The 62,892-nt window shown below is 34.8% G+C and overlaps 4 protein-coding genes and 1 long non-coding RNA gene across 6 annotated transcripts; 2 read left to right on the top strand and 3 right to left on the bottom strand.

The window, feature by feature from the left end:
* Positions 1-6,061: 6,061 nt before the first annotated feature.
* LOC131928178 (ubiquitin-fold modifier 1) lies at positions 6,062-7,891 on the top strand. Its single transcript, XM_059284119.1, has 5 exons — positions 6,062-6,110; positions 6,205-6,261; positions 6,925-6,982; positions 7,326-7,398; positions 7,675-7,891. Coding segments are annotated over exons 1-5 (261 nt in total). The 5' UTR covers positions 6,062-6,108; the 3' UTR covers positions 7,746-7,891.
* A 1,763-nt stretch (positions 7,892-9,654) lies between these two features.
* LOC131928179 (coronin-7-like) lies at positions 9,655-28,156 on the bottom strand. The gene is made up of 27 exons (XM_059284120.1): positions 28,036-28,156; positions 23,820-23,885; positions 23,525-23,624; positions 23,316-23,396; positions 22,951-23,021; positions 22,649-22,841; positions 21,457-21,581; positions 20,996-21,082; positions 20,351-20,433; positions 19,445-19,499; positions 19,216-19,273; positions 18,740-18,882; positions 18,491-18,586; positions 18,190-18,351; positions 17,611-17,791; positions 16,785-16,963; positions 15,535-15,643; positions 14,964-15,050; positions 14,291-14,433; positions 13,925-14,029; positions 12,755-12,840; positions 12,422-12,557; positions 12,039-12,245; positions 11,553-11,688; positions 11,328-11,419; positions 10,879-10,965; positions 9,655-10,795 (listed from the first exon to the last, which is right to left on the bottom strand). The coding sequence occupies exons 2-27, from the start codon at positions 23,880-23,882 to the stop codon at positions 10,787-10,789; spliced, it is 2,874 nt and encodes a 957-aa protein (XP_059140103.1). The 5' UTR covers positions 23,883-23,885; positions 28,036-28,156; the 3' UTR covers positions 9,655-10,786.
* A 4,723-nt stretch (positions 28,157-32,879) lies between these two features.
* Positions 32,880-40,739, bottom strand: LOC131928180 (autophagy-related protein 13). 2 transcript variants are annotated; one of them, XR_009383737.1, is made up of 8 exons: positions 40,351-40,739; positions 39,074-39,296; positions 38,487-38,611; positions 37,240-37,469; positions 36,416-36,529; positions 35,707-36,025; positions 33,028-35,177; positions 32,880-32,909 (listed from the first exon to the last, which is right to left on the bottom strand). XR_009383737.1 is itself a non-coding variant. In XM_059284122.1 (7 exons), exons 1-7 carry the CDS (start codon positions 40,510-40,512, stop codon positions 34,932-34,934), a joined length of 1,419 nt encoding a protein of 472 aa, XP_059140105.1. In that variant the 5' UTR covers positions 40,513-40,739; the 3' UTR covers positions 32,939-34,931. The 2 variants fall into 2 exon arrangements, 1 of the variants encoding a protein (XP_059140105.1); XM_059284122.1 differs by lacking the exon at positions 32,880-32,909 and having other exon boundaries at positions 32,939-35,177.
* Positions 40,740-50,287: 9,548 nt separating this feature from the next.
* Positions 50,288-52,064, top strand: LOC131928177 (uncharacterized). Its single transcript, XR_009383736.1, has 3 exons — positions 50,288-50,645; positions 51,201-51,344; positions 51,957-52,064. It is a non-coding gene; the product is annotated as an uncharacterized LOC131928177 (long non-coding RNA).
* Positions 52,065-58,374: 6,310 nt separating this feature from the next.
* LOC131928175 (phospholipid scramblase 1-like) lies at positions 58,375-60,971 on the bottom strand. The gene is made up of 4 exons (XM_059284118.1): positions 60,876-60,971; positions 59,691-59,793; positions 59,167-59,225; positions 58,375-58,502 (listed from the first exon to the last, which is right to left on the bottom strand). The coding sequence occupies exons 1-4, from the start codon at positions 60,957-60,959 to the stop codon at positions 58,395-58,397; spliced, it is 354 nt and encodes a 117-aa protein (XP_059140101.1). The 5' UTR covers positions 60,960-60,971; the 3' UTR covers positions 58,375-58,394.
* Between the last annotated feature and the right edge of the window lie 1,921 nt (positions 60,972-62,892).

Below are 62,892 nucleotides of genomic sequence, written 5' to 3' on the forward strand. Positions count from 1 at the left end.
TTTTTCGGTCATGTTTATATTCTTAACAGAGACTTTCTTTTGTTTTAAAAATGATTAAACATTAAAATTTGTCGATACAATTAGGATCAATCTATAATGATCGCGTTAATATTTTTTTTTATTACAGGGATTTTACTTAGGCCACAATGTCTGTCTATCCGTCTGTTTGTCTATATTTGTAACAAAAAAATAATTAAAAATTAAAAAATTAAAAACCTACCAAAAACGTGGTTGCGAAAATGCGTAGGCTAGATTTCATGTGCGACTAATTTTAAGAAAGCTACTTTTTGTTTATTTTTTATGCATTTAAAAGCATTTATTATTATTAAGGTTTTTAAAATTCTTTTAAATTGATTTTTTTTAAAAATGATTGCATCACTTTTATTTAAATTGTTTCAGAATTCCAATCCAAGTTTTTAATTTTCGTTCTTTAGTCACGGTCATTTTTTTTTAATCCGAAAAAAATGTTCCGGTGTAAAATTCGCATTGACAATTATGTAAATGTTGAAGCGTGGAGATCCCTTGTCTGAAAATAAGATCCAATTTTTTAACTGGCGCTGCTAGAGTTACCGAACCTTAAACAATACGCTGACAACGCCCGCTAATGAAGAGGATGGGATGCATAATTAGACAGGGTCGGTTATGCCGGATAACTGGTGCCAACAAGGTTTGCTTCGGCATCGTAGCTTAAACGATAGCCTACAGTGTAGCCTGTCACGTGATTAGGTTACCTGTCACGCCAACCGTCACGTGTGACGTAACCCGTCACAAGCTATCGACACTATTGTCACGTTGGTTACGTAAGAGGTTGTATAAACTATATCCAACGTTGTCACGCGGACATTCAAACAAAATACCACCTCAATTGCTTCGTTAACTTTCACGTACCAGCACCAATGTCAGGAGAGAATCAAGAACTTAAAAAACTTATCCGACTTCGTAAAACACAAGAGAGAATGAGAGTTCAGTAAATCATGGTTACACACTCAGCAAGAAAAATTACAACATTATACACATGAATCAATTTTTAAAAAATATGTCTTATATTACCTAAATAATCTAAGAATATAATAAGGACAAATGACTGTTGGAAATAAAATGATCGAATTTTAACAAAGTAATCTAATTAAATCTAATATTAAAGATATACATATAATGTAGAATGTCAATGTATTAATGTAAGCGTTTGCATGTAATGTTTATTTATGAATCTAATGTAGATGTGCACATGTAATGTTAATTTATGAATCTAATGGAAGCATGTACATGTAATGTTAATATATTAATATAATGTTATAATGTGTATGTAATGTTTATACATGAGTAACATGAATCTGATGTAAACATGTATATGTAATGTTAATTTATCAGCCCACCTCACTGACGTCATATCAACCTAATGGAGTATACAAAGAGACCAAAACATAACAATTATCATATGTAAATATTGTTGTTTTATGGATCGTGCGCTGTCTATATAACACGAGAGGGGAGGGAAGTGGGTACTGTGATGTTTTATCTTATGTCATATTATTGTGTTATAATTATAGTGAGTAAGTAAAAGTAAAGTTCCTTTTCAAACCTGACGGTCTATGGGGCAAGTGAAGTATAATTCACTTGTTTCTGTGACATATGAAGAGATAGTGTGACCTGCCGCCTTTACCCTCCCTAACGTGAGTTAGGTACCCATCAGAGTCGGGTGGACTCAGGGACGGTCTACTGACTTGACCCGGATTCGAACTCGAGACTTACGGGTTAGCAGTCCAGCAATTATAGTGAGTAAGGGTGACAAATAAGTTGATAGAAATTGGTTTACACTTCATTATTTTAACTTAATTTGGTTCGTGAAACTTTTTAAAAAAATGAATATGTAACCTGCAATTTTTTTTTCTACAATGGCGAGGTTCGTATAATTTAGTTTTAAAATCCCAACCTTTAAGATTTTATATACCAAATTGCGTCATTGTTCACATGCTAGGTATCCTAGAGTTATATTTTATGTGGGGCAGTGGTTTCATAACATGTTGTGTCAGAAAAATCAGAAAAAATGCGCAAAAGGAAAAATGCGCAAACAGAAAAAATGCGCAAACAGAAAAATGCGCAAACAGAATTATGCGCAAATACTAACTAAATACTAACTAAATGAATTTAATTAGTCAAATTTCGTGGAAAAGTGTTTTAGTATGTACATGTGGTCATTGTTTGTTAATGTTTAAGAAATGTTAAGAAAACAAAAATGCCCTTGCGAACTATTTTGTCGCAGTTTCCGTTTTGCGTTTCCACCGTTTTGTCCCTATTACATCATACAAATACCATAGCATTATTTCACTAAAGTATCATAACAAAACGTCTACATCTCGAATTTCATTTTATTTTTCCCGCTAATCAAAGTTGCTTGTTACTTGATTATTCCTTAACCCAGTTTTCGTGTCATACTTAATCGAATGACTGAAGTGTGTACTTTATCAACGTGCTAGTTAACAAGGACAGTAATCTAAAAAAAAAAAACCTCAAACCGGTGTAGATGCAAATTAATATCCGTGAGATATATTTCAACACAGCTGTATCTCTTACGGTGAAGCGTAACTGGGCTACTGAGTAGATTTGATTAGCTCCCTTGTTTTAAATAAGTAATTTTACTTACTGGAGTCACGCAGTTATGTTTTCTTTAGTAAACTTTGTGTTTTGTGTTTTATCTATCTAGATTATTGCGTTTAATCAATGGTTTGGGGGCGTCAGAGCTGTGTTTGTGTGTTTGTGTGTTGATGCATGCGAGAGTGGGTCTAAGTGTGTACGGTCACTTGTTCGTCTTCAAACTTTAATGGTGTGTTGAAGTTAAAGAGATGTGTATGTGTGTGTAAAAAAAAAAAGGGGGGGGGGGTGATGGAGATTAAATTAACTCACGAAAAACAAAATACGTAAGCACCCACCTTACAAAATTTTAGGCATTTGGTAATCGGTTTATGGTTATGGGTGGGTACCCCTTAGGCTTATAGGCTGGGTAACCCTAATGGGTATGGGGTGGGGGGGGGGGGGTTATGTGTAGGGAGCTCTAAGAATTGTAGGCTGGGTAGCCCTAAGTGCCAGATTGTCAGGTGCCATCCCTCTTAACTTTAAACATTAGAACAAAAAAAAAATGAACAGACACACACGGTGCATATTGCATGATAAAATTAACGAGAACACTTAAAGCTTACTAGCGCTTCATTAAAAAACTATACACACAATTTTCGAGTAAAATAATCGATTATATTTTAAATAAAGAGAGCAAAGGTTATCAATTAAATCTGACATTTATAAAACTAAACCATTATGACATTTGGACAGTTTGAGGTGTTAAAACAATTTCCTTAATATAGAATAGACAAATGACGGAACTAAACACAACAACAATTAAATGGTTTTAAAAACAGTATCTTAACTTCCTTGTCTGTTTGCCTTAACGCTCAACATACCCAAACTTAAAGTTTCAAAACTTGATAGAAACTAAAATAGCCGTTAAAAAAAACTTAACACTATTGTATAACTTGACTAAAACTAAAACAACTGTTGTAGAAAAAACAACTTACATTATAGTGTAAATCTAAAAGAACGCCGTGAGTTCAATAAACTAACAGAACACTATAATGTAAGTTCAATAAAACTAAAAGAACACTACGGTGTAAGTTGAATAAAGCTAAAAGAATATTAGTGTAAGCTGAGTAAATCTAAAAGAACACTCTAGTGACTAGTGTAAGTGTAATAAAACTAAAATAACACTAGTGTAGGCCTAAGTTGAATCAAACTAAAAGAACACTATATTTTAAGTTGAATAAAACTAAAAAAAGAACACCCTAAGTTGACTAAAACTAAAAGAACACTATAGATTTAGTATAAGTTAACTAAAGCAACAACTACAGAAAAAACAACTTACCGCTATATTTAACTAAATCAACTTTGTAGAATTCCTCCTCTGCATCTTCGTGCATTATAACATCCCCGCTATTTACAGGCGAGCTTTCTATATTCTTTAGCGAAGAGGCAGTGATTCTGTCCCCACAAAGTAGCACAAAAACAAACAAGCAGTTCCATGCATATCGTTTAGCAGGCCGCAACTTCATGATACACTGTTGTCTACTTGGCTCTTGAGTCCCCACTTATCCTACTACAGTAGCGCAAGTAGAAATACGGAGTTGTCGAACTTGCCGGGCGGTTACGGAAGGGGGGCGGTACGAGAGCGTACAGAGGACAGCAGATTTGGATTAACTTTTTTTTTAGTACGTCGCCACCTTCCTTTTGTGAATACTGTAACAATGTTGTGTGGCGTAGCTAGGATTCGGAGCAGGTTTTTTTTTTTTAAATAAAAACCCAATTGACTACAAACTATTAACGCACTGAGCAGTTAATTTTTGTGCGAATAAAATATATGATTTTGTTTTTAAAATAAACTAATTGTAGAAAATAAATTGGTAGGGATGATAATGTTGAATGTTGTTCGCGTTGTTGATTAATGTGTTTCATTAGTGGTGGTTGCAGTGTTTCTTTGAGACATTTTAGGAAAGTTAGCGGGGGTTCAAACTTTCGGGGGGGGGGGGCGGCACTCAAATTTCCGGGGTTGGGTAGGTTACACTGGTTAAAGTACATAGTTTTATGTTTATACAAATTTTTCAGAGAGAAGGGGGGGGGGCTCCAGTGGGGGGGGGGGGGGGCAGGGGGTGTATTTTGTATTAACGGTTGGTTGAAGTGTTTCTTTCAGACATTTTTCTCCGGATGTCAGTGTTGAAGCTTTACTCACTTTTGACATTCGTTAAAAAATAGTTCACTACGGTTTACTCACTTCCACGCGCAGGCCGATTTAAGACAAAACTGTTAAAGGTTGTTTTTTTTTTCTTTCTACCTGTCAGATCGTCGTGAAAATGGACAAGTATCAATACCATTAGATGCACAATCAGTTGCAAAGTGTGTTTCTTTTACCATCAGCTGTGAAACCCATGGATTTTATTTCGCTCGTAACTCAAAGCAAAAACGTCGCTCACTTGACTGCTCATATCTAAATAATTATAATCTCGTATGTTAGGGCACTTGTTAAAAAAAGTTATATGACGTTAAAAAAATAAAATAATGTGTACTAGCTGACCCGCGACGTAGCATACGCTGCTATCTAGTTGTTTTATTTTTTTACTTATCAACAATTCATAATTTGTGAATTCGACACTACCCCCCCCCCCCCACTCCACCCCCCCCCCCCCCCACCCAGTGAAAGCAGCCGTTTACAGACGACAATGAACATATCAAGCAGAACTTATTATCTCCCCTTAGTTTCAAATCGTTTAAAAACTAATTGATCTGCCCCTAATAGCCGTCAGTTATTCGAACCGGCTCTACTATTGTAAACACTCGGGGTGAACAAAAAAAAAATGCAATTTTTATAGAAGGTGGGGGTGGGGGTGACACAAACCTAGTGTTTCTTCCAGACTTTGTTCTCCGGGGGGGGGGGGCACTTAATATTTTCGGGGGGGGGGGGGGAGGGGGCGGACACTGGTAAAAGTATACGTTAAGAAGCAACTCTGTTCAGTAGTGAGCGCACACACAAACAACAACATTGTGCCATAAGTGTTTGGCCGTGTAAGAAAAAATAATTTTAACTTATATATTAGTAATTAAAAACATTTATTCACTTTTTAGTTGTCCCCCCCCCCCTCATTTTTATATGACACCCCCCCACCCCCCCCCCCACTTATGATCAGAGTTTCTTCCAGGCATCTCTTCGCGGGGGGGGGGGGGGGGGGGGGCTTCGACCCCCCCCCCCCCCCCGATTTCTACCGCCCCCCCCCCCCCCCCCCCCCCCCCCCCCCCCCGAACGTAATGAAATTTATATAATTTATATAGAAAATATATACTTTTAACAGTGTCCGCCCCCCCCCCCCCCGAAGAAAGTCTACCGCCCCCCCCCCCCCCCACCGGAGAAAAAGTCTGGAAGAAACACTGCTTATGATACTGCGTATCACAAACACAAATAAATTTTCACCCTTGTTTTCACCGCGGAACTCTCTTGTTTTACAAAAATAAGTTCAGCGAATGCTATGTTTGACTTCCGGGGTTTGCGTGTCGGCGAAGTAAACATTCAACATGTGAGTAAAAAAATTCTGCAATATTGTTACACATTTAGGTTGTATGAAACGGTTTTTAAACTTACGGATTATACTAATTATTTTCTAATTTCAGGTCTAAAGTGACTTTTAAAATAACACTTACCTCAGACTCAAAGCTACCTTACAAAGTGTAAGTTTTATTTTTGGTATTTTACTTCTTTTTATAAAAATTTTATTTATTAGGCCGGCCTAGATCTAGATCTAGATCTAGATCTACACACTACACACTCAACACTGTCTCACTCACACTGTGATAGTGAATTTATATATTTATTGTTATGACTATCAGACTATTAGATGAGACATGATAGACATTAATTCTTTGATGATGTAGGCTGAGATCATGATTAATTTAAAGTCATGATACAACTCATTACTACGATTAAATTGGAAAATAAAATTATGAAACTCATTTCATAGCCTCAGGGCCTCAGAGTATTCAATATTGTGAAAATGTGAAACTGTACTAATCTGGCTCATAATAGCCTATATACCAATAGCTTTATGGTAAATTTTGTTTGGTTTCTCCTGTGTTTATTTTATCAGAATGTTTTTTTTTGTATTAATTTTTTAAATTATGAATCAATTACCTTTGCTTTTGAAGCTTTGTCATTCTTTAGTATGCCTTATTTTATTCATTTATTTAATAGCCTATTAATAAAAAGATCCAAATATTTGTTAATTTGCAGAGTATATAAACATAATAATAAGTACAAGAAAAATAGTTGAAAAAGTTTTTAAATGTGATCTTTCTCAAAAACATAGTTTTTAATTTTACTCTTGTTTATTTCAGCTTATCTGTACCAGAGGGTGCACCATTCACTGCAGTACTGAAATTTGCAGCAGAAGAGGTAATTTCTTACAGTAAATGCAGTGAGGGATACTTACAATAACCTAGAATTTTTGGCTTATAAAATCTAACAGGACAATTAATTTTTTTTTGCCAGTGTCACTTTTAGTGTTTATGTCACTAATAGCATAAAGGTTCAGACTACAGCTAACGTTAGTAGTAACATGGTAGTAACACCAGCACTAACAGAAGATTAATTCCTTTCAACCGCACTGTGTTCTTACTGTCTTAAGCTGGAATATTATTTTTTAAAATTGATTGAAATTAAATGATATATTTCTACATTTTTCTTTGTAACTTTGACTTGTATATTTTTTAAACAATTTTTAAAATATGTTTTGTAGTTTAAAGTACCCGTGGCTACTAGTGCTATTATAACAAATGATGGAATTGGCATAAACCCAGCTCAGAGTGCAGGTAAAACATTCTTCTTTAGCCAGGTGTAAATAAGTAGAATTTTATTCAACACATGATTTTAAAAATGTTCTACACAAGTTATTCCACCATGCACAGCTTGTAAAAACAACACAGCAATTTTTTGTAATTGGTTTCAGTGTTATCAGTCAAATAAACTTTTTATTTCAAATTATTACTATTATTGTAGAAGAAATTTATAAATTAAAACAAATTTGTGAAATTTAAAAAAAAATAGTATTTTATTTGCTATATCACTCACCCGTTGAATTCTTTCAGGAAATGTTTTTCTCAAACACGGATCAGAGTTGAGGTTGATACCCAGAGATCGTGTAGGATCCTCACAATGACATCACTCTCAAAGTTATACATAATTTAACGTAATTTATTCCCACCCCATTTAGGTTATTTTAAAAATTTGAAGCTGTAATTACTTTTCATGGATTAATTCTGTTTCTTGAAAGATACTCTTGAAGGATTAGGTTACATAATGTAAAAAAAACAACTAAATTTGTTTGCTACGAACACATGTATTAATTTACTGTGTAAGCAAAATTTTTTTTAATTATGATGATATATTGTTCCACACTAAATATTTTCTAAAACCATGACAAAGCAAGACATTTAGAGTTTCTTGATTTTTTAGGACAAAATGTATTTTCAGTACTAACCTACGTTAGTATCATCAACATCCATTGGTAACTTTCAACCACTATCTTTTGCATCTGTTAAGGGTGTATAAATAAAAGCAGTTTAGCCCTGGGTTCCCAGCTGTAAATTTAATTCATTGTCATGTGTACAGAACAATACTGCTGTTGATTTGCTTTATTTGTCTGGATGATTGTATTTTAAATTTTCTCTCTTTGGTTATAACATTACATTTTTCTTGTTTAACTGGTTAGAATTGATTAGCCCAAACACTAAAGTTTGTTAGAATTTGTTTCTTTTCTGAATCAGCAGGCTGTGTTTTTTTTTATTTTGTCAAGGGAGACAGCAACACTCTGGTTGTTACGTCAACACTTATTATCTGCCCTTGATTGTATTTTTTTTTTGTGTATGCAAAAAAGCTATATATTATGATCATTGAAATTGCTTGTTTGTTATTTTATTGATTTCTCTGTCATAGTTTTTAAATAGAAAATGTTTTGATTTTGAAAGCTTTTAAACTGTGTAATGCCCATAAATCTGTGCTCTGCTACATCTCAAGATATTGTTTTGTATTTTAAAAAATTGTATCACCCACTTTAGTTTAAGAATGTTATTGTTTAGTTTTCATCAGCTGTGTAACTTGTATGTGTTGTTTAGTGTTATAATTTGTGTTTATTAGCCATTGTTATTGTGTTTTTTAGCCATTGTTGTTTGTTTTTTAGCCTTTGTTATTGTTTGTGTTTATATAGCCATTGTTATTGATTGTGTACATTGTTTCTTGTAGAACTCTTCAGTTTTATTGTGCCTGATTTCACAAGACAAGCACAAGTTTAAGCCAACATTATATTGGTGATGCTGAATCTTTCAAATTTGGAACATGTATTGTGACTTTGTTGTTAGAACTTCATTTTAAAATGTTGATTTTTCATTTTACTGTCTTTTCTAACATTGGTTTGAAAATTTTGTGTTAGGCTGGGTTCTTTTAGAGTATTGAACATGATTGTTGTTTTTATTTTTCTGTTATATAATCAGTTCAGTGTCAAAAGCCTTTCTTGAAACCCTGGATAACAAGTAATGACAAATCTTGTGTCGTATCACATGTTTATTCTGAGGGTCTAGTGTAAAGGTCAGATAAATAAATTTATGTGTTGTTGATAGTAGGGAATCTGTATGAAGAAAATTATTAGTCTGAAAGCAGTATTTTATTTGAAGGGGAGGGGGGGAAATGTCTACTTGTAATAAAATTATTGAGTAAATTTAATCTTTTACAACTTGTTTCTATTAACAACACAAAAATGTTGTAAGATTAGTAGAATATCAAATGTAAAAAACTGATATTCTGAAGTTTTGGGGCTTTATTTCATTGCAGCAACTGATAGCGCTGCCTAACTAGCTATCTATATGTGCTGAGTGTGAATAAGCACTCCAGCTAAAAGTGTACTTGATTTATCAGGCATAAACTGGTTGTTACAGCACTGGTCAAGTTTATTTTAAAAATGTTTCCTATGTGCATTTTGATTTATTTAAAAACTAATTATAAACAGTTTTGAAAATATTGATTCAATGTGAGAAAAATAATGAAAAACAAAAGAAATAAAACAAAACTACTAATCTGGATGTAATTTGTTTTGTTTATTTTTTGTCTAAGTCTCATCAAGCACCTGATACTTTTATGTCACATCTCTGATTCACTGACAGCCTCCCTCTTCTCTCAACAGATTAGAAATATATGGCACTTTCAGCTCTCTCTTAGATTTGCTTCTTTTATTAGTAATCGCAAGTATATTTATTAAAAAAAAAGTTATTTCTTTCCATTAAACAATAAGTGTAGGCAGAAAATTCACTTTTAAAAATGTATAATTTAAAATTTTTCGTATCCTATATATATTCTTATAGTATGAACCTTCTCATATTTCCATCACTTATCATAAGTACATATACAAGTATTCAAACAATGGATCAAGGAAACGTAAACAAAATAATTTTCCTCAAACTACCATTTGTCTTATAATTTAAAATAATACTAGATACAATTTATATTTATAAATATATATTAGAAACTTTGTTTACTCAACCCACCACTTAAGCTATTCTTTTTTTTAAATAATACTAGGTAAAAAAATATATGTATATAATATAAATATATACATACACAAAGTAATTTTCAAAGCTATAAATGAACATAATTGGTACATAATCTTATTGCACTGATGCAGGGACAATAAGTAAAAGTGTGTACAAATGCTAGGGAATGTTTACATAAGTAAAGGAAATGTAAAGAAAAAAGTAATGTATATTGTTATACAAAAGGCAACTCAAAGCTTTCCAGCAGAAAGATAGAGTCATTATGACTGTAATAATGAATACAATTTTGTGCAGGTCTGAGCTTGGTTATGTACACTTGTAAACAATCACAAAGGGCTAAAATAAGACAACTCTGAGTTAAAAGCCAGTGGGTTATTGTTCTCTCAAACACAGGATAACCACAATATTTCCATAGAACTTTGGAACCAGTTGTAATAGAAAAAAAATTACATAAAAAAGAATTTGTTTATAAGCTTAAATGGTTTACTATGTTTTTATCGATTTAAAAAAACAGCAATCAATTACATAAATGGCACTTATGAAAATTTAAAAATTCTATTCTTGCTTAAGTATTAATCTTGATCTGTAGGAATTTAATGTTTTTATGCTGGATTTCTAGATCTAGAAAAGCATTCCATTCTAAATACTTTCCACTTATTTAGTCATCCTGAAAAAAAAGAGTATTAAATAAAAAATGAGAATTCTTTTATCAATTTATCTTTATATAAAAAAAGCTGTTATACTATTTACCCATTCATCATCTTCAACACCTTCAGTTAAGTCTTGCGGTAACGGCTCACTTGAAATCTCCAGCTTCCCAACAATAGCGTTCAGCAACTGGAGAAGAGAGTGTCATGACTTTAAAGTTAAGTAGTCTAACATTTCTTTTAATTGAAACTGAAGATTTCTACAATAGTTGGTTAAGCACTACGTTTGGTCAGTAGAAGCACTTTTTTTCCAAATCGTATGCTCAAATTTAGAAAAAGGCAAAAACCACAGATGGGTTGTTTTTTTTTTAAATCTACAAGAATTGACAAAACAATGAAAAACAAAACTCATTTTAACAATATGGAAAAGACATGTTTTTCGCCATGTTTCGACATGTTTTTTCCTGATTTAACTTGGTTATTTTAGTATAAGCACCTTTCCTATTTTAGTTTTTTTTAGAGCTAGTTTAAATCTAGAAAAAGTACAGTTACCTCCTCCTTTTTCTGCTCATCTGTTTTAAAAGTTTCAGGGTTAAAACTTTCAAATTTTTTCACTTTCTGAACTTCCACAGGTGCTTGGCTCACTGAAACATAGGTTTCAAACATTTATTAATGTTCAAAAACTGTCTCTCAAATAATATAATGTACAAATTCACAGCTAAAATCTATTCCATTTCTGTAATTTTTGTGTTAAAGAACAACAACTCTATAATTTACATGGTGTCATGTCTGAGGGTTTCATGCTCTTGGTTCTCTGGGGCTTGTCTTTTCCTTGCAGCCATTCTTCAGCAGTTAGAGTAGGCTCCCATGTGACTCTGGTGTCAGGATACAAATCATCTTGGAAAAACTCGGTCTGGATTAAAATAACATTCATAAAAAAAGATTTAAATAATTAAAATATCGTTTGCATACTTGATTTCTCTTATGACTTATATTTAAAATATTTTGGATATGGGATATTTTTTATTTAAAAAGTTCAAATTATTACCTATCAGGTTTATAAGAAAAAGCCCATGATAAAATTAATGTTTTAAGATTTAAATAAAATACAATATATAATCACAAAGTATTGTACATATATCCTGATTAATGCATATGGTTGGAATATCTTTTTTTTAAATTTGAGCTTTTGATATTTGCTTAAAAAATCTTAACACATTTAGAATTACAACATAAATTAGTGTAGCCAGGCAGCAGACCCACCTTTACTCTAGGCACAGTAAATGAGATCGCTTCAACGCTGTTCAAAGTCAGCCTCCACGCTCTAGCCACTTCCACCTTTCTCACGTCGCACACACTTTTAGGCAGGTAGGAGGCGGCTTGATGCAGGCCGTCCAGCTTACAGGTGGCGCACTCAAACAGGTAAGGCTCTTCTTCAGACACCTCAAAGGTGTAGATCAGACGTTCACCCTACAGGTAAAAATAAGGTATCATTTTCTTTAAGATTATCGCAATAATATATAGGTCTATGCTTTACTTTTTTTTAAAATCTTGACACCTATGTTAACACACCTAAAATAAGATTTCTGTAAAACAGCATGAATAGATATTTAAAAAGTTGACCTGGAATATCTGATGAAACTCACCCTACATGTTAGGAAAACAACTGAGCTGTCGGGGTCGTAGAAGGGGATCAAGATGGCTGGGGACACAGTTAGATCAACATGATTCAGACGTTCAAGGTCGCTAACTCGGTAGATTATAAGCTGTTGCAATGATGCCCTATGGAAAAAAAAAATTAAAATCCTGTTTACATAATGCATTGAAATTGACTGTCACAATTTTTTCAAGTTTAAAAAAAAAAATCTACATTTTTAAACAAATGTTTTAAGAGTCTACATTTAAAGCAAAATTAATAATCTTACAAGTTTTAAATAAACAGAAAGTTCAATATGTTTTAAACTAAACAGAGAACTCACTTATCAAAGCCTGAGACAATCAAATATTTGTCTTGAAGAACCCACTCGACCCTAGCACCTCTTATGCCAGCAGGCCCAGTTCCTTTCTGTAACATTTAGTTAGTGTTGTAAGCCAAAATAAATATTTATTAATTAAACAAATTAAAAAATTGAAAAGTAATTATAATATCCAAAGGCAAAAAACAAATCTGGCATATGATTGGAAGCCATTCACTGTGCAAGCTGTACTACAACCAAAAACAATATCTAGAAAATTATCAAATTTATCGGTAACAAAATAATACTGGTGGAATGATTTATAAATTACATTAAAATGACCAGATAAAATCAGCAGGCTGATTTCCAGAATGCAATAAATGATTACCTTAAAATTAAAGACATCAACAATATACACATCATACTTTATTAACACATAAAAGATTAATACATTTTGCTATTATAACTATCTTAAATGCCAAAATAAACTTTAAAAAAAGTTAAGAATATAATTTTAAAAAATTCTCTGTACTGATAGTGATACACTGGTTTTAAACTAAAATAATTGCAGACATGGATACAGTTTTAGAGCAGATAAGTTGGATTAAAAAAACAATTTTTAACAATTAAATGGAAGATAAAAAAATCTAAATACTTTGGTGTTTTCAAATACGTTTAATGAAAAATGAGACTTTTTAACTAATGGTTTCAGGAATTCTAAAATGACGCGACCCATGACATGCAACAACGCAAACATCTAAAGCATTGCATTATCTCAGGCAATGGTGTTTCAAAAACCAACTACAGCAACCACACAATTGTCAAACAAACACAACCACTGACTGGTGTTACAGATCACTTGTGTTTATACAAAAACAAGTTGACAAGACTAAGGCATTCATAGGGTCCAATGCATTCTGGGACAGCTTGAATTGACATAGATTTTACTCACAGACATTAGATATTTTTCTTCAACACTGACTTGATAGAAAATCAAAAACATCAGTAAGTAAACAGTTTTTTTTTTTTTTTGCTTAGAGAGGGGAGAAAAAAAAATAACCCAGAAAAAAAGAAAACTGCTAAATGGTTTAGGTATTCTAAGTAATTCAGCTTTATTTACAACATTGTAAATATGAAACTATTTGAAAATTCTACGCTAGTTTTAAAAAATATTTTGATTCACATTAACCTTACCTTTAGTGGCGATGTGTTTTTCCTTGGCTCAAAAATTCGAACAAATCCATCTTTTGACACAGTTGCACAAAACTTTCCATCAGAGCTCCACGACAAACAAAAAACCTTTTTTAAAAAAAACGAAATAAATTTTTATATAATTTTCTAAATTAAGTTACCTCTATAGATTTGTTAAGCATGAAATGTGTGTAAACATTGGCAGATAAAAGTATAAAGAGGACTATTAAAGACTCGGCTCTTAAAAAATTCTTTAAGATGGACCAGAAAGAACGTTTTGCAAAGTAAATTTTAATCCTTTACAATATTTAGCTCCCCAAATGCTCAAACGATCTAAAACCGGTAAGCTACCCAATGGTTTAAACTCACTTGGTCATCATGACCTTCCAGTCTGAGAACTTCCTTCCTCTGTTTCAAGTCCCACATGCGAACTGTCATGTCGTAGGACGCTGTGGTGATCAGGTCTGATGCCAGAGGATGAAACCTGACGAAGTAGATTTTCTCCATGTGCCCTGGGGACAGGGAGAGAAAAAAATTATCCTTTCAAATCTGGCGGTCAATTGGGTTCATCTGATTCTGGAACCTTAGCATATGAAGGGATAGTATGGTCAGAACTATGCCCAGCAGTCTTTACTGTGTTATGTACCCTTCAGGACCGTGTGGACAACCTATGGACTCAGGACCATGATCCGAACTCCAGACTTTCAGGTGAGCAGTTGTGTGCTCTACCATCTAGCCAGGCCATCTCATCAAAAAATTTGGAACTCAGATAGTTTTACATTTTTAAAAAGTATTTTATGAATCTTGCATAGATAATATCACACCTTAATGTATAGATTTTTAAAAGTATTTTATAAATCTTGTATAGATAATATCACACCTTAATGAATAGTTTTTTAAAGTCTTTTATAAATCTTGCATAGATAATCACACTTTTTTGTATAGTTTTTAAGTACTCTATAAATCTTGCATAGATAACATCACACTTTAAAATGAGACAGTGGATGATTAGCTGGTTGCTGTATTACAAAAATAAAAATACCTTTCATAGAAAATTCTGGCTCCTCCAAATTTTCAGTTATCCCCCCTTCTGGAATTCTCCAGACATTTACTTTGGCATTGTCAGTGACTGAAAGATTAAAGATTAACATAATTTTCAGACTTTGGTAATAAATAACCTTGTAGAACAGAATAAGCAGACAGAAATTAATAATGATAAGCAGTAAATTATAGTTTCCTTACACACAACCTAGCAAACATACTTAATCCTAATGTCTAGCAGTTTAGTAGATAAAGCAAATTGGTAATGAACTTAACTAAATACATTATAGTTTGATTCCTGAGTTTAATTTTTTTGAAGATCATGTAAGTCAAAATTTTGTCTATATTTGATACATAAGTTATTTCAAGCAGTTTGCTAAAGATTGAAATTTTTGACAGTGTATATAAAGCTTTACTTTTAGTATAATTAACTTTAATTTGAGTATAATTAACATTAATCTGAGTATAATTAACACAAATTTAAGAGTCAAAAAAAAAAATTCCATAATTAACATTAATCTAAGTATAATTAATAAAAATTTAAGATTAAAAAAAAAAAAATAATTCCACACCAACAACTAGCCTGCTGTCATCAAAAGGGTCCCAAGCGAAGTCAACGACCTTACTGCCATTCTGTATCACAGGTACCCCTGTGTCTGGAAGTCTTGATGCTTGAGAAAACTGTTCACAGAGACAAAATTATTGTGTTCACAGAGACAAAATTATTGTGTTCAATAGTTTTACAGAGACAAAATTATTGTGTTCAATAGTTTTACAGAGACAAAATTATTGTGTTCAATAGTTCACAGGGACAAAATTATTATGTTCAATAGTTCACAGGGACAAAATTATTGTTCATCAGTTTTACAGAGACAAAATTATTGTGTTCATAGGGACAAAATTATTGTGTTCAATAGTTCACAGGGACAAAATTATTGTGTTCAATAGTTCACAGGGACAAAATTATTATGTTCAATAGTTCACAGGGACAAAATTATTGTTCATCAGTTTTACAGAGACAAAATTATTGTGTTCATAGGGACAAAATTATTGTGTTCAATAGTTCACAGGGACAAAATTATTGTGTTCAATAGTTCACAGGGACAAAATTATTGTGTTCAATAGTTCACAGGGACAAAATTATTGTGTTCAATAGTTCACAGGGACAAAATTATTGTGTTCAATAGTTCACAGGGACAAAATTATTGTGTTCAATAGTTCACAGGGACAAAATTATTGTGTTCAATAGTTCACAGGGACAAAATTATTGTGTTCAATAGTTCACAGGGACAAAATTATTGTTCATCAGTTTTACAGAGACAAAATTATTGAGTTCACAGGGACAAAATTATTGTGTTCATTAGTTTTATAGGGACAAAATTATTGTGTTCATTAGTTTTATGCTATATGGACAAAATAAGTGTTACAGGGACACAATTATTGTGTTCATTGATTTTACAGGGACAAAATAATTGTGTTAATTAGCTTTACAGAGACAACATTATTTTGTTCATTACTTTTATAAAAACATGCAGAGACATGCAGACAGATTTACCTCAAAGACATGCAGACAGATTTACCTCAAAGACAGATTTACCTCAAAGACATGCAGACAGATTTACCTCAAAGACATGCAGACAGATTTACCTCAAAGACATGCAGACAGATTTACCTCAAAGACATGCAGACAGATTTACCTCAAAGACATGCAGACAGATTTACCTTAAAGACATGCAGACAGATTTACCTCAAAGACATGCAGACAGATTTACCTCAAAGACATGCAGACAGATTTACCTCAAAGACATGCAGACAGATTTACCTCAAAGACATGCAGACAGCCGCCAAGACTGTCTGTGGGAACAGCGCACCGGGTGACATTTGCAGCAAACATGTCGCTCTCTCCTGGCATTGTCTTACACACGTTACGCACGTTGGTAATGAAACAGCTGGGGTGGAGCAAGTGACCTTGTACGTGCCGGAACTTGGACTGCCGTACACCTGTGTTTAGACGTGGGTAGGTGTCAAGCTATCGTGTCTAGGACATAACCCTCTTTACCAATATATCTCCTGTACCCCATGGTAAATATTCCTTATACATTCTATTGGTAAAGTGAGAAACCTGACATTGTATAAAACACCAAGGCGTTATATACAATGTTTAAAATATATTTTGTACTTGAGTATTTTGACATGAGTCAAATACCTATCAGGTATCTATAAGGGATGCCTTATGGACTAGAGATCCAAACTTGAAATTTTTGGGCTACTAGTTATGTGCTCTACCATTTAACCACATCATACAATATGTACTGAATTTAGCACAAACAATTAAAGGAGATGATTTGTGCTATAACAAATTATTTTAACACCCTAATTACCTTTTTTTATCTAATTTTATCTTTTTTTTTTTTTTTACTAAATGACTAATCAACTACAATAAATTTTGGAGTGTAAACTCAAATTTTAACTGGGTACGGAGCAACAAAAGAACACTAGATGACATCAGGGTGTTCTGATTTTGTAAATGTTCCCTCTGTGCACAGAGCAACAACAGAACACTAGAAGGCATCAAGGCATTCTGATGGACACAAAGAAACAATAGAACACTAGATGACATCAGGGTGTTCTGATTTTGTAAATGTTACCTGGAAATGGCTTGAGGGGTTTTGGGTTAGGATTTTCTTCTGGGACAGCAGGTTTCTGAATGGGTTTTGTCCCTTGATTCACTGCAGGCTTCACTGGGCTGGGGGCTGTAACAGTTTCTTTCTTGTCTGCAGGAGAAGGGATTGTCTGCTCTTTGACTACAGTTTTTTCAGTTTCTTTTATCTGAAAACAAATTAATATTATTTGATAATAGATCTACTTATCACATTGTAATTTTAGTAGAATTATCATCTTAGAATGACTAAAATATTCAATATACATTTCCTAATGTAATGTTCCTGTTTTAAGATATGAACTTAGAAATTTTTATTAAAATACATTACTACTTGGTGCTAAATTAAAATGTGGATTTCACATAACTACTAGGTGCTAAATAAAATGTGAACATCACATCAATACAAGGTGCTAAATAAAAATGTGAATATCACATTAATACAAGGTGCTAAATAAAATGTGAATATCACATTAATACAAGGTGCTAAATAAAATTTGAATATCACATCACTACTTGGTGCTAAATTAAAATGTGGATGGTAAATTTGTTAAAAACTTGAACTTACTGTCTGTTTTACTGCAGCCTCTCCACTAGGCTGTTGGTCATGTTTGGGTGGGGGAGAGGCTTGTACAGGGGGTGATGGGGGTGAGGGAGAGCCACTGGTCAAACAACCTCTCCTGTCTCGCCTGATCAACTGTTTACACGGCTCAAGCTTGACAAATTTGGGCTGGAACAAACATTTGAAATAGATTTTACACTAGTTTTACACAGGTTTTACATTAGTTTTACAAGTTTGATACATTTGGGTTAAGTTTTATAATAGAATATTTCAGATAAATATTGCAAGCGTTTTTCACTTCACTTACATTGGTGCTCTGTCCACTTAGCCATTGGTCAGCAGTTAGAGATGGTTCACCTCCTTGGGTGTCTGGGTACAAATCAGAATGGAAGTCCCTGTATGACTGCAATTAATATTAGGACAAGTCAAAACTATGAACTAACATTTTGGTCTAGAACAGTGGCTCTTAAACGTTTTAGAGGCACCAAACCCCACCAGTTTTATATGCACATTCGCCGAACTAAACATCTAAAATCAATCAATATTAGTTACTGACTTTGCGAGGCACAATGTAGGAGGCAGGCAGGATGGTGTTGCGACATAGGACCAAGAGTCTGTTGACCTCTCCATCCATTAAGTTCATGGCTCGCTTTGGCACCAGAGCAGCGCCTTTGATTTGTTCAACCCTGTCAACTCCACCTGGTGGGAGGATATGTCTTTGTTGACATACTCATTGTACAACTTTTCTATAAATGAATTCCTTTTGCCAGATATATTATTTAAAAACATGCCATTTCTATTGGGGTTTTTTTTGGGTGTTTTTAAATTTGTTTTCGTTTTTTTAATGAACCGGTATGTGAGTAGTAAATAATATTACACAAGACATAAATTCCTTTAGCTAAAAAGTCACCTTACTGAACTTTTCATACTAAAATACTGAGGGTTTAACCAGTTCAACTAACTAAAACATCAAATAAGGGCTTGAGGTATAGATCTTTAATGTGTTATAAATTAAACATTGTCAAACTTTACCTGGTGTGAGGTAGGGGTCTCTGTCTGTCAGTTCTAGGAAATTCAGTGATGTATCACCCTATTTTACAGAAAAATAACAGCCATAACTACACAATTATGAGATTCAATATCTTTTTAGCCTCATGCAATAATTCATTATAAACAGCCTATAAATTGTTTTGCAACATGTTGCAACCAATTCAATTTGGGCTATTTTTGTAACTTAAATTAACGGATAAACAATACTGACCTTGCCAATTAAGAAGGTCATATTTGTGTCAGGGTCAAAGAAAGGCATGATGGTCCTGGAAAATTGTGAAAAATTTAATAGCTAGAGATTAAGTAAATCACCACTACACTGTTCAAGCTTAGTATTAAGTGAAAAACTACAATAGCATAGATTTACAAAATGAAGTTAAAAGATAATCTAAAAAAAATGTCAAAGCTATTTAAATTAATACAACATTTTTTATGAATGATTCACCACAAAAAAACTTAAAACTGCAGAAAATTCTTAAACTAGATCTCATTAAAATATAAAATTCATTATTAATTATTCACCATAAAAAACAAAACAGCTGTAAATTATTGAATGAAAAACTACAAAAGACTATAGTTTATTATTAAATAAACAATTAGCCATTAAATTATGAAACAAATATTTTAAGGGACTAGTGCAATTGAGTAAAAAAGAGACCATTATATGAAACAAAAACAAGAGACCATTATATGAAACAAAAACAAGAGACCATTATATGAAACAAAAACAAGAGACCATTATATGAAACAAAAACAAGAGGCCATTATATGAAACAAAAACAAGAGGCCATTATATGAAACAAAAACAAGAGGCCATCATATGAAACAAAAACAAGAGGCCATTATATGAAACAAAAACAAGAGGCCATTATATGAAACAAAAACAAGAGGCCATCATATGAAACAAAAACAAGAGGCCATTATATGAAACAAAAACAAGAGGCCATCATATGAAACAAAAACAAGAGGCCATTATATGAAACAAAAACAAGAGGCCATTATATGAAACAAAAACAAGAGGCCATTATATGAAACAAAAACAAGAGGCCATCATATGAAACAAAAACATGAGGCCATTATATGAAACAAAAACAAGAGGCCATTATATGAAACCTACCCAGTGGAGGAGTCAAGGTCCATGGATGTCAATGACGAGGAAAGATTTTTTGGGTCCCAAACTCTAACTTCTCTGTTCCTAGACTATAAGACATCAAATGTGACTTTCTTTTAGTCTTGTGTGATATTTATTATAATGCATCCAAGCTTAATTACTAAGACAGTATAAGTTTTGGTGTCTTTGGGTGTTAGAAAGCATACTGATTATTTTGCTGTTATGTGTGGGTCTTAGACATCATACTTTGCTATTATGTAAGGGCTATTAGACAGCAAATGTATGAGGAGAAACACAAAAACCATATAACATGACATTCACAGTAGCATGTCGTAGGCAAGAGCAAAGAGTGCACGTAAGTCAAACCTGACTTCTATCAATCTAGAATGATTTGTAAAATATCCTGTAGCTAGTCTGCTACACACAATAATTTGTAAAATATCCTGCAGCTAGCCTGCTACACACAATGATTTGTAAAATATCCTATCAGCTTTTACAATATTTTCTTTTAAACTGAACTATTTAAAAAAAAAAACAACCTACAAAACATTGAATAAAGCTGGTAAATCTTAACGACATAAAAGATAACTAAAAGCTAATACAGCCTCCATAAGGTGAGTCAGTGATTAGAACACATAATGCTAAAATTACCTGGCTAAAGCCTGTAGAGAGGATTAAATTTTTGCCAGATAGCCAAAGCACCCTGGAATCTTTTACATTCTGATGACCATTTCCTTCCTGTGTATTCATTAATAAAAATTTTAAAAGTGTAAGTAATAATTAAATCAGTTTTACGTAGGAATTTAGTTTCATACATTCATTTTAAAAGCTATTAAAGTGATATATTAAATTTGCCAACATAAATAACAGATTCTAAAAAATGATTTCCATGTTGGCTAAGAAATATAACAAAACGTAAACAGATTTGGTAATAGAAAAATAAAAAAGTAAAAAGTATATCTCCCTCATTTCACCAGTCTAAAATGACTGAAAATGAATATCAAAATAGTTTTTTCTCCTTTCCCTGATTCAGTTGGACAGAGAGCTGTAATGAATGTTAAAACAATGTCATAACTTAGATAGATTGAGCCAAAACTAAACTTTTAATCTACCTGTACAACTGTGCCAGCTCGGGGGTCAATTATTCGAATTTTCTTATCTTTACTGGAGGTGACCAGAAGAGCTCCATCCTCTTGCCAGGACACACTCTGAACTTGATCCCCATGGTTAGCAAAACCTGTTGAATGACATTTACATTAAACAAAACCTCAACCACTTAACAGCTGTGTTTAAAATTAGAAATAATTCAACCCATAATTATTTTAATTGTGTGCTGGAATTATTTTTTTATAGGCCAAGTAGTGAAAAGACTCATACATTTCTACTGTTTATTTAAAAAGTACACATTATGTAGATACAATAATTATAATTCTCTACACAAAAAATGATATAAACTTTGAGTGATAATATATTCTCGAGTTCAAATCCGGGTTAAAGTCAGAAGACCATCCCTGAGTCCACCCAACTCTGATGGGTACCTAACTCACATTAGGGAAAGTAAAGGTGGCTAGGCATAGTGCTGACCACACTATCTCTTCATATGCCGAGGTCACAGAAACAAGTGAACTCTACTTCACTTGCCCTATAGACCGTTAGGTTTGAAAAGGGAACTTTACTTACTTAATAATATATATTGAGAACAAACATGTATAGGCCTACTTAATTTTAGAATTGAAAAAAAAATCTTTTTGAAAAATGAACTTGTAAACGTTACTACCTAATTTTTTCAGTAATTTTTTTAATAAAATAAAAAAAAACATATTTTTCAATAAATGTATTGCATTTGTATTAGAGCAAATATTTTTGCTTGGTAAATTATTTTATATATGTATGTAACTGTTTAGATGCTGCCAATCTATATGTACAACAGTGCTATACAAATGACACTTTTTAAGTACGTTCACACACAAAATTTCTTAAAAATACAAAATCAGCTTTACAGAAAACTACAAGAGGTGAAGATATTCTAAAGTCTAATTTTAGTCACAGTCTCACAGACTGTAAATTTAAAAGTGTTGACTAAATTTAAAATCGTTGACTAAATTTAAAATCGTTGACTAAATTTAAAAGTGCTTTTTAAAAGCGTCGACTAAATTTAAAAGTGTTTTTTTAAAGCGTTGACTAAATTTAAAAGTGTTGACTAAAATTAAATGCGTTGACTAAATTTAAATGCGTTGACTAAATTTAAATGCGTTGACTAAATTTAAAAGCGATGACTGACTAAATTTAAAAGTGTTGACTAACCAAAGACTTCTCTTCCAGAAGATCCAGTTACATCATACAATTTAACTGTAGTATTGTAAGTCACAGCAAGTATCCCGTCAACTTGAGGATTCCACAAAACATTTTCAACACGACGATCAAAGACAGGTAAAGATAATACTGGCTCAGAGATATTGGTTGGCGAGGACTCGTTTGGCAAAAGCCATAAACTTACCTACAAAGTTATAGAGAAATATATGTTACATATATTTTTATACAGGTACATTTGTTCAGCAGCAAAAGTAAGAAAAGTAAAATCTTAACATCTAACTGACAAAATTTACTTTATTATCTTGAGAAGCTGTTGCTAGGAGATAATCATCAAAGGGAGAGAAATCTAGATCAGTGACAAAATCTGAAAAAAAGTTTAATGAAGGTTTAAATTCTTTAGAGAACATTTCAGTACTTTATTAAACAAAGTTATTTGAAAATTCATAATAAAATGTATTACATGAAATATCTTGCACTAGTTGTTTAAAGAAACCATTTCCTAGAGTGATTGATAAAAGGGGTGGGGGTGTAATTTGTGCATTCCAAATTTAACAGGAGTATGCACAAAAAAAAGCCTAACCAAAAATGCAAACATTACAAACAATATTTCATTACTTAACAAAAGTGTTGTGGATAATTAAGATAAAATAATTGTTACCTCCGTGTGCTTGGATAATAGGCAGAGATCCTCCTTGACGACCAGTAGCATTGAGGGGGAGGTAACCAAGATTGCCACCACCTGCAATATAAAAAATGTAAACAGCCATGTTTAAGTTTAAGTAATTGTTTCTTAGTATAAAAGTTCTCAGCCAGTGTTTATTTTTTAAAAAACATGTCATCTGTAAGGTTGATATAAGCAGTACCTACCACCAGAGTCGACATTAAATGCAACATAAACACAGCTGGACTTGATGTGATTACCACAGGACTGGTTCACATCACTCACTGGAATGTCTTGAATTATTTCCTACAGATAGTAATACAATGAGTTCATTTATTTTAACAGCCAGGATTATATATCATTAATACCCTAATAGACTCTAGGTGTTTCATGCTTTCTTCATCCTCTTGAATAAGGAATGAACTCATTTTAATAATGATATGGATTATGGAAAGAAAAATATTCGAAAAGATATAACTGGGAACAGGTGGTGATACTCGCCTCTTTTTTAGGAAATTTCGGAGCTGCATTTTTATATTTAGAGACTTTAAATCGCCATGACATTTTCTGAGGAGAGAATAAATTCATGTTAGTTGAATTAATACATTTAATTTAAAATTTAAATACATATAGGCTAAATATAATCATTAAAAAAATGACTTGTTTTAACCCCTTAATGCCTGAATTATGTTCCAAGCGTGTAAAAAATTATTTGTGCTGATTTTCTCTCATCATACTGACACTGAATTTGAGGTATATAGTTGTTTTTGAATTTGGACTTATTTTTGATGATAATTACGGTATGTCGCGAAAACGCGACATCAGGCACTTATGGACCAAACAGTAATTTAATTTTTTTTTTAGTCCGGGTCATTTTACTATTTTTACTGTCACTTGTTTCTCTAAATATCCATGCACAAACAATAACATATCATAAACTGAACATACGGACATGCAAGGAGATGTAGAATCACTTGCAAAACTCATGAAAACTATATTTTATTAGCTCAGGCATAGAGTTACATAACTCTGCTGCACCTGCTCACTGACTAACTCTTATGAATAGGTATTTTGATGTCCTGCTGTCGTAATTCTACTACACTACAGTTACACACTACATATGGAAGGACTTCCTTCAATGTGTAGAGCCTTAGTTGTCCCCGGTTACGTAATTTTCGTGAACTCTTATTCAAGGTCAACTAATAAAGACGCATATTTCTCATTTGACCTATATTTGCTATACACACAAAGCACGTGAACAAATACTGTCCTAAATGACAGTGTTCAGCCTTTGTATATTCGTCTATGCTCAATTCAGCTGCTGTGGGTACTTAGTGTTACTGCTGTGGGTACTCAGTGCCACCGGTGTGGGTACTCACTGCTATTGTTGATGGTACCCTATGTTTCCGATTCGTGCTACGGCTATTGTACTCGACTGATTCTGATATTGATTACCAATGACAGTGCTGTAGCTACATATTGCCACTGCTATGGGTACTCAGTGCTGAAACAGTGGGTACTGAGTGTTGAAGCCATGTGTACTGAGTGCTGAAGCTGTGGGTACTCACTGTTGAAGCTGTGAGTATTCAGTGTTACTGCAGTCGGTTCTTGGTGTCACTGCTGTGGGTACTCAGCGCTGGAGCTGTTAGTAATCGATAACGTTGATATAGGTACTCAGCCTTAGCAGTGGGTACTCGGTAGCACTGCTGCGAGTGCTTATTGCTCAAACTGTGGTTGCTCAGTGTCACTGATGTTGGTTCTCAGTGCTGAAGATGTGGGTACTCAATAACACAGCTGTAGGTACTAAATGCCAGTATAATGCCACTAATGTGGGTATTCAATAGCACTGCAAAGGGTATGTGTGTCAGCACTCAACCTTACTGTATTTATTACGAGGTGTAGGTCTATGCTCAGTGTAATTATTGTCAAGGTCACTGTGAAGACCTTTATTTGGTGGTCAGAGCCGGCGTTAGGGGGTGGCGAACGGGGCGGTCGCCATAGGCCCCGCGCTTGAAGGGGCCCCGCGCTTTAGCACTGTCATTGTTACCTGAATTAGTTTGTAAACTAAAATAAATTGTTGCTGAATTCAATGGGGAAAAACTAAATGGCCGAATGCCGACGTTGTTGATTGTTATAACTGAGGCCACGGTTGATGTTAGTGAGTTATCACCCACCTGAAATGGGACAGGCCGTAATTCGATACAAAAACAGTGTCACACCTCCCCTTTGTGTAGGGTACGGTCGCCTGGCATTTGACCTGAGCTGACTGGAGATGGCGGTCGAGAATTAGCCCACGACGTAAAGAAATACCCTATTGTATGCGGACCCATGAAGACGTCCTTTTAGTGAGTAGACGGGATGTCTGTAGTAGACAGAGGCGTAGCGGGGGGGGGGGGGGGGGGACATATGTCCCCGGGCGCCGACCTTAGGGGGGGGGGCGCCAAATTGAATGTTTGAGGGGGGGGTGCAAATGAAAAGTTCGAGAGGGGGGTGCAAATCGAAAGTTTGTCCCCGGGCGCCGGGAAGGGTCGCTACGCCTCTGGTAGTAGACAGTTAGTGACCTGATGAACTCTAGTCCTGACTTTCTTGTTGTAGATGTCGTATAATGTCGTGTACAGTGTTTCTTCCAGACTTTTTTTCTCCGGGGGGGGGGGGGGGGGGAGGGGCACTTGAAATTTTCGAAGAGATGCCTGGAAGAAACTCTATATGTAGGCCTACTTGTCTTGGTATAACAAAATTAACATTCAGTTGCGTGCAGAGGGGTGGGAGGAGGGCGACGAGGGGGGGGGGGGGCGCCTTAGGATCTATATCAGGCGGCATTAAACAGAGTGATTTATTATTATTTTTTGGAAGAAATTTAAAACTGTTGTTATGTTGTGTCACCTTAAGGATTCACCCGTTCAATAATTAAGACAATAATGTTTTTGGTTTTAAAATATTGTATGAATTCTAAACAAATTTTGAAGTCTATATTGTTTTGATACATAAGGCCGAGTTCGCTGTATTGTAAACTTTATTTTCCTAATTATTCGGCACGTGATTAAATTTTCTTAAGTGATTTGGTATGAATTACATAACTGTCAAAAGTGATTTAATATCTTAGCAAAAGAAAAAAAAACTACGAACATTGGGTTAATACATGGGAGAGATAAAAGTCTGTTATTATAGTGGAAAGTTTGACATTAGCTTATAAACTCCAAAACATCACATTATATAGGCCTTTATACATACACACACACACACACACACACATATATATATATATATATATATATATATATATATATATATATATATATATATATATATATATATATATATATATATATATATATATATATATATATATATATATATATATATATATATATATATATATATATGTATATATATAATGGAAAGGCCCCGCGCGGATGGTTGGCCATAGGCCCCGCGTATTCCTAACGCCGGCTCTGTTGGTGGTATCCAGGATAGTAGTCCACCACCTCACTTCCTGTTGCCTTATTTGTTTTTTATGTTCTCCTAATATTATACAATACTATTTCAAAGCTAAATTCGTTATATTGTACCCAGCAACATGATCACATTTTTCAAGCATCGCTCTCTCTCCATATGCCAATGTCAATGAAACAGGTGAACTCTACTTCACCTACCACATGGACCGTAACGTTCTAAAGTGCACTTTTATATATTGGCGAAGACTATATTGTAAATCCTTTACTTATTTATAATCATACTTGAATGAATGACAGCTTGGCGATGCATCGTATTTCGTTATACCTGCTTGGCACCCAAGTTCCATTTGATGTCTTATTGCCGGATGTCGCGAAAACGCGACAAACCGTAATTAGCAGATAACTTCCAAAATTATTCTCATATGTGATTTATATTGTTTATATACATAAAAGAATGAATAGTAAAGCTGTTAGTATTTTTTGCAGCAAAAACTGATCACCTATTTAGTAATAATAATCAATGTAAGTAGGCTGAATTCACGAAGTCAAAAAAATTACGATGCGCGTGAGTCAAGAGAGTGTGACGTCATAAATTTCGACTTGACAACGTGACCGCTGGTACCGATACAACCGTCTGGATGTACCCAATACACAACAACCGGCAGCAGTAGGATAAATGTACATATGCGCAAATGCTATGCGCTAAATCGGTATGTCGCGAAAACGCGACTGTCGGCGTTAAGGGGTTAAATAAGAAGTAAATCAGTAGGTAATTGGGCCTACTTGAAAAGTATAAAAGATTAAAAAGGCCTGATAAACCTAATTAATTAATCAATAGGGCTGAATAGGGCATAATTAGTAATATTATAAATTAATAATTAATATTAGGTATGGCAGTAATTATTTAATATTTATTATTATTATTTAAAAGGCCTAATCCAGAGCTAATATTTTAAAATTTTAATAATTAGTACAAGCACTATTATTATTTATTTAGGCCTAATCATAATAATTTAATAATTTCAAATCTTAGTAATTAGTATTGGCTTGCTTATTATTATTAATCAAATAATCAGTGATTAACCTAACTAATCAACAGGGACCTGAGTAGGGGGGCGTGGCTATTTATTTTTATTTTGTTTTAAAAAATAATAACTCAGACACAAGAAGTAGATTCTAGCACATAACAAAATAACATGTAACAATTTTGTGATACGCTGCTGCAAGGATTGAAAATATAACGCCATCAAACATTTACTCACTTAATACTGAAGTAGCTATGAGCTATTTCCGAGTTTAAATTAATAAAAAGATTAAAATGTCATGAACAAGGAAAAAACGAAAGTTGTAAAACCCGGAAGAAAGATTGCTGGCAGACCGGCGATTTAACCTCTGACCTTTCAACATAAAAAAACCAAACGATACATTTATGTAAATAAATAATAATTAATTACTAAAATATTTTAAATTGTTTTGAGGAAGCAAGACATATACGTATTTTAGTTTTAAGTAAGTTTTTTTAATACTTATTAATTAGCTGTCTTACAGAACTAGTGTGCATATAGATCTAGATAAAGTTTTTGTAGGTCTAAATTGTAATCAGCTGCGCACGATTTCCTTTTTCCTGCAATGGTTATTCATAAATGATATTATGACATCACACTTTTGACGTGTGTGGGGTGGAGGCTCGCCAAGCCAAAGGGATATAATAAAAAAATTCATAAAAAACGTTTTAATAACAAGCTTTTATGTAATGATGCACTAAAAAGTAGAAAATAAATTATAGACTACTATTTAAATAACTATAAAGAAAAGCGTGGGTCACTTTAGTATCTATTGGATACCTTTACTAATGTTAAGGAAGACACCCACGCTTTTCTTTATAGTTATTTAAATAGTAGTCTATAATTTATTTTCTACTTTTTAGTGCATCATTACATAAAAGCTTGTTATTAAAACGTTTTTTATGAATTTTTTTTCAGTACTTTACATGTTTTATCTACAATAGAGTTACATGACTAAAAACCATTGCGCGCCTAATGAATATCACGTTCAGTAGGCGCGCAATGGTTTTTGAACGCAGCCATTACGTGGTCGTGATGGCGCAGCTATTGATGACGCGTGTGGTGTGGTTGGCTAGACATGCCTACTAATTCGGTCCAAATTTTAATTAATTCATAAAAAATCAATTAGGCTTCCAATTAAGTCAAATTTAGTTTCAGATTGCATTGTCTTCATGTCTTGACCCACGTGCCAACTGTGAATCGTATCGGTCAAGTAGAACTGTCCGAATTTTCACTCCTGCGTTTCCGTCTAGACTGACGACAGACAGAGGAAGTGAGTTAAAAAAAAATTCATAAAAAACGTTTTAATAACAAGCTTTTATGTAACAATGCACTAAAAAGTAGAAAATAAATTATAGACTACTATTTAAATAACTATAAAGAAAAGCGTGGGTCACTTTAGTATCTATTGGATACCTTTACTAATGTTAAGGAAGACACCCACGCTTTTCTTTATAGTTATTTAAATAGTAGTCTATAATTTATTTTCTACTTTTTAGTGCATTGTTACATAAAAGCTTGTTATTAAAACGTTTTTTATGAATTTTTTTTTCAGTACTTTACATGTTTTATTTACAATAGAGTTACATGACTAAAAACCATTGCGCGCCAACTGAACATCACGTTCAGTAGGCGCGCAATGGTTTTTGAACGCAGCCATTACGTGATGGCGCAGCTATTGAAGGTGATGACGCGTGTGGTGTGGTTGGCTAGACATGCCTACTAATTCGGCCCAAATTTTAATTAATTAATAAAAAATTAATTAGGCATCCAATTAAGTCAAATTTAGTTTCAGATTGCATTGTCTTCATGTCTTGACCCACGTGCCAACTGTGAATCGTGTCGGTCAAGTAGAACTGTCCGAATTTTCACTCCTGCGTTTCTATCTAGACAGACTGTCGACAGACTGTCGACAGAGGAAGTGAGTTAAATAAAAGCTTGTAATAAAAGCTTGTAAAAACAAAGGCTGAATTTGAACTGAGTTTCACGCAGTCGCAGTATAGAAGAGACTGCTGCATGTCTTAACAGATTGCTTTACAGATTTTCTTCAATTGATTGTTTAACAGCCCTGCCCCAACTTTTCCAACTTTGGGGGGGGGGGGGGGGGGGGGACAACACAATAGAAATCTGTATTTCCTGACAGAAAATATTCTTTAAAAAAATTTTAAGACTAAAGAGTAGAGGCATATTTTTTTTATATGGCTAGTAGTTAAAGAAGTAGGAACATTATACTGCCTGATGAAAAAACAAAACGGGTTGATAAATATCACAAGATATTAAAAATAATTAAACAATAAGAGATTAGTTTTTTCAAATATATTTATTTCAGGCAGCAAATAATAATAATCATTTTTAATTGCAACAAAATTATAGTACATGTAAGTAGAGAGTTATCACCCTTTCACACTTCCACGCTTGACCTCTTTCAAGTCTCAAAAGTATACAGCCAATTACCTGCCCTTGTCATGCCTAGGAACATACACAGGCAAAAACCTTACATATCAATTCAAATAAAAACACTTGAAACTCCAGTTTCAATCACAAAGCCCAACAATGGCCATTTGTTTTCCCTCCCCACATGAATAAAGCACATCAGTTGGCAACAAGTAGTGATGCTAAAAATACAACAATAATGTACAAGGTCAGTAACCAGGTCACTGTACATGGTAACTGTATAATGTACACAGTCAGTGTACATGGTCACTGTACAGTGTACATGGTCAGTGTACAGGGTCACTGTACAAAGTACAGGGTCAGTGTACATGGTCAATGTACAATGTACACGGTCACTGCACAGGATCAGTGTAAACAGTGTACAATGCACAAGGTTAGTGTCCCTTCTGAAATAACATTCAATATATTTACAGCAAGTTAACAGCATGGCATATTCACTGGACTAATATACACACAGGACAAGACCAAAAATACTCTCAGTCTGTGGTTTGTAGATGGATGATTGGGTGAGATATAAAAAAAATACACAGGCTATCAATCTTAACCCTTTCAATTACAATCTGGTTCATCAGCTTGTAAAAACTAGGATTTTTACAACCTGAATACTACAAGGTAATATAAAGATCTAGGCGCTAAAAGTATTTAAGTCACAAAATAAAAACTTAAGACTTCGCAAAATCGAACTAAGTAAAAACATTTTTATTTTTTTAAAATTGTTTGAAAGAGGGTTTTAAGTAAATACCTCAGCCTTTGTACATGAGATAATGTCAAACTAAAGGAGTAACAACCATTGCTTGGTTTGATTTTCACAAGTGTGACTAAAATACTTTAAACCCTGGGTTCTTCATACAGAACTAAAAATTGGGACCAGCATTTATAAAAACTTACAATTATTGACCTACTTAATAGGACCAGATTAGGGTTAAAAAAATTGAAGAAAATGTGGTGAATCCTGCTGAATCCAGACAGCCCAGCAAGAAAAAATGGTGTGTACATCTGGAAAACAGTTAAGCATTAACAGCAGCTCTTGCAGAAAACACAGAAAATAGTTCATTAAACAACATTAATTACTTTAATAATCAGTAACATAATCATCATCAAAATAACATTATGATATGAAGGTGTCTATTTTTTTTTTTTGCCTGTCCGAATGTTATTTATAAGATCCTAAACTTATATTTTTTATGTCAGTGATTTTATGGTCAGAGTAAATTATCTCTGTAATGAATAAGCTATGCATGATAAATTTTGACATTTACTTTCCCATTAGTAGGGCTGTATAGAATATGGAGACAAACCCTGATAATGGGAAAGTACTGTTGCACATAATTAACATATTATTAATATTATAAAGACAAGAATGACATTTGACATGATGAAATGAACAGGGCAGCTGAGTACAGTGATTGGATGCTCACATCCCTTAACTGGCACACGACCGGTCCAAATGCTGCCAGATAAGATGACTAGTTTCAATGTGAAACAAATCAGTATTGGAATAAAAAAAATGTTTTTTTTTTCTTAGCTTCAATGTGAAACCAGACAATGATTTAAAAAAAAAAGTTTAAAAATAATATTTTTTTTCAAAAATGTAGCAAGCATACAATACTAGAGCTCTCTTAGTAGTGAGTTTTGAAAATTTGCACATTTTGAAACTTAAGATTTTCATTTTTATATTCTGACGAACTCATTTTTAACATAAAAACTAAAATTTTGTACACATTAAATATCAGCTTTAAAAATTAATACTTAAAATCTTTGTACAGCTTGGAGATTAAAAAATATCTCGTTCCCCACATTTACATCATTAGTGGTATTTTTTTTAAAGTTATCTACAAGTATGTATGTGCTACACTTTAAAACCAATTATTGTAAAATCCTTACGCAAAATATCAGCTGATGTTTAAAACAGCTGTTTACAATACATCTCCTGACAGCATTGTTTGCAAATATAACTTTTAAAATAACATCTTCAAAGTCAATAAAAATGTTTGTCCCAACTACTTAAACTTGCACGCAGTAGCCCCAACCTACCCTCATACAACCTTAAACCTGCTAGCAGTTGTCCCAACCTACCCTCATACAACCTTAAACCTGCTCGCAGTTGTCCCAACCTACCCTCATACAACCTTAAACCTGCTCGCAGTTGTCCCAACCTACCCTCATACAACCTTAAACCTGCTATTGGTTGTGCCAACCAACCCTCATACAACCTGCTTGCAGTTGTCCCAACCTACCCTCATACAACCTTAAACCTGCACGCAGTTGTCCCAACCTACCCTCATACAACGTTAAACCTGCTCGCAGTTGTCCCAACCTACCCTCATACTACTTAAAGCTGCTATCAGTTGTCCCAACCTACCCTCATACAACCTTAAACCTGCTCGCAGTTGTCCCAACCTACCCTCATACAACCTTAAACCTGCTATTGGTTGTGCCAACCAACCCTCATACAACCTGCTTGCAGTTGTCCCAACCTACCCTCATACAACCTTAAACCTGCTCGCAGTTGTCCCAACCTACCCTCATACAACCTTAAACCTGCTATTGGTTGTGCCAACCAACCCTCATACAACCTGCTTGCAGTTGTCCCAACCTACCCTCATACAACCTTAAACCTGCTATTGGTTGTGCCAACCAACCCTCATACAACCTACTCACAGTTGTCCCAACCTACCCTCATACTACTTAAACCTGCACACAGTAGCCCCATCCTATGCTCATACAATCTTAAACCTGCTTACAGGTAACACCAATCTGTGTTCAGTCAACAAGAGAGTTCAGAGCGACCAATACTTAATGCTGAGAAGTGAGCTATTGTTTTTGTCATCTTTTATCAATAAATAAAAAAAGTAAACCTGGAATGGCTCAAGTTGATGATAACAATAGTTAACGTGACGCAACCAGCGGACACACAAGACTAACATTCAGATTGTTCAACACACTAAACACTCTGATGTGATGGTTCAGAGTGTTCAAAACACTCTGATGTGATCGTTCAGAGTGTTAAACACACTAAAACACTCTGATACAATGGTTCAATGTGTTCAACACTTCACAGCAGAACAAACCAAAAATTTGCAAGAATTTGAAATAAACCCTATTCCTAAAGTAGGAGTCAAATCAATAAAAAGACTTAATCAAGAAACAAGATCACACAACTTCTTCACTGGGGGAGAAGAGTTACATAAATGATCAAAACGTTAATTAAACGTTACTCATTAGCTAATAATTTTAGGAAAACATAAATAATAGAGAAAGAAAACAAAGTGAAATATGCAGAAAAAATGTCATTAAAAAATGGAATATAAGCAAAGCAAGAAATTAAAACAAATGATCCAAGATGATTTTGACACTGATCCTCCAGTTCAGAAATTTGACATTAATCCTCATGATCTGAAATATATCTTTGCAAGCCAACCAACATAAGTTATCTTGTATGTAGTTGTTTATATGCAGAAGCCAGAATATATATCAAATTTAAACTCAGAAGATGCGAGACTGCACAAGTTATCGATCTGAATTTCCCAGAAAATCCCAGACAGTAAACATGAATCAACACCAGGAATAAAATACTTAACTCAATCATCAGTCAAAAGAGCGGAAATGACAACAATACAGCTATTTTTGACTGGTTACGGATCATTTTAAAAAATTGTTCCAATTAGTAAGAGAACTAACAGTTAAAAAAAAACAGCAATTACTTTTTTAAACATAACTATTGCAACAGTGCAAAAATAACCAATCTGCAACAGCTTCCTTTAGATGCAAAAAAGCATTAATGAATTAGATTCAAACTCAACTACTTGATCACAAAAATATTTGTAAAACCTGCTATAGTCAGCAGGTTAATTTCTTTGCATCTGGCTACGTAAAATATCACTCAAACATATATCACCATGACATACATGTAATCAACATCAACCAACTAAGCAAACTTTTGAACCTAACGTCAAGCAAAACTTCTTATCTCTAGTTTAAGCTGAGTCTGTATCGATTTGTCATTTCAGAATACAGTTAAAACAGAGCCCTTAAAATAATTTACTGTCATATAAATTAGCAACCGGTATTTGGGGGGTAGTGGTATTGTACACCTGGTCCATAACAAACTGTCTTAAACTCATTTGGCCAACAACTCCAGAAATTCTGGACACACATTTTTACCTTCATAAACCATTAAACTCCATTTGTACACCCCACTCTTCTGTCTTCCTTACAATAAACAAGAGACTAACCCAGTCCCCCATTCCTCACAATCAACAAGAGACTAACAAAGTCCCCCATTCCTCACAATCAACAAGAGACTAACAAAGTCCCCCATTCCTCACAATCAACAAGAGACTAACAGTCCCCCATTCCACACAATCAACAAGAGACTAACAGTCCCCCATTCCACACAATCAACAAGAGACTAACAGTCCCCCATTCCTCACAATCAACAAGGGACTAACAGTCCCCCATTCCTCACAATCAACAAGGGACTAACAGTCCCCCATTCCTCACAATCAACAAGGGACTAACAGTCCCCCATTCCACACAATCAACAAGAGACTAACCCAGTCCCCCATTCCTCACAATCAACAAGAGACTAACCCAGTCCCCCATTCCACACAATCAACAAGAGACTAACACAGTCCCCCTCACAAACTAAACATTGGAGTCTCGTCCCCCTCCTCCTGACTGTTGAGGTTGATGACAGACTGACAAAAATCATCCAGCTCTGGCATGTCCTCCTCAAGTCTAGAGACCAGCGCCTCCACGTCATTCAGATAATCCTCCACTGATATGTTGCAGTCTGCAGTCTCGTACAGGCTGGGTGCTCGGCAGATCACACCAAGGAATGCTTTCACGTCCCTGGGATCATCATCGGCAGCAAATGGGGGTTTCTACAGGACAGATTTGGAAAACACTTAATTAATTTTATGTTGATTAAAATAAAGTCAATTTATATGTGTTGAAAGCTAAAAAAAATGTTAAAATTTGTTATAAGTGATTGATCCTTCATAAACTACATCACACTGACTTTTGTCCCCACCCCCCCCCCCCCCCAATAATAACACCACATCACCTCCAAATAGTAATTTTGTTTTTTATTTAAACAAACTTTACTAAAATATAAACTGAGCTGGGTCAATATTAAATATATTGTTTTATTACAACATACAAAGAAGAGAAATGAAAGAGTAAAGTGTCTGAAATAATTCAGTGTAAAAAATAATTCCCAAAGTACGATTCCTCTCCCCATTGTTGAGAAGTAAGACATCATTTATGGATGACAAACACTAACACAGATATATACTTGAGCATCTATAGCTTACAGTGACATTATGGTTTTTGTGATATAAATCACTAGTACAAGTGTTACAAACTTACATCAACCATAACCAAACTTAAATCAACCACAACAAAACTTACATCAACCATAACAAACTCCTCCTCCACCGACATCTTCTGTTCCCTGGGTATATTTAAAGCCCCGGGCGTAACATTCTCTTTCTCCAGATCCTTTCTTCCTTTCTCCTCCGCCTTCCTCACCCCCCTATCAGCATCTGAGTCCCCGCCATCAGACGACGTCCTCACAGCACAATGTTTCTGATGTTCTTTCCTGGCTATCAAGCTCCTCTTCATCAGCCCTTCAAATGGCACTTTGTGGTCCAAGACTTTTCTGTGACTTGGTTTTTGAACAGAAAAGGCACCAATAACTGGATCTGGTAACTCATCCAAGTGAAAAATGCTGAAACAAAAAAGTTTATGATTTAAAAAATTTGCTACATTAAAATATCTAGTGTGGAGGCCACCAACCTAAGATCTTCTGAGACCTCTCTCCAGTGCAATTTTTCTCCCAAGACAGAATATTCTAATTGTGTTATTTTTTTAACTAGTTTTGTCTAACAGCTTGTTAGCCAAGAGCCCACCTATCTGAGGTTCCCTTTCAGCTCTTAGGTTAGCTGCTTTACTTTTCAGGTAAGGTTTCCTCACCTTTGTGGATACAAGGGAGATTGGCAGATCCACACAGGGACCCAGATTGTGAGACTACTGAATGTCTATACAGAAATGTAAACACACTGAGTGTCTAAACCTACCCTGAGTGTGAGACCCCAGAATGAAGTGTATGTCCACCTACCCTGAGTGTGCCCAGGTGTCTGATGCCAGCCTTGCCTTAAGTTCACTGTCCTCTTTCTCCAGAGACCCAGGGGAAACAGCAAAACAGTAAGGGCTTTCTGCTCTGGTCACTGGGCTACAGGAGAGATGAAAAACAAAACAGTTAGGGCTTTCTGCTCTGGTCACTGGGCTACATGAGAGATCAAAAACAAAACAGTAAGGGCTTTCTGCTCTGGTCACTGGGCTACATGAGAGATCATAGACATTGCTGCATTTTTTACCACAGAGATACATATATTATATTCAACAAGTACATCTTCTAGACTGCCTAAACTTAGCACAAGGTCCGATACTATCACCTAAACTTTAGTTTTACAGAACATTTGAAGTCATGTTTATATTTTTAATTGTCAATAATAACCAGAGTTTTACTGAAAATGTTTCATGTATTTTTTTTATTTTTTACAAATAGCTATTTTGAGTAAACATTATTCATATATTCAAAAATGTTACAACAAAATAAGAATCCAAGCTGCAAGAAAATATCACAGGACAGGGTTGAAAACAAACAACGTCCAGTTAGCAGCATAAGATAGTGAATAGATAAAGCACAGGTTGAAAACAAACAATGTCCAGTTGGCAGCATAAGAAAGTGAATAGATAAAGCACAGGTTGAAAACAAACAATGTCCAGTTGGCAGCATAAGATAGTGAATAGATAAAGTACATGGTTGAATATAAACAACATCCAGTTAGCAGCATAAGATAGTGGATAGATAAAGCACAGGATGAATATAAACAAAGTCCAGTTAGCAGCATAAGAAAGTGAATAGATGTAGACACAAACCTTCTCTGTGCTGGAGAGCATGGCTGAGGATCAGACAGTACTGGGGCGGCTGTTCTAAACTCCTTAACAAAGTAGTTGTCTGTCACCTCGATGGCGGCCATAGCAGAGGCGGACATCTCAGGGGAGAGCAGGAGCTTGGTGCGGAAGGATGCGTTGATTGATAGTAATCCTTGGGCTGTGGGTACAGACCCTGCTCGCACCGACCTGAAGCCTTCGCCCAGTGAATGAGTCTGTTTAAAATACAATTTCTGATTTTTAGGGATCATTACATTTTATTTAAACAAACTACTAACATTTTGTTCAATAATTAACACAAGCATATTTCTATTATTAAAAATAAAAAACCCAATAGTATTTATTGCAGCTATGTTGAATTCTACTGACAGGGCAAATAAAAATTACATTTCAAAACTAGCGTAACCATAAGAAGCTATTGATACAATTAAAGCTGTTTTATGAGAAAGAAAAGACAGACTTCCCATAGTAACATTAAAGAATGATATCGAGATTTAACATTGACATAAAGGAACAGTGGTTGAGGGTAGAGGGAAGTCTAATTGTTCGCACTTGAATGTCTGACCTAGCCTTGGAATGTGCAGGTTTTTCACTCATCATGGAGAGGTCCATGTATCACAGTGCCATTAAACAAGTAGGCAAACCACCAAACAGGCATGGAACAAAACCAATTAACCTATAGCAGGGGTTCCCAACTCCGTGCCCGCGGGCGATTCGTATGTGCCCGCCTCTCACTATTCGAAAGAGACTGAATTTTTTTCATAAACATTATTGAAAGGTTGAAGGGAATGGAAATCGAAAGTTTGAGGGGGAGAGGGTGGGGTGCAAATCGAAAATTTGAGGAGGGGGGGGGTGCAAATAGAAAGTTTGAGGGGGGTGGGTGGTGCAAATCAAAAGTTTTGTACCCGGGTGACGGGAAGGGTCGCTACGCCTCTGGAAGGAGTTTGTCGATTTAAAATAGGTGGTGCCCGCCACCCTACCAATATTTTAGAATGTGCTCTAGAATAATAAAAGGTTGGGAGCCCCTGACCTATAGTATCAGGAAGGCATGGAACAAATCCAGATGCCCTACAGCACCAGACAGACATGGAACAAATCCAAATAATCTACAGTATCAGTAAGACATGGAACAAATCCAAATAACCTACAGTATCAGGGAGGCATGGAACAAATCTAGATGCCCTACAGCTCCCATTGTTTCCCCATTGACTTACAAAGCTAAAAGAACTGACCTGAGGTTTCCCTAGATAAAACCTATAGTTGAGCTTGTAGCCTCCACCCTTTTCTCCCTGATTCCTTGCTAGTCTGAATGCTGGCATTGCCCGAGTGGCACAGAGTAGAGATTTTAGGGTCACACCTGAACAAACATGAACAGTTAAAATAGTTTACTTTCAACTACAGGTAGATTTTAGGGTCACACCTGAACAAACATGAACAGTTAAAATAGTTTACTTTCAACTACAGGTAGAATTAGTTAAAAAAAAGTTTTGTAGTTAAAACTATAAAATGCAAAAAGATAAGCAGTCTCTAGTGAACGATTTATATGAGTTTTGGGATAGCCTGGTCAAATGGTAGAGTTTATAACTGCTAATCCACAAGTCTTGAGTTCGAATTCTGGGCTCGAGCCTGCAGAACATCCCTGAGTACAGTCAGTACCTAATTTATGTTAAGGAAACTAAGGCGGCTGGGCATAGTGCTGCTGACACTTTCCCCTTGTATGCTGAGGTCATTGAAACAGATGAACTGTACTTTACCTCCCCATGTCTTGAATGTTTACAAATGATAAACATAAATCACACATTTTTAAAGATTAGCTTACACATTCTGGTGAAGACATGCTGTAGTTTATTGGCGGTCGTGTCTAAGCTGCTGAGGTTGAAGCTGATGTCCCAGGTCTCAAGAAACATGTGATCTCCATCATTGGTGACCAGGGGGATCTCAATACACACACTCTGGTCCTTGACTGGGAAAGATCTGACGCCATCCAGAACTTTCTTGATCTGCTCGTCTATTGATGGGTTGTCTGGGATTGTCACACAAAACTGAAAGTGAAAAGTAACACGAAAATATAATGTGCGCAGATTTAATACTTTTTAAAAAATAATTGCGTAGCTTACTAAATAACTTGGAACTTATAATGTACTTACTTTGCTGCCAACCAAAGATTTTATGTTAAAGTGTATTTAATATTTAGAATAAGATTAGGTTGCAGTATCAATTGCAGTATCAATAGGCCCTATATATTATTTTCATTATAATATTATATTGCAACATGAATATATGAATTTGGTCTACATGGGTTAATATATTTAAATAGTTGGTAATCTATTGTTTTAGATGCTTAAAATCGGCCGAGGCTAGTAATGTGAAAAAAGTTGCCTAATTGTTATTGCTTTAATACAAGTCTATTGCAATATATTTGAGTCAAAACTAATAGATAACTGAATAATAAACCAAATGCAATGGCTAAATATATCAATATTGGCCATAAATTAACATTAAACAGCAGTGTTTGCGAGAATGATTTGCTAACTATATAAACAGCTGCCATCTGTAAATTAGAGTGGTTTCCCCTGAATCTCTAACTATAATTTTACCAAAAAAACTTAAACAAGATGACTGCTAAAGTAAATGAGCTTGTTTGGATCTGATGAAATCATCACTAGTCTTTTTTTTTATTACTGAAAATTTTTAATACAATTGTTTAAAAAAAGGTACACGAATGAGACTTTGAAACATTTGTGTAACTTTCAAAACATAAATCCTCCTAAGAAATATGAAATAATTACTAAAATTTAATGAGTCACATTTTTCACATTGTCATTAGTAGCCTCGGCCAATTTTACGTACTCAAAACGATAGATTACCAAATAGTTGTAGGCTGCCTAGATCTAATAGTTAAAGTAGTAAAAGTAGTAAGTTACTGTTACTAACTAGAATCTAAACTAATTAAACTAAGTCAAGTCTAACTAAAAAACTAAGAACTAAAAAAAGGTAGTAGATTCTAGATCTAGTAGTAGTAGTAGTAGTAGTAGTAGTAAGACTTAGAGTACAAGAGTAGTTTAGAGTAGGCCTATGATTTAAAATTTAACTTACATAATCGGCAGTTAATGGTTCAGTGTTTAATCGTTTTGTCTTGTTCTCTATACGAGATTGTACTATAACTTGCATACATTTAAATGTAAATTTTTTAAATAGTCGCTCTACATTCTCATCTTTTCCTACGCTAGCTTCGAGGCTGAAACCACTAGCCGCCATCTTGTTTATTTTGGACTGCCAGCTGTTCGTCCCAACAAACGACAACTCCTATTAATTCATATTTTATGTTTAGAGTATTAAATCAACATATTGAATAATACGTAAGCGTTCTTGCATGCAATTTAATCAGCTTGTCCTGATAACGTATCATTACAAGTTCTGCAAAATACAAAATAAAAGTAGTTTGGTCTTCGCTGACTAGATCTACAACAGTGTCTTTTTCCGTATCCAATGTTTTTGTTATTGACCGGAAATAGAAAGCTATGCCTTTTGGGGTATATTTGACCGACTTAAAAATATAGTTTTTCCTTTATTTAATTTTTATTTATTTTTTATTCTCTTGAACTAGATCTAGATCTAGATGGTTTATAGATTCTAAAGATATATAAATTCAGACTATATTTCATGAAACAAGGAAAACGTGATCTAGTATTGCAAAATTATATGAAAAATACAACAAAATATGATTATATTATAATCTAATATATAAAGCTCAATTCTGTAACGCATATGTTTGTCGTTGGCATTTCTACGGATTTAAGTGTTAGATCAATTATCGTGCGCGTTTGTCTAAATTTATGAGTTAAAAAATTACTATTAAAAGTGTTGGGAAATAATTTTCATTTTTCAAATTATAGTAATAATTGTCGGCATGTTCATTAAACACAAGTTTTAAAAAAATATCATCTTTTACAAAAATTCTAATTATGTTTTTATTTAGTCCTATAGCGCTTACTTCCCTTTGATAAATTAGGCAAAACACAATTACTTCCCTTTATGAAACCATTGAATTAGTTGAAAAGCATTTACTTTTTAATTACTTTGTTTTGGTGTTGGGAAAAAAATAATTACATAATTAGCGGGGATTGATCAAGTGCAAATGTTTTAGGTATTTTACGGATAAGCTTGGAGTATTATAATTGTTCATTAAATTGAAACAGGCGCGTTCGTTTAAGTGAGTGCAAAAACTATGAATAAGTTGGGGTACTATAGTCGTTTATTAAGCTAAAACAGGCGATTCTGCCCCGGGCGTTTATGTTCGCGTTAGTGTTTTCTTTGTGTTTAGGTGGGTTTGCGTTAGTGGTTGCGTTTTGATTTGGTTCGTTTTTGTTCTTTCTTTTTTCGTTTTTGTTTGTGTTTTTTTTTTGTTTGGGTTTGTATTTGTGTTTTTGGTTGGTTTTGCGTTTGGATTTGGTTTGTTTTCGTTTGCTTTTTCGTTGTTTTTTTTTTGGTATTGGTGTTTGTGGTTGGGTTTGTTGTTAGGTTTTTGTTTTCGTTTGTTTTTTCTTTGTGTTTGTATTGGTGTTTGTGGTTGTGGTTGGGTTTGTTGTTAGGTTTTTGTTTTCGTTTGTATTTCTAATTGTGTTAGCGTTATGTTTGCGTTTTGTTGTTTTGGTTGGTTGTGGTTTGGGTGGGCAATGCCGGGTTTATGATGATTACTAAACACACAGGTAATGGTCTTTAACGGAAAGGTTTTTCACAGAAGCCAGAGCAGGGCCTGGCCGGGACGGCTAGTCTAATATATAAAGCTCAATTCTGTAACGCATATGTTTGTCGTTGGCATTTCTACGGATTTAAGTGTTAGATCAATTATCGTGCGCGTTTGTCTAAATTTATGAGTTAAAAAATTACTATTAAAAGTGTTGGGAAATCATTTTCATTTTTCAAATTATAGTAATAATTGTCGGCATGTTCATTAAACACAAGTTTTAAAAAAATATCATCTTTTACAAAAATTCTAATTATGTTTTTATTTAGTCCTATAGCTCTTACTTCCCTTTGATAAATTAGGCAAAACACAATTACTTCCCTTTATGAAAACATTGCATTAGTTGAAAAGCATTTACTTTTTAATTACTTTGTTTTGGTGTTGGGAAAAAAATAATTACATAATTAGCGGGGATTGATCAAGTGCAAATGTTTTAGGTATTTTACGGATAAGCTTGGAGTATTATAATTGTTCATTAAATTGAAACAGGCGCGTTCGTTTAAGTGAGTGCAAAAACTATGAATAAGTTGGGGTACTATAGTCGTTTATTAAGCTAAAACAGGCGATTCTGCCCCGGGCGTTTATGTTCGCGTTAGTGTTTTCTTTGTGTTTAGGTGGGTTTGCGTTAGTGGTTGCGTTTTGATTTGGTTCGTTTTTGTTCTTTCTTTTTTCGTTTTTGTTTGTGTTTTTTTTTTGTTTGGGTTTGTATTTGTGTTTTTGGTTGGTTTTGCGTTTGGATTTGGTTTGTTTTCGTTTGCTTTTTCGTTGTTTTTTTTTTGGTATTGGTGTTTGTGGTTGGGTTTGTTGTTAGGTTTTTGTTTTCGTTTGTTTTTTCTTTGTGTTTGTATTGGTGTTTGTGGTTGTGGTTGGGTTTGTTGTTAGGTTTTTGTTTTCGTTTGTATTTCTAATTGTGTTAGCGTTATGTTTGCGTTTTGTTGTTTTGGTTGGTTGTGGTTTGGGTGGGCAATGCCGGGTTTATGATGATTACTAAACACACAGGTAATGGTCTTTAACGGAAAGGTTTTTCACAGAAGCCAGAGCAGGGCCTGGCCGGGACGGCTAGTCTAATATATAAAGCTCAATTCTGTAACGCATATGTTTGTCGTTGGCATTTCTACGGATTTAAGTGTTAGATCAATTATCGTGCGCGTTTGTCTAAATTTATGAGTTAAAAAATTACTATTAAAAGTGTTGGGAAATCATTTTCATTTTTCAAATTATAGTAATAATTGTCGGCATGTTCATTAAACACAAGTTTTAAAAAAATATCATCTTTTACAAAAATTCTAATTATGTTTTTATTTAGTCCTATAGCTCTTACTTCCCTTTGATAAATTAGGCAAAACACAATTACTTCCCTTTATGAAAACATTGCATTAGTTGAAAAGCATTTACTTTTTAATTACTTTGTTTTGGTGTTGGGAAAAAAATAATTACATAATTAGCGGGGATTGATCAAGTGCAAATGTTTTAGGTATTTTACGGATAAGCTTGGAGTATTATAATTGTTCATTAAATTGAAACAGGCGCGTTCGTTTAAGTGAGTGCAAAAACTATGAATAAGTTGGGGTACTATAGTCGTTTATTAAGCTAAAACAGGCGATTCTGCCCCGGGCGTTTATGTTCGCGTTAGTGTTTTCTTTGTGTTTAGGTGGGTTTGCGTTAGTGGTTGCGTTTTGATTTGGTTCGTTTTTGTTCTTTCTTTTTTCGTTTTTGTTTGTGTTTTTGTTTGTTTGGGTTTGTATTTGTGTTTTTGGTTGGTTTTGCGTTTGGATTTGGTTTGTTTTCGTTTGCTTTTTCGTTGTTTTTTTTTTGGTATTGGTGTTTGTGGTTGGGTTTGTTGTTAGGTTTTTGTTTTCGTTTGTTTTTTCTTTGTGTTTGTATTGGTGTTTGTGGTTGTGGTTGGGTTTGTTGTTAGGTTTTTGTTTTCGTTTGTATTTCTAATTGTGTTAGCGTTATGTTTGCGTTTTGTTGTTTTGGTTGGTTGTGGTTTGGGTGGGCAATGCCGGGTTTATGATGATTACTAAACACACAGGTAATGGTCTTTAACGGAAAGGTTTTTCACAGAAGCCAGAGCAGGGCCTGGCCGGGACGGCTAGTCTAATATATAAAGCTCAATTCTGTAACGCATATGTTTGTCGTTGGCATTTCTACGGATTTAAGTGTTAGATCAATTATCGTGCGCGTTTGTCTAAATTTATGAGTTAAAAAATTACTATTAAAAGTGTTGGGAAATCATTTTCATTTTTCAAATTATAGTAATAATTGTCGGCATGTTCATTAAACACAAGTTTTAAAAAAATATCATCTTTTACAAAAATTCTAATTATGTTTTTATTTAGTCCTATAGCTCTTACTTCCCTTTGATAAATTAGGCAAAACACAATTACTTCCCTTTATGAAAACATTGCATTAGTTGAAAAGCATTTACTTTTTAATTACTTTGTTTTGGTGTTGGGAAAAAAATAATTACATAATTAGCGGGGATTGATCAAGTGCAAATGTTTTAGGTATTTTACGGATAAGCTTGGAGTATTATAATTGTTCATTAAATTGAAACAGGCGCGTTCGTTTAAGTGAGTGCAAAAACTATGAATAAGTTGGGGTACTATAGTCGTTTATTAAGCTAAAACAGGCGATTCTGCCCCGGGCGTTTATGTTCGCGTTAGTGTTTTCTTTGTGTTTAGGTGGGTTTGCGTTAGTGGTTGCGTTTTGATTTGGTTCGTTTTTGTTCTTTCTTTTTTCGTTTTTGTTTGTGTTTTTTTTTTGTTTGGGTTTGTATTTGTGTTTTTGGTTGGTTTTGCGTTTGGATTTGGTTTGTTTTCGTTTGCTTTTTCGTTGTTTTTTTTTTGGTATTGGTGTTTGTGGTTGGGTTTGTTGTTAGGTTTTTGTTTTCGTTTGTTTTTTCTTTGTGTTTGTATTGGTGTTTGTGGTTGTGGTTGGGTTTGTTGTTAGGTTTTTGTTTTCGTTTGTATTTCTAATTGTGTTAGCGTTATGTTTGCGTTTTGTTGTTTTGGTTGGTTGTGGTTTGGGTGGGCAATGCCGGGTTTATGATGATTACTAAACACACAGGTAATGGTCTTTAACGGAAAGGTTTTTCACAGAAGCCAGAGCAGGGCCTGGCCGGGACGGCTAGTCTAATATATAAAGCTCAATTCTGTAACGCATATGTTTGTCGTTGGCATTTCTACGGATTTAAGTGTTAGATCAATTATCGTGCGCGTTTGTCTAAATTTATGAGTTAAAAAATTACTATTAAAAGTGTTGGGAAATCATTTTCATTTTTCAAATTATAGTAATAATTGTCGGCATGTTCATTAAACACAAGTTTTAAAAAAATATCATCTTTTACAAAAATTCTAATTATGTTTTTATTTAGTCCTATAGCTCTTACTTCCCTTTGATAAATTAGGCAAAACACAATTACTTCCCTTTATGAAAACATTGCATTAGTTGAAAAGCATTTACTTTTTAATTACTTTGTTTTGGTGTTGGGAAAAAAATAATTACATAATTAGCGGGGATTGATCAAGTGCAAATGTTTTAGGTATTTTACGGATAAGCTTGGAGTATTATAATTGTTCATTAAATTGAAACAGGCGCGTTCGTTTAAGTGAGTGCAAAAACTATTAATAAGTTGGGGTACTATAGTCGTTTATTAAGCTAAAACAGGCGATTCTGCCCCGGGCGTTTATGTTCGCGTTAGTGTTTTCTTTGTGTTTAGGTGGGTTTGCGTTAGTGGTTGCGTTTTGATTTGGTTCGTTTTTGTTCTTTCTTTTTTCGTTTTTGTTTGTGTTTTTGTTTGTTTGGGTTTGTATTTGTGTTTTTGGTTGGTTTTGCGTTTGGATTTGGTTTGTTTTCGTTTGCTTTTTCGTTGTTTTTTTTTTGGTATTGGTGTTTGTGGTTGGGTTTGTTGTTAGGTTTTTGTTTTCGTTTGTTTTTTCTTTGTGTTTGTATTGGTGTTTGTGGTTGTGGTTGGGTTTGTTGTTAGGTTTTTGTTTTCGTTTGTATTTCTAATTGTGTTAGCGTTATGTTTGCGTTTTGTTGTTTTGGTTGGTTGTGGTTTGGGTGGGCAATGCCGGGTTTATGATGATTACTAAACACACAGGTAATGGTCTTTAACGGAAAGGTTTTTCACAGAAGCCAGAGCAGGGCCTGGCCGGGACGGCTAGTCTAATATATAAAGCTCAATTCTGTAACGCATATGTTTGTCGTTGGCATTTCTACGGATTTAAGTGTTAGATCAATTATCGTGCGCGTTTGTCTAAATTTATGAGTTAAAAAATTACTATTAAAAGTGTTGGGAAATCATTTTCATTTTTCAAATTATAGTAATAATTGTCGGCATGTTCATTAAACACAAGTTTTAAAAAAATATCATCTTTTACAAAAATTCTAATTATGTTTTTATTTAGTCCTATAGCTCTTACTTCCCTTTGATAAATTAGGCAAAACACAATTACTTCCCTTTATGAAAACATTGCATTAGTTGAAAAGCATTTACTTTTTAATTACTTTGTTTTGGTGTTGGGAAAAAAATAATTACATAATTAGCGGGGATTGATCAAGTGCAAATGTTTTAGGTATTTTACGGATAAGCTTGGAGTATTATAATTGTTCATTAAATTGAAACAGGCGCGTTCGTTTAAGTGAGTGCAAAAACTATTAATAAGTTGGGGTACTATAGTCGTTTATTAAGCTAAAACAGGCGATTCTGCCCCGGGCGTTTATGTTCGCGTTAGTGTTTTCTTTGTGTTTAGGTGGGTTTGCGTTAGTGGTTGCGTTTTGATTTGGTTCGTTTTTGTTCTTTCTTTTTTCGTTTTTGTTTGTGTTTTTGTTTGTTTGGGTTTGTATTTGTGTTTTTGGTTGGTTTTGCGTTTGGATTTGGTTTGTTTTCGTTTGCTTTTTCGTTGTTTTTTTTTTAGGTATTGGTGTTTGTGGTTGGGTTTGTTGTTAGGTTTTTGTTTTCGTTTGTTTTTTCTTTGTGTTTGTATTGGTGTTTGTGGTTGTGGTTGGGTTTGTTGTTAGGTTTTTGTTTTCGTTTGTATTTCTAATTGTGTTAGCGTTATGTTTGCGTTTTGTTGTTTTGGTTGGTTGTGGTTTGGGTGGGCAATGCCGGGTTTATGATGATTACTAAACACACAGGTAATGGTCTTTAACGGAAAGGTTTTTCACAGAAGCCAGAGCAGGGCCTGGCCGGGACGGCTAGTTTAATTATAATATTAATACATAGATCTATTCTATGTTATATCCACCTGCTATATAGATTCTATATTCTAAACCGCACTGAAGATTTAAATTTTAAAAACTTAGAATTTAATTTTAAAAAAAAATCTTTATAATAATTTTGTAAATGCACTATAACTAAAAATTAATTATTTTTTAAAATTAAAAGCAGATACATCTTTATGTTTTACTGGTGCATAAAACGAATTGTGCATCAACAACAATGTGTTTAAAGATCAAAACCATTAAAATATGATTTTGAAACAAAAACAAAATAAATGAATATTTTCTGCATATTTTCACAAGTCGACTACTGTGCTACGATAAAGAAATAAAAAGCGTGTTCTTCACAGTACGTATACACACGATCAATGAGCGCCTGTAGATGGCTTTGACGTCTAGGACTCCACGATATCGAAATATTACACTAGATACGTGTTATATCTTGCTCTAGCGCAGGGGTCTCCAAACTTTTCAGTCCGAGGGCCGCATTACCCATCAAATTTCAGTTCGGGGGCCAGTTTCTTCCAGGCAAGTCTTTGATTTTTCTGGGCAAAGTTCCGCAGCCATCTACAACAGACGATTTTTCCTTGGACAAAAAGATCTCCGCGGGCCGGATGAGAGGACTTCGCGGGCCGCATCCGGCCCGCGGGCCGTAGTTTGGAGACCCCTGCTCTAGCGCACTAAATGTTGTGCTGTCGTATTTGAACGGCCGCTAGTTCAGAGTTTCTTCCAGGCATTTTTTTCTCCGCACCCAACCCTCACCCGAAGAAAATCTAACCCCCCCCCCCCCCTTCCCGATCAAAATGAATGGAATTTATATATAGAATCATAAACTTACCGGTTTCCGCCCCCCCCCCCCCCCCGGAGAAAAAAGTTTAGAAGAAACACTGCGCTTGTTCTATCGTCCTCACTGACAAAATTCGATCGCAAATCATGAATCATGTGTGTGTTTTTACCTCCACCAAACCTATGCTGACTAACCGAACCCCTGGGGTTCGATTGAACCCAGGTCAAAAACCAATAGCCTAGAAAAGGGGCCGGCAACCTTTTGAGAAGGAAGAGCCAATAGTTACAATTTTCAAAATTTCTCAGTTTTTAAAGAGCCACTAACATTATTTTTTTCAAAATTTTATTATTTGATTAGGATTAGGTAATTAAATTTGATTTGTTATTTAATATAAATAGCTCTAAATATGTAAAAATATTTATTCATATAAAAAAATTCACTTGTTTCGCCAGAATAATGAAATTAGTAATCAAAAAAATAAAACTATAGGACTATCCCAATCCACTTTAGAAGCTGTTAACTATTTTTTTTCTTTACTGACATCACTCACCGGCTCAGGAGGTGTCTCCCATTAGCCAGTCAGGCCTCAACACGGCAAACCCCGACTAACTGGCTTGGATATCGGTTTGATAACAGTGTATCGGTCGCTTCTGTCCTTTGGTTCTCACCAGGCTTATCTTCCACCCCACTGAACACAGGGTAAACTCGTACCCCATAGTCCAGTACTCGGTTCAACGGTAGGAAGCAAATAACTAAAAAAAACTACGTCACTCGGGTCAAATTAATGATTACTGACAGATAGAGAAATGCATTCTAAATAAAATAACATTCCCCATTTAATGATATTCGAAAAAAGTGAAATTGTTGCCCCTGGGCTGGCTACAGCACGGCTGTTGGGCTGGGCCTGGCGCCCAAGCGGCTGTTAGATGTCCGTATACTTTCTACCTCACCTACTCCCATTGTTCTCTGATGAGTGTTTTTATCGTGTTTAGGTGTTTTTTTTTAAAGATGTAATCATCGATGTTGGTTGGACTCACGGTCGTTCTGTATATTTAATTTAAGTGATTTGAAAACATGAAAAGTCTGGGATGATTCTAGTCAGTGGCGTAGCGAGGTCGGGTGTCACCCGGTGCGGCACTTAATGGTGTCACCCCCCCAGAGGCATAGAGACCCTTCCCAGGGACAAACTTTCAAATTTTCGATTTGCACCCCCCCCTCAAACTTTCGATTTGCACCCCCCCCCTCGAGTTTTTCTCTATATATTTTGCTATTTTTTGCCTTGGTGTCACCCCCCTAAATGGTGTCACCCGGTGCGGTCCGCACCCCCGCCCCCCCCCCTCGCTACGCCCCTGATTCTAGTGTTTTCAAATCACTTAAATTAAATATACAGAACGTCCGTGAGTCCAACCAACATCGATGATTACATCTTTTTTTTTGGGTGGGGGGGGGGGAATAGTAAAGGCGGATTTGCATATTGCTGACCACATCATTCCTTTATATGCCGAGGTAAAGAAAAGTGAACTTTACTTCTTCTGCCCTATTTATCGTTAGATCTAAAAGGGTCACTTCTGTTTTTATAGGCCTAATGCCAAATCATTGTTGTCGTATTCCTTCGCCTTGATGAAAATAAAAATGTGAAAATAAAAATGTGAATTTTTCGAAACAATACAGATGTGTTGTTCGCGCTTAGTGAATACCCTGTGTAGTACAACGTGTCAAAATTTTCATTTTGGGTGTTGAATAGAGGGGGAGGGGGATATTTTATTAGACCCATATAACCCATTTCTACAACAAATTAGAACTTAAAACTTATGCACTGATCAACAGCTTGAAAGAAGCGAACAACAACCCAGACAGAAGATGTAATTTGATGTAATGACTCTTGATGTAACATCCACTTGATTAAGATAATGTAATGAAAGTTTATCAATGCATAACACTGTGTAAACATAACCTAACATTTCAGTTCAAAAAAATAAAATTGATCTAGCTTTCGAGTACACATATGTAAATTAATAAGTAAGTTTATAGATAAAACAAATGAATAGATAAACAATAAGCGTGCCAGGGTATAGAGAATAAAATGTTTAAAATGCTAAATAATTTTAAATAAGTAAATATATATATATATATATATATATATATATATATATATATATATATATATATATATATATATAGAGAGAGAGAGAGAGAGAGAGAGAGAGACACACCACCCCATGCGAATGGCTGTCTCTGTTCCTGTCAATGATCAGATCACTGAGTAACTAATAGATATACCCGCACTTCCTGTGTGGATCAGCCGACTAACTCAATGATAATTGCTCCGTCTCTAAGCAGTTTGAATCTATAAATAGAATAACAAAAGGAAGGAAACGAAATTTTAAACTGATTTCCGCCATTAAAAAAATAACATGAAACCTACAGTTCGCGACACATCGCATAGGAATTTAAAATAAATATTAGGCCTATAGGTTTAATACATATTGCATAGAATATAGAAATTTAGATCTAGTGTTCTGGTTAGTAGTTATTTCATGTTTATTAGAATATAGTCTAGAATCTAATCATACGGCTGCATAAAAAGAAAGTTTGAAGGAAATAGAATAGGAATATAGAGAAGCGGAGGTAAGAAGGTTAAATTAGTAATTTACATGATTTTTATTGTAGTTTCACTGTTTGTTAGGCCCAATTATTAAATCTTTAGATCAGAGGTCCAGCTTGATCATGTGTGGTATCTATTGTGGTGCATTGGAATGAAAAGCCCACATACTTAAATATAGAATCTAGTAGGCCTATACATACTATAACTGTACTGCCGGCCCTATATTTTAAATTTGTTGCCACAAGAAAAAAGCCTATTTACTATTAGGCCTATTAGTTATAATTTAATTAAATTGAAATATTTGATTATCTTTATAGTTTATAGTGAATGCATGCTAATGAGCATTATTCAAGCTGCTGTTATATTTAGGCTCATAGGCCTATATACTCTATAGCTTAGGCTATATACTATAGACTATATATTATATACCAATATTGTGCATAAAACTTAAAGCATGTAAGCATACACAATAATAATTATCATTAGACCTATAGTAACTAAGACTCGTACTATTTAGTACTACTTTAATAGTACCTTTAAACTATTAGGCATAATGAAATAATGATTAATAATTTCAGTGTTTTCCGCACTCGAGAGGAAAGAGGTTGCAGGGAACTTAGAGACTAATCTTTGCCAACATACTGGATTTCTGGTGATGACAATAGCAGCAGATAGTATGCGGCTCAGTTAATACTAAAAACAATTAATATTACTAATTAGTGGTATGCTCTTTTTTAAAATAATATATTATAACATGGTATCGCAAAGGTTCAGGTTGTCCAATAAATGGTAATTAGAGTCAGGTTTAGGACTATAGTTTAATGCTTGGTTAGTAATATGCATCAAGTTGGGAAAGACATAGAAATGGAAATACAATGTGTTCATTCGCAAACGTTACTATTTAAATTTTTTTAGGCCTGCTATTTATTGCTGAATAATAAAATCACTATACTTATCCACTATATTATGTTTAAATAAAGTGAGTTTAGATCAGTCGAGTAAATAAATTTAACAGCAAGACATAGCTAAAATTTACAATGAATATATATATATATATATATATATATTTATATATATATATATATATATATATATATATATATATATATATATATATATATATATATATATATATATATATATATATATATATATATATAATTTGATTGCTATTTTATAAAAGTATGTAAATCACAGATCAAACATTACTTTGTATTGTGTCTACAACTTAACAAAAATGCTACTACTTTGATGGATTGCACTAAATAGGGGTTAGCTTTAATTTAATAATTTGTGAGATATTCTTGCTAATCTATGTGTAAATTGCTTTTCAGGACTATGAGTGTGTGTTTGGCCATCCAGATTTCATAACTACAACTGATGTTCAATTACAAGGGATATTAATCAGTCTCCGTGGACTATACACTGTGCCTAGTTTCATCCTCAGATAACTGTACTATAGGCATAACCCATTTTTTAAAGTAATTATTATAGCAAGAGATAGCATTGTATGTTATAATAAATATAATGGATTTTAATCCAAAATATTTTATTAATTATTGTCTTTTTTTAAATTCTAATAAATCAGTGAGTTGTACAACATAGAGGGTATTATATTTGAATGATAATTGAAACACATATTGTTATAGAGCTCAAAACTATGTACTTATCTAATATAATTAATATACTGAAACAGTTTTATTGAAGCATATTATTTCATATTTTACCACACAGAGACTGATGTGTACGCTTAAAGTAAAGACATCAAATCAAAGTATCAGCCATCAAGAGGGTAAATATTGATAGTCTACTTCATTAATCTTCAATATGAATGAACACAATTTTAAATCTATAATCTTTGCTGATAATGTTTGTTTCTTGTTATTCATCATGTTCAGTGATTTATCTTTTCAAAGTAATTAGTTATAGTAAAGAAATATTAGAGATAGTAATATAAATTTGTAATTTATTTTTCTTGCAAGTTCCACAAAAGAAAGTATCAAAATATTTTGCCTTTATTTCATTTACAGAAAAACATTCAAAATCATATTGTGATACACAAGTCAAGCAAGTCTGACCAGCATTTTGATACAGGCCAAGAAAAAGCTGGATACTTGATTGGAAGGGTCGCACAAAAAACATGGGTTATCACTAGGGAAACAAGCTCGCAATACAGTTCACTGTTAGGACAGCAAGCCAAATACTTCTAAACTTATTTGAATCATTTTTGCTGTTTATTATAATTCATCCAATTGTCTTATTAAATATATAAATTTATATATATACACAATTCCTAATATAGAATTTCTAAAAATGTTTTATTATAATATTTAAAAATGAAACAAACATGTTCCCAGAACACAGCCACATAATGTCAACATGTTCCCAGAACACAGCCACATAATGTCAACATGTTCCCAGAACACAGCCACATAATGTCAACATGTTCCCAGAACACACAAAATGGCAACATGTTCCCAGAACACAGCCAAATAATGTCAACATGTTCCATGAACTCACAAAATGGCAACATGTTCCCAGAACACACAAAATGGCAACATGTTCCCAGAACACAGCCAAATAATGTCAACATGTTCCATGAACTCACAAAATGGCAACATGTTCCCAGAACACACAAAATGTCATTATGTGCCCAGAACACACAAAATGGCAACATGTTCCCAGAACACACAAAATGGCAACATGTGCAGAGAACACAAAAAATGACAACATGTGCCGAGAACAATGCCCCTTACAGATGACATGTTCCCAGAACACAGCCTGTAGTTGGTCTGCCATAAAAAGTTAACAATACTTTACTTTTTCCTTAACAATTTTACAAGCAGGTAATAAAGCCATAAATCTTTACTGTGGATATAGCCAATAAATAGGGTAACCTTCACTATATGCAATTTGTAGTTTTCAATGCCTGTCCCATGCATATTATTTAGCCTATTGTTTTGGGCCTTGCTTCATTTACTCAATAAATTATATAGGCATGAGAATTTTCATTTTAATCTGCAAAAGCTACTTTCTGTACATTATTATTTTCAAACTACATCATATATTTTTCACTTCTCTGATAAAAAATATTCCTCATATTGTTTGTGTCAAGTATTTTATTTTTATCTATGCAATGCTATATTCTTATTTTATAATAATTACTTTTATACAAATTCCTTTGAAAACTGTTCTTTATTGATTTGTATCATTTTCTTTATTTCTGAAAAATAAAACTTTGTTTGGGAATCCTTTTTTTTGTTTCTGTACAAATTAATAAACATAAATACCTACCAGGCTTAATATCCAGCAACATTAAACAATTAAGTAGGGCCTATTGTTAGTAATGGTAAATTATATACTAATTAATGTGATTTCTCCTGGCCACCTTGTTCTGAATACCTTCAACTGTGTCAATGTTGGTACCAACTCCAATAATTAAAACTGAAGCCATTTACTATGAAGTAAAACTTGGGTGTAATCCAAATTCACCCAGTTGCCGGGGGCAAGGTACCAAACATGATGTCCAGTAGAGGGTTAAGAAAGTATCATTATTAAATCACTATTAAACCCCTCCTCGCCTACGCCATTGCTTGTATGCATATGGACGTTATCGGAATTTACTGTATTGCTTACAAGTCGAAAATGCGAAAAAGACACGTTTAACATTACTAGTTTGAAGAATAACATTCATGTTAGCCGAAACAGGTGTATTCTAAAGGTGTTTAAATTCATTTTATTGTTCATTACGATTATGATGTCGTAAAATATAGGCCTATTTTAAAAAAAAGCATAACTAAAAAGTGTTTAAACGCATTTTCTTCTTAGAAAAGCCGCACATGCATGATATCATTAACATTACGGCAAATCAAACCCTTGAAGAAGCCCCATCAACCATTCAATTATTACGATGGGCAACAAATAAAACGCCCGCATCAAGGTACAGTCCTTATGCTATCGACATTAGCTCAACCCCGGCAACTAACGTGTCCCAAAACCAAGAATTGAAATCTTGACCCATTATTCTGATTAATTAGTGGTTAAACATCTTTAGGCATCTGAAAACGTTAGTTTTTAATCTAGTGTACTCAAAAAGGAACAACATAAAGCTTTATGCCGCCTTAAAAACCCAATCCCATGTTACGCAAGGCGTCGATAGAGAAAGAATAAGGCTTTGAGTCAGAACAGGCAAGGGCTTAGATAACTGCCAAAATACCTAATCTGTAGACCTCACAAGTCTAGACGATATATTTGTGCCTCTGTTTTTAGACTTTCAGAACAAATGCATGTGATGTGGTCAGTAGGCACATAAAAGAGAAAAGTAGTTTTAATCTAGAGACTTCAAACATTTCTGAAGGACCGAATTTGAACTTGTCGGCCGTGGTGTCGATGCCAAAGTTTAGCGTCGTCCGCAAAGATAAGCTATCGTTATATCATCTCTATGCCCATATTGTGACAGATATTTACAAATGTGTCTAATACAGGACAGAATACATAGCTACTCAACAGAGATAAGCGCAATCACTTGTCCACGACTTAAGAAACCACTGTACTGCAAAACCCACCTAAATGGAAAATGTCTTAGATGTGTGTTTTAATACAAATGTGTACCTCGTCGCGAGTTAGGACCTGAAGGTAGTCTGTTACTACTGAATATATAAAAACAATAAAAAGATAACGTGAATTTTATTTGTTCAATTTCTTGGCTAACTGTATTTGTTGCATCTTGTTCAATTTTGTTAATATTGATTAACCTAAAGGGTTCAAATGTAACAAAGAAAATTGTGACTAAGTTTCCGGGTGCGGGTATGCGGACACTAGTTAAAGTAGGCCCTATATATCTATTTATATTAATAGAAATGAAAGTATGTTTATCTGTTTGTCCTATATGAATTACTACATCTTTTTCATCGGATCGCCATAAAACTTTGTGAACAGAGTTTTTTCCAGGAATCTATTCGGAGGGGGGGGAGGGGAGAAAGCAGAGCCCCCCCACCCCCCGAAGAAAGTCTATCGACCCCCCCACCCCCGAACGAAACGGAATATTTATATAGAAAAAAAAATACTTTTAACAGTGTCCGCACGCCCCCCCCCCCCCCCCCCCCCCCGGAAAGATTTCGCCAGGGCGGCACCCTAGCAGGAAGCAGAAGCGTAGCAACCTATTCCGGCGCCCGGGGCGAACTATCAATTATGTGCCAACCCTATTCAAACGCTGGCAAAAAGGCGCCCATCCCTACATACACTCCCCTATATAAAATAATTGAGGATATCAGCCATGTATAAATCTGTTTCCTTAAATTTTAATGAAGAATGAGGATTTTTTTAAAAATTGTCTATCCCTTTTGGCGCCCCATTCGATCTGGGGTCTCTGACAGGAAGCAATGCAATTTTTCTCCATAAAAATAAAAGCCAGATGCAATTTGACACTGTTCGTACGAGAGTCATAAAATTTTGGGTAGTTGGTGAAAAGGGTTTCTAGAAAGAAAAAAATTCTTAAGTGTGGCACCCTGGGAGGGTTCGATTTTTCTAATTATACGATTATGAGCTCAGAATCCAGAGGGGAATCCAGAGGGGCTATCTCATCAATTGCGGTCATAGGTAATACTAGATTCAGCAGAGGCGCAGCGAGGGGGCGGGGGGTACATATGTCACCGGGAGCCAACCCTAGGGGCGCCAAAATGGTTGGAAAAATTTAAAAGCTCATTTTAGCTATAGTTTTGCATTATAAATATTTAAAAAATACGGGGGGGGGGGCGCCAAATTGAAAGTTTGTCTCCGGCGGGAGGGGGGGGGGCGCCAAATTGAAAATTTGTCCCCAGGCGCCAGGAATGGTGCTACGCCTCTGAGATTCAGTGATAAAACTACACCAGGTTCATCCGCCAGCTCCCCGGCGGTTGAGTGGCCCAGAGCGGCCAAGACCCATCTCGGGCGACCCTACGGTTTAGATGGGCTACTATAAATGTTCACTAAGTAGAATAATGAGCGCCCGCCGGCGCCCTGGCAGTTGGCGACAGCGAGCGCCCCGGCAGCTGGCGACAGCGAGCGCCCCGGGCTCTACAGAGAGTGCCTCCTTAAAGAGCATCCTACAATAGGGACACGGTGGCACACGACATTTTATAATTAAACCGAATTAGGGGCGCCCCTGCGGAAATATAACCAGTGGCTCCCTGGAGCGCCAAGGGACGCGTCTCTAACACATGGGCGGTCGCCAATGTGTGTTCTACCTCACTATTACAGAGGTTGATTAACGTACACTCAAGGCTTTCATACAGTGAGCCTTGGTGCGTCTAGGCGGCAGTGGAGACAAACCCGCGCCCCAAAAACGAATATGTGGGTTTGTTTGTTTAAGCATTATCAAAGATTTCATTCGTTTGTCATTCAAATTTGAGAAGTTAATGCTAATACCCCTGTGGTGGTTTCTACGAAAAAAATTCGATTTGGTGGCGCCCTGGCAGGGTTCCATTTAGCTCCCCGGGTTTTCCCGTGAGTACTATGGTACCTTTGTTCGTTTTAATAATTGCGAAACGCTATGAATATGATGGGCTACTATAATCGCTCACTATACCGAGTGAGGCGCCTTCCTACCTACGCCCACCTACCTACATACCTAACTCCCTGCCTACGTACCTACCTATCTACTAACCTGCCTGCGCTGCTGTCTGCCTACCTACTTTCCTACCTACCGTTATTCCTGCCAAACTGCTTTCCTTCCACCCCGCCTGTCTACACACCTCACATCCTACTTACACACACACATATCTTCGTATGTATATATGTATGTGTTAGTGTGCTCTAGGACTATGTATTTTTACATTTTTGTTGTTACGTAGAACTATTCAGTATAAAGGAGTTTCCTTTTTTTTTTGACGTTGTAACTGCCGCTAAAATATTCTTTTTTTGTATGTGTGCATAAAATAGTGTAGGTTTATTAACAAAAGTAAATTTTAGTATGTATTTAAGTGTATATAATCATTTTCGTCAAGCCAATGTGTTCATAATCTTAAATTTAAAAACCCATGAAACTCGATAGCTAAAGATTTAGAATGAGAATAATTGCTATTTAACCAGTAACACCTATTCTAATTATTGTAATAATATTTTTTTTAAATAAATATACACAGAGATAGATTGTTTTCTTATATAATTTATTTAAAAAGTCAACTGTATTTCATAACGAAAATTAACACAAAATACATTCGAATAGAAACTGTCAAGGGAGACTACTCTAATATTTGTAGGAATAATAGTTTTTATTTAGAGTTTTTTTTTTTTATTATTAGAAGAAAAGTTAATCATGTAGGTTCTATAAAAGATTACCTTGCATTTAAAAAAAAAGATATTCGGCAGGTTTAGAATGAGAAATAGTCAAAATTATTTATTATATTCATTAGTTGTTTTTTTTTAATAATATAGTACAAAGACCTGTTTTAATTATTTTTAAAAAATCTTATTTTAATTAATAAATTATAAATGAAGATCGAGGATCTATATTTAAAAAAAAATAGTTTAACTGTCCCTAAACAATTGTATCAATCGCTGAGAAATTAAGAATTAATAATTACGTTTAACGCTTTATTAATTAAACGAGTTGAATTATTTCCGTTTTGATAAACTCTCTCTCTCTTTATAACTACTAACGCTTTATCATTGAGTTTCTTAAGAGAAAAATACAGGAGAGCGGTAGTTATCATTGACTCTGTCATTGATAATTTCATTGAGTCTTTCATAGAAAATAGTGTTTGATCGGCTGGACACACACATATTCACACACACTATAAGCCTAACTCTTCTCGCGTGGATGTTTGGTTCAGGGACCGAGTACGTCTATGAGAGCTACTCCTCATATTCATGTTTGCTGGATCTTCAAAGTACATAAAATCCTGTAGGAAGAGAGACGCAAAACTGATACACTAGAAGGACCTAACTCCAAATAAAACGGTTGCTAAAGTGGGATTCTTTGTATAGGGGAGATACAGAGAAATATATCCTGGGGAGATCATGTCATGTGTTTTATACATGTAGCACTGTAGTAGATCTCTCGATTGCTAGCCAGCATACACAGAACAGAAACCAGGGGCGTAGTTCTAGGTGGTAGGGTGGGGGGGGGGGGTCCTACAGTGACGTCATGTAACGCCTGCGATGTCTTCTTTGACCGGACGGGCGTTACGTGTGTTCGGTGTTTCGAAATATTTTCACAAGACTAGCCTAGTGCTAATAATACTTGGGTCACATTTTTGGGGGAAATTGAACCGATTAATAGTTGTTAATCCGTTAATCTTCCGTTAATCCTCCAGTATGACTTTGATCTTATGTACAAATATTAATAGTGAAGTATTTATTTAAGCGCATCTGTCAAACAAACAAAAATTAAAGCATAGTTTTATATCCAATTTCAATGTTTACACTAATTTATCTCAAAATGTTGCCTTGTGACTATTCTAGGTACTTTTAGCTCTAAGGTCTTCAAATGCCGTGCGCTTTTTTCTGGCTACTTTTTTTTCCCATTTTGTTTTTCCCCAGGTAATTCCACAGCCAACAACTTACAATGAGAAATACGCATCCAATCAAAGTCGCCTTTAACCTGACATCCAAATCAATTGGAACTGTGGGATAGAAAGAGAGATAGGAATTTCCGTTACAAGAATATACATGAGCTATGGAGTGGGTAAGGTAGGAAATAACCTTGAAAACCCACTGATTTAGGCAGTAAGGAAACAAGTTTATTGTTTGGTTTCAATTTTATTTTGGCTAAAATAAAAGTTCATATTGTCACGGTGCGACAACATGTCACTTATGGTTACGCAGTAATGTCACATGTCACGAAGTACGAGACATATACTCAAATGTCACGCCGTGAGATACACATATTCCCATGTCACGCCACGTGACACACATACACCCGAGTTACGCTCAGTTACACAAAAACTCACGCCACATGACATATACTTACACGTCACGCCACGTGACACACGTACTCCCAAGTCACGCCCCGTGAAATACAAACTCACATGTTACGACATGTGACACACACATATACACAAGTCACGCCACGTGACACACATACTTACATGTCACGCCGAACGTGTCAGCATCGGTGAAAAACTCCTTGACGAAATCCCCACGATACTTCGAGATGACCCCTATAGGTTTCCGGTCCCCTATCCTGCTCACCTAAGTGAGAGAGACATCAGAATGAAGTGCGAATATTCCAGAAGAAAATATAAATAGCTTTTTAATTATTTTTTTTCGCATAGCTGTTATCATTTTTACTTTCTCGTATATACGAAGTATAGAGAAAGTCTTGTAATCGTGCAAAAAAAAATCGAGATTTTTACAAATCTCGACGTTTTAGACCTCACTGATACGGAAAAACAATATTTGCAATCTTGTCCGTATGTCTGTGTGTGTGTCTGTCTGTCTGTCTGTCTGTCTGTCCGTGTGTAAACACGATAACTTGAATACCGTTACAGCTAGGTTGATGAAATTTCATATATAAGTATTTTATCAAAATCGTAGATCCGTATCAACTTTTGAGCGATTTCCGATAACCGGAAGTGGTACTTTTCCTACTTTGAACTTTTCAAAAGCCTATAACTTGAGTACTATTTCAGATAGATAAATGAAATTTCACATGTAAGTAAAAGATCTAATTCTCTACCTTCTGTTAAATTTTGAGTAATTTCCGTTGACTGGAAGTAGTAATTTACGCTACTTCCGATTTCTCAAAAAACTAATGTAAATTTTAAAAGTACTAATAATATTGCGCACTATTATGTGCTTTTTTATTTGGCGTTCACTTGGTGTGCAATTAATTTGTCTACGAGATTTTATTCTATTTTTAAAACTTTAAGTATTTAAAATGGATTAAAACTCATGTCTATAGCCCGAGTTCCCATCCACTGTTATTTTATATAAGAATATTCGAGAAAGTTTAGGAGAGATCACTCCCGGTTTATTTTCACCAAATAACAGAAAAACACAAAAACTAAGATGAGAACATCACAATATAAAATATCAGAAACTATATGTAGGCATGTATGAACTTGTTTGACACGAATTATTGGCTTAATTCAAGGATTATACTGCTTTATATTTTACTAAGCTTAATGTGTTTACATTCAGTGCCAAAAAGAACAACAATATATAAAAGTACATATTATTAATTTCTATATAAATTATATTTCGTTCAGACGATTTTTAGGGGGGGGGGGGGGGAGAGGAGATGCCTAAAAAAAACTCTGACCACAACTGACCTCGAACTGGATCGATGGACAGCACACAGTGCACTCGCAGGTGGGTCCAACAATCTCCAGAAGGGGCGTCAGGTCGTGGTCCATGACGCGGAATTGTGGGAAACAACATGCCCGCCTGAACATCACAAGTGGAGATTTTTTACTGCAGGCTTATACAGGCAGCTACATGTTCTTGACATGTGCCAGTTACATAGGTACACACACATTTAAGTGTCTTGTCACACAGCTATACACACATGTACGTGTCTTGTTACATAAGTACATGAAATTTATGTGTCTTTTCACACAGCTACACACACACATGTACGTGTCTTTTCACACAGCTACACACACATGTACGTGTCTTTTCATATAACCCCATATGAAGACAACAGGGGATAAACCACAGTTGTGACAGGACAATTTTCTCCTTTCGAGAAATTTGCATTTGAGATCCTTAGCTGTTCTCTTGTGTCATGATTTTAAAATCCTTAATATTGAGGGGAATGACGTGGTTTTACGTTTTCATGTTGTTATACGTGATAGATGTAAGCTAGTACTACATCAATTTGGCAAAAAAAAAAATGGATATGTGTGGTTTATCCCTGTGGTTTTCATACGTTGAAATTATTTTTCTAAAACTTCAGTTTAAATTTCATTACTACGAAACTTCACGTCATGAGTAAAACTAGCAAAACATTTGACGAAATTAAACTAATCTTAACAGATCTAAACTTTACATTGATGGACCAGAGGTCACAGTCAATCGACCACACGTTACAGTGGACAGACTAGAGGTCACCATAGACCTACCTGAGGTCACCATAGACCTACCTGAGGTCACCATAGATCTACCAGAGGTCACCATAGACCTACCAGACGTCACCATAGACCTACCAGAGGTCACAATAGACCTACCAGAGGTCACCATAGATCTACCAGAGGTCACCATAGACCTACCAGACGTCACCATAGACCTACCAGAGGTCACAATAGACCTACCAGAGGTCACCATAGACCTACCAGAGGTCACCATAGACCTACCAGAGGTCACCATAGACCTACCAGAGGTCACAATAGACCTACCAGAGGTCACCATAGACCTACCAGACGTCACCATAGACCTACCTGAGGTCACCATAGACCTACCAGAGGTCACCATAGACCTACCTGAGGTCACCATAGACCTGCCAGAGGTTACAGTGGACAGACTTAAGGTCAACGTGGACTGACCAGAACTTACCTTTGATGAGCCTCTCCTAGCCGAGATCCATCTTGTGTTGTGACCTGCACCTCGTCTTGACATATGTCACAACAGGCAACACATGAGCCACATGTACATTTATAGGGCCGGTATATCTTGAAAACAGTCTAGGACAAACAACATATAACATTTGTAGGGCCGGTATATCGTGAAGACACTCTAAGACAAACAACATACAACATTTGTAGGGCCGGTATATCGTGAAGACAGTTTATGACATACAACATTTATAGGGCCGGTATATCGTGAAGACAGTTTATGACATACAACATTTGTAGGGCCGGTATATCGTGAAGACAGTCTAGGACATACAACATTTGTAGGGCCGGTATATCGTGAAGACAGTCTAGGACATACAACATACAACATTTGTAGGGCCGGTATATCGTGAAGACAGTTTATGACATACAACATTTGTAGGGCCGGTATATCGTGAAGACAGTTTATGACATACAACATTTGTAGGGCCGGTATATCGTGAGACAGTCAAGGACATACAACATTTGTACCTTTTGAAAATTATCCTGCACAATAATTTCAAATTCACGGCTTGGCCCGCATAGATGTCGACAGCAACACTCGGATTCTGATAGAGAATGTTTTAAAACCTTGTATAACATCTTCTCCGAACTTATACCGAGGTATTCAGTTGACATCCCCCCCCCCTTGTTTGACTATACTCAGACGTTACCCCCCCTAGACATATTCACCATATCAACATCACATAGACATATATACACCACAACACCATCACATTGACATATTCACCACACA

This window comes from Physella acuta, unplaced genomic scaffold (genome assembly GCF_028476545.2).
Source record: "Physella acuta isolate Inbredline_101_S28 unplaced genomic scaffold, ASM2847654v3 ptg001470l, whole genome shotgun sequence".
NCBI classification, from domain to species: Eukaryota; Metazoa; Mollusca; class Gastropoda; family Physidae; genus Physella; species Physella acuta.

Bases quoted from the DNA above. Each gene is read 5' to 3' on its own strand.
- LOC131928180 (XM_059284122.1), bottom strand. From the start codon at position 40,512: ATGGCGGCTAGTGGTTTCAGCCTCGAAGCTAGCGTAGGAAAAGATGAG. The intron at 39,297-40,350 runs GTAAGTTAAATT...TTTCACTTTCAG, and splicing joins AACCATTAACTGCCGATTAT to TTTTGTGTGACAATCCCAGA. The intron at 37,470-38,486 runs GTCAGTTCTTTT...TATTTTAAACAG, and splicing joins TTTATCTAGGGAAACCTCAG to ACTCATTCACTGGGCGAAGG.
- LOC131928179 (XM_059284120.1), bottom strand. From the start codon at position 23,882: ATGTCATGGCGATTTAAAGTCTCTAAATATAAAAATGCAGCTCCGAAA. The intron at 15,644-16,784 runs GTAAATCTGTCT...CTCTGTGAACAG, and splicing joins GCTGTCTGCATGTCTTTGAG to TTTTCTCAAGCATCAAGACT. The intron at 12,246-12,421 runs GTGAGTTTCATC...TTTTACCTGTAG, and splicing joins TTGTTTTCCTAACATGTAGG to GGTGAACGTCTGATCTACAC.
- LOC131928178 (XM_059284119.1), top strand. The intron at 6,983-7,325 runs GTAATTTCTTAC...TATGTTTTGTAG, and splicing joins TGAAATTTGCAGCAGAAGAG to TTTAAAGTACCCGTGGCTAC. The intron at 7,399-7,674 runs GTAAAACATTCT...GAATTCTTTCAG, and splicing joins AAACCCAGCTCAGAGTGCAG to GAAATGTTTTTCTCAAACAC.
- LOC131928175 (XM_059284118.1), bottom strand. From the start codon at position 60,959: ATGGACCACGACCTGACGCCCCTTCTGGAGATTGTTGGACCCACCTGC. The intron at 59,226-59,690 runs GTAAGTATGTGT...TCTATCCCACAG, and splicing joins TGACACGTTCGGCGTGACAT to TTCCAATTGATTTGGATGTC. The intron at 58,503-59,166 runs GTAAGTTGTTGG...CTCTTCCTACAG, and splicing joins TTGGATGCGTATTTCTCATT to GATTTTATGTACTTTGAAGA.